This window comes from Pan troglodytes, chromosome 4 (genome assembly GCF_028858775.2).
Source record: "Pan troglodytes isolate AG18354 chromosome 4, NHGRI_mPanTro3-v2.0_pri, whole genome shotgun sequence".
In the NCBI taxonomy this organism is placed as follows: Eukaryota; Metazoa; Chordata; class Mammalia; order Primates; family Hominidae; genus Pan; species Pan troglodytes.
Window position 1 is genome coordinate 7,119,696 of NC_072402.2, and position 72,089 is coordinate 7,191,784.

General features: G+C 47.4%; 1 protein-coding gene across 1 annotated transcript; it reads left to right on the forward strand.

Annotated features, from left to right (window-relative positions):
• Positions 1-3,755: 3,755 nt before the first annotated feature.
• On the forward strand, positions 3,756-48,412 carry UBE2QL1 (ubiquitin conjugating enzyme E2 Q family like 1). Its single transcript, XM_001175391.7, has 2 exons — positions 3,756-5,105; positions 47,038-48,412. Exons 1-2 carry the CDS (start codon positions 4,308-4,310, stop codon positions 47,167-47,169), a joined length of 930 nt encoding a protein of 309 aa, XP_001175391.5. The 5' UTR covers positions 3,756-4,307; the 3' UTR covers positions 47,170-48,412.
• Positions 48,413-72,089: the final 23,677 nt, after the last annotated feature.

Below are 72,089 nucleotides of genomic sequence, written 5' to 3' on the forward strand. Positions count from 1 at the left end.
AGTGGCCCAATCTCAGCTCGATGCAGCCTCCACCTCCTGGGTTCAGAATCCTCCTGGCAGGATTCTCCTGCCTCAGCCTCCCACGTAGCTGGGATTACAGGTGTGTACCACCACACTTGGGTAATTTTTGTATTTCTAGTAGAGATGGGGTTTCACCATGTTGGCCAGGCTGGTCTCAAACTCCTGACCTCAAGTGATCTGCCCACCTTGGCCTCCCGAAGTGCTAGGATTACAGGCGTGAGCCCAGACCCAGCATCGGTATTAATTGTGATCCTTCCACTTACAAAAAAAAAAATCTACAACCAGACAGTAAGGTATTTGATCTCCCTAGCAATAACTCCATTCAGAAACAGAGGCCTTACAGAAAGCTGCCTGCAGTTTCAGCTAAACCATTCCCAAACCACATCTGATGACATGTGTCCTTCAAGTGGGATCAGTTGCTGTCACTGCTATAAAGAGTTTCTGAAGCCTCGGCCCAGGTCAGCGGGTTCTGAAATCCGGACAATCACGCCCAGGAGACGTTTTCTCACCTCCCAGGGCAGGACAGAGACCGCACCTGCGTCTGAGACCCAGCAATGCAGCCGGCGTGGGGCATCAGGTAGAGAGGCACGGAGCTGGCACAGGGGGTCCCCGCTGGGTGTGGACCCCAGCTGGGCCTCCCAGCACGTGGTTGAGCTGGGGAAGCTACTGGGCCTCCCTGAGACTCCATTTCTACACCAGTGAAAGGGGTCAGATGAAATCTGAGAGGGTCTCTGTGGAAGTTAAATCAAACATGTAGAGCCTGCCGACCTGCCCGGTCCCTCATGTTAGGTGAGCTCCCAGGACTTTACAGACAGACACTGTCATCCTTCTCGCCTTATCTTAAAAATACATACATACATACATATAAAAACAAACAACAAAAAATCACAAAAAAACAAACAAAACAGAGCTGGATAGAGCAAGGTCTCAAAACAAAACAAAATCAACCATGAAACCAGGGCAAATAGGCCCTCCCGTCGCAGCTGAGATTCCCACTGCCAGGGCACCCACCTGAGAGTACAGGCCCCCAGCCCTCCGCAGACGCACTCGTCTGCCGGTCGCCTCTCGGGGACCCAGGCGTGCAGGCACCCCTACTCTTTTAGCTCACGCTGTCAACTGGCTCTCCCGCAGACAACCCCAAATCACCCGACCCCAAACCTTTCAGGCCTGAAACTGTTTCCACAGTGGCCAGAAGAGTTATTTTTCAGTGAAAATTTCTAATAACTTAGAAAAGGTAAAAATGGTAAAAGAAGTTAAAAACAAGAAGTCACCATGACGGCACCCAGAGTGAAAGGCTTTCCTGGAGAACTCGGACGCTCCTCAAGTTCAAAGCCAAACCACCAGCAGCAGCGGCAGCAAGGTTTACAATCCTAAACCATGCAGGCTTCCGGCGTAATCTCTCCTGTACTTCGCCACCACTACAGCCTCACCGCTGGACAGCTCGGCCGCACACACACACCACACACACCACACACATCACACACAGACACACCACACACTCACACACACACCACACATCACACACAGACACACCACACACACTCACCACACACCGCACACACACTCACACACACACCACACACCGTACACACACCACACACCGCACACACACTCACACACTCACACACACCACACACCGCACACACCACACACACCACACACAACACACACTCACAGACACACCACACACACCACACACACACTCACACACACCACACACACCACACACATCACACACTCACAGACACACCACACACTCACACACTGCACACACACCACACACACACCACACATCACACACACACCACAAACATCACACACTCATACCACACACATCACACACACCACACACACCGCACACACGCACACACTACACACATTCCTACACACTCATACACCACACACACCACAAACACACCACACACACATCAGTCACACACCACACACACACAAACACCACACACGCACACACTACACACACCACACACTCATACACGCTCACACACCCCCACAGACACACCACACATATCATGCATTCACACACACCACACACAAGCACACACATGCACACACACTACACACACCACACACTCATACACCACACACGACACATACCACACACACGACACATTCACACACTACACACTCATACACTATGCTCACATACACCATGCAAACACCACACACACACCACACTCAGACACCACACATTCACACAAAGCACACACACCACGCTCACACACAACACACCACACACTACACACCACAATTATACACACTACTCACACACACCACACGCACACCACACTCACACACACCACACATCACCCTCACACCACACACACAACACCCTCACACACTCACACATCACTCTCACACACACCATACACACAGTACATACACAGCACACACACACCACACTCACCCTCACACCACATCCCAGTCACACACCACACACTCACACACTAACACCACATACACGCACACACATATCACACTCATACACCACGCTCACACACCCCACACACACACCACACATATCACACATTCACACATCACACACACCACACAAAAGCACACACACCACACACTCATACACCATACTCACACACACCCCACACACACCACACACACATCACACATTCACACACGACACATACACTATGCTCACACACACCATGCAAACACCACACACTACACACACTACACTCACACACACCATACATACATACACACCACACACCACACTCACACACACACATCACATGCACACATACCACGCTCGCGCACACACACCACACAGTGCAGAGCAGGATGCTTCCTGCAAACATGGAAGCTTCGCGGTTCCCAGTCCTTCCAGCTCCTGGGGATCTAAACTTGGTTTTTGCTTGAAATTTCGCCAGATTAAAAAAAGAGGAAGAGAGAGTTTAATGGGTTCAAGGAAGAAAGGGAGGCGCGGATGCGAGCATCCCAGTGGAAGGCAGACCGATCCCGTGCCGGGGGCACTCCGGGGTCCGCAGAGGGGGTGCCCTGTCCCTGAGCCCCGACAGCCCGCGCTGGGCGCGCTTTTCCGCAGCCTTCAGAAAGGAGTCACCAGGCAGCGCTCCGCGGGCCCCTCCTCCCGGGACCCCTCTTGGGAACGCGGAGGCCCTCGGCGCGGCAGGCGCAAGGGGAGCGGGGTCGGCGAGGAGGGGTGAACTGGCGAAACAAAGTCGTGACTCAGGGGGCTTCTCTTCGGGGATCGCGGCGGGCACGCTCCGGGCATCCCACTCCCCGGCCCCGATTCTTGGATCGGTCCTCAAGAAAGCGGCCCCCGCGGGCCCCGAGCTGTGCGGAAACGCCAGGCTCCTTCCGACCCGAAGGCATCTATAGGCTGCCTCCCAACGTTACCCAGATCGCGCTAACGGGGTTAAGTGGGGTCTGAGGCTCGGGCTGGGGGCCGCGGCGACCCGAGATCAGGGCAGGAGGGCCCCGTGCCTGAGACCCCCGGCGAGAGCGCCAGGCTCACCCCCAGCGCCCCGCCCCCGCCCGGCTTCCCCGGCCTGGCCTGCGCCCCCAGCAGCCCCCAGCCCGGCCGGCCCGGCGCGCACCGCGGTCTCCCCCAAGCGGCCGCGCGCGTGTCGCCGCGGGAGCGGGCGGCGGGGGCGGCTCGGCGCAGGCAAGCCGGCGGCTCCGCCCCGCGCCCCCCCTCCCGGCCAGCAGGGCCGCCCCCTACGCGCCTAGCTCGGCTCAGACGGAGCAGCCGCCTCTGCAATGTCAGCAGCCGCAGCGGCGGCGGCGACGCGAGCGGCAGCAGCCCGGGCCCCGCGGTAGCCGCCAGCGCGGCACGGCCAGCAGGAGCGCCAGGCGCGAGCCCGCGGCCACTCGCTGCCTCCGGGGCACTGCGAGAGGCTTTGCGCTCCCCAGCGCGGCGTTCGGACTCGGGGCCAGCGCGGCCACGGCCGCGCACAAAGGACAGCAGACGCCGGGACTCGGGGGCTGTGCCCAGGGACCGGCCCGGGGACCCCCGCCCGCGCCGCGTCCCCTCCACGCCTCCCCTCCCCGGGCGGCCGGAGTGCGAGCCGGAGCGGGCCCCGTCATATGACAGCGGCGACGCCGCAGCCGGCGAGCGCGCGTGCTGCCTGCTCCGCTGCGCCACGGCCGCCGGCGCCTGGGGTGGCCCTTGCCTCGCCCCGCTGAGCGGTCGCCCGTCGCCGCCGCCCCGCGCCCCCCGCGCCCCCCGCGCCCGGGCTTGCGGGCTCCGGGGGAGGAGCCGAGGGGAGCCCCCAGCCGGCGCCGAGCCTAAAATGGCCACGCTGCTGCGGAAGATCGGGCTCATCCGCCTGCATAACCGGGACACCGAGGACCCCAAGCACCACCACAACCACCGCGGCGGCGGCCAGCAGAGCGCGTCTCTGCGCGGCAAGGGCGGTGCCAAGAGCGGCGGCCACAAGCAACAGCAGCAGCTGCAGCAGCAGCAGCAGCACCCCGGGGGCGCGGGCGACGCCAGCCCGGGACCCGGCAAGGGCAAGGGCAAGCGCGCGGCGGAGCTGGCCCCGCGCGACAAGGCGCCAGCGGCTGCGGCGGCTGCGGCGGCGGCGGCGGCGGCGGCGGGGGCCGGGGGCCCCCGCGAGAGGGCAGCGGGCGCCAGGGCGGGGCCGGGCCCGGCGGTGGCGGCGGCGGCGGCGGGCGGCAGCCTGGTCCCCGCGGCGCGCCAGCAGCACTGCACGCAGGTGCGCAGCCGGCGGCTCATGAAGGAGCTGCAGGACATCGCGCGCCTTAGCGACCGCTTCATCTCCGTGGAGCTGGTGGACGAGAGCCTGTTCGACTGGAACGTGAAGCTGCACCAGGTGGACAAGGACTCGGTGCTGTGGCAGGACATGAAGGAGACCAACACCGAGTTCATCCTGCTCAACCTCACCTTCCCCGACAACTTCCCCTTCTCGCCGCCCTTCATGCGGGTGCTCAGCCCGCGCCTGGAGAACGGCTACGTGCTGGACGGCGGCGCCATCTGCATGGAGCTGCTCACGCCGCGCGGCTGGTCCAGCGCCTACACCGTGGAGGCCGTCATGCGCCAGTTCGCAGCCAGCCTGGTCAAGGGCCAGGTAAGGCGAGCGCGCCGGGGCGGCGGGGCTGGGGGCGCGGGGCCGAGATCGGGTCTGCAGCGCCGCCGGGCGCCCGGGCCCCGAGGTGAGGGCCAGCGCCGGCCCCTCCGGCCATCTCGCTCCCAGCTCTGACTACACCAGCGCCCCACGGGGATGCTCCGAGAGCCTCCACCTCTTTTCCCTGAGCGTTTTCTTCCTGCCCCTACTTTCCGTCCCGTCTCTCCCGTCCCCGTCTGGTCTCAGTCTCTGCCTGTCTCTCTGGTCTCGGTCTCTGCCGTCTCTCTGGTCTCTCTAGCTTGCTCATTCTCTCCTCATCCCTTCATAATTCTCTTCCATCCCTCTTCCTTAGCCTCCCTCTCCCATACCCTCCTCTCCCTTTCCTCCTGGACTCTTTCTCCTCTCACCCCTTTCTCTGTCCCCCCATCTATTCCCACCCCCATTCCTTTTTCATTTTTTCCTTCTCCACCCTCCCTGGCTCCCCTACTCTTCTTTCCCCTCCGTCTCACCTTTTCTCGCCCCTCCCTTGTCTGCTCCTCAATCTCCTGTCCCTATAATCTCTATGAAGGTGAGAACTTTTTCTGGACCTCAGGATTTAAGTGTCCAACCCAGCTGATCTCCCACCTCCCCAACCCCCCCCCCCCCCCCACACACACAAGACTCCTCCGCAGGGGACTCGGGTGGGAGGTCTGCAGGTGGGTGCCCTGGGGAGGGACAGCTGCCTGCTTGTAAATCCGCCCCCTGCCTTCTTCTGGGCTGCCTCTCCTGGAAAGGTGGAAATTTTGCTCTTGGGAACTCACTCTAGAGAGGCGGCGGTGTGGTTTGGGCATTCCCTTAAGGGACAAGACCAGACCCCCCCACGGCAATGCCTGTTTTCCCCTCAGAGCACCCCCTTCCTTCCCCGAACCCCTTAGGACCACCACCTCTGGGGCAGACGTTCCAGGTCTTGGTCTCTTTCAGACCTGCTTCTTTTTCCTCATCCCCTCACCTCACTGCCCCAAGCAGTTAAATCCTTTATCAGGGCTAAAGATTTTAACGAAATACGAAACGAAGGGCCAAACAGTTCTCCTGAGCCTTCTCACCTATTGCATCAGATGGCAGCTTTACGCAAAGAAACCCCAAAGTACTTGAGAGCAGGGTGAGTGCGTGATGGTGTTATCTGCTCGAATTATATGCTGTCGACGGCGGTTGAGTTCTCTGGTGTTTTCCTGAATCAATATTAAGCATTACTTAAGAAAATTACATTGCTGTGTGGGCATCTTTTAGATTTATGAAAAAATCATCGTTTTCTTTAAAAGACCCCAAATGACCTCGGCTTGATCTTTCTACAGGCGGCCTATCAGAAGCCATCACTTCTTCCCTGCCTGGCACTTTCACTGCAGGCTCTTTCACACTAATCAAATAATGCTTGTTCTGCCAATTTCACTAAAGCTGGAACCCCTGGGATTCCAAACAAATAGCATCCTAACTCCAGCAGAGAAGGTCAGGTAATTCCTGACCCATCCTGCCAGTGCCTCTTTTCTAAGGTTTAGGTTCCACACATTTCCCGAGTTAGAAATAGCACGGGTGTAACAACTCTAGAAAAACATCTTCAGCTGAGGGAGGCTTAGTGCTTTAATATCAGAGGTTTATTTTCCATCCTGCAGTTACATGTTGAGTCTGGTGAAAGGTTCATGTGATAGAATGCAAGCATGGGGGGTAGGGGATCTCAGTTTTATTTTTCAAACAGGATTTATACAAATGAAGTGGAAGAATTCTTTGCAGAAATGCCTTGGTTGTTTGCTTCTTGAATCATTGCTAATCAGAATTCTTTGGAACAGTCTGTTATTGTTTTTCATTCTTCGCAATGAAGATGACATTGGGGATCAGGGGAAGAGGAATGTGTATTCCCTTCTGGGATCACAGAGTCCTAACATTTTAGACTTGGAAGAGATCTTAGAGATGAACTGGACCACTGCCTATATTTTGAAAGATGCGAGAAAACAAAGGTTTGAAATGAGAAATGGGGATTTTTTTTTTAAGAGAGAGAGGGACCTCAGGAAATTAAACGTTTCCCATTTCTACATTAATGCGGTGTATAATAATAATTCCTTTGGTGCCCATATGCCAAGCGGCAATATAGCAATGGGCAATATATAAAATACACGGGTCCTTGTAAGTATATTTTCTTTTCTCTGTATTTGAAATTGAGATTCTAACGTACAGTTTGCAAGTGAGAGATTTCTTTATTGAAAGTAATTATCAACTTTTTCATTTCTTACTTTGATAAAATCCTAATTGAACCCATTGCCCTCCACCTAGCATGTCGTGTTATGTTTTCTGTTCCACATCTAAATAGAGGCAAAATCTCAGCACTTTTTAAAGTACAAGTTCAATTTCTTTGCATTTTTTCATGCTGCTTCCAACATACAGCTGTCTAAGAGAGGGTAATGTGTGGCATACATAAAATATTCAAAATGCAATGAAAGAAAGGAAGAAATGAATAGTCATTAATGTTTTAGGATTCTGTGCACAAAAGGATTCTGATGGTGTTTCAGGTAACCTGAGGTTGATTGTCTCTTTATGTACTTTTGCAAATTCACTACCTACTGGTTGTTCAGAGCACATATGGTAGTTACCAAATTATTTCCTCAGTTAGAGGTAATATGCTTTGGGAAAGCAATCAAAATACCTGATTAGGTATTCAAGGAGAACTGGGACAGCTACCAAACCGATAATTACTTTAAAAGGGAGAGTCGTTATATGCTAGTTATGTTCTGATACTTCTCGGGATTTCTTTTTTAGGATTCATTTTCATAAGCTGCAGAGTTAGAAAAGGCTGGTTTGCTTCTTTTATAGAGGAAAACATTCACTGCTCAGCTGAACTTTGTGAATTGAGGATACGCTGTTTCTATACTTCTAGAGAAATTGTAAAACAATTTTAAGAGTTTTGTGTGTAACATAAAAATATCTGCTTAACAGTTTTGTGTACAATAAAAAGCTTAGGTTTATCACATCATATGATAAATTCAGTCATTTCGTGAGGCTTTTAAGAGACTCTCTGGCCTGTGTTACCAAAATCTCTTGCATGTTGCTGTATGAATTGTGGTTGTCTTAAATTAAATTAATATATAAATTTCCTCTATGATATATTCTATGTAGAAATAATGATATACATATCTTCCCCCTTTGTCTATTACTAAACCCTCTTTTGACTAGAGGCATTTTTAGGTAACTCTTAGTTTTTTATAATTGGATTTTAAAACTCTGTACTTTTAGAATGAACGGGTGAAAATGTTAAAAGTATACTTTTAGATAATTATTTGCATCCTTTATTAGTTACTGAACCAAAAGAATACAACCCACAGCTCCAGTGTAAGATTTTTGCCTTTCAAAAGCTGGAAGATGTTGGTTTTGAAATGAAAGTAGCCTGTAATCCCAGCACAGGGCTTGCACCTAGTAGGTAGCTTAACCTACAGAAACTGCATTTTCGGACTCTGTAAACCTAGACAAAGTAGCATCAGCATTGGGGAATGCTGGCCATGAAGAGTGCCAGAGTTTACTGGCTTCCACTCCAGGCTTGGAGCGTGGGACGATGGCGTGACTGGCCAGGGACCTTGTTCTGTCAGTTGTGTGTGCAGCAGCAGGGTCCCCAAAAGCTGCTTGATGGTGCACTGACTCAGAGCCCTGTTTTCACTGTGGCTCACCTCCTGAGTGTCCCCTTTTTAGTTAATTAGGCATCGCCAGGGGCAGGGAACCAAATGGCAATTGAGTGACAATTCCTCACTCCTCTCCTGGCCCCTCAGAGCCAACCATACAATTCGGCATGCACACGGTGTTGGTAATAATAACTGCAGCAGCAGCAGCAGCAGGAAGCATTTCCTACTTGCTTGTGCCAAACTCTGGGCCAGCAGAGAACATAGGATGTTTGAGGATGTTTGAACCTCCCTGGTTCTGCTCTTTTGATGGTCGTTGTACAGGTGAGGAAACTGTAGTTTCACAGAGTCAGGTGGAGTTTATACAGCCACATGCTCTCATAACAGCTCATGAGTGGCAAGCCTCTGAAATTTCATCAGCATGAGTAAAAGCTATTGGAAATGGCAGTCAGGCCAGGCGCCATCCAAGCACCTTGCTGTTTCCAGGCAGTTGTTTATTAACTGTGACCATTGTGATAATCCTTTCTGTCCACAGAGAAGAGCTGCTCAGCCAGCCATCCGCAGAAGATTCACAGAACATCAGGACTAAAGCATCCTTGAGTCTTAACTGTTTGAATTTAAAATTGGAAAGCAATTTCAGGACAAGTTCTGTTTGCCTGACGGTTTCTGGATGTTTTTTTAATAAAGGAAACTTGTCTAAGTGTAAGGAAACAGTAAAGGGCTCTGCAGCTCAGCTTTGTGAAATGATATGCAGTGATGTCACTAAAATCCATCTTAGGTCTGAGAGGGGGCTACACCATGGTGTCACTGGGAAGCACAAGTGCACACACATGTGCACACACACACACACAGAGACATACATAAAGCCCATCTTCCAAAATACTAGGCCTAGAAATAGCACTTTACTTATGACTGTAAAACCAGCAGTCTCATCAGAAAGAGTGACAAAGATGAACAGCCTGTTGGGCTCCTAAAATCTGTGGGCTTCTAACCGGCTATAACACAGAGATTTTTTTTGAGACAGGGTCCCCTCTATCACCCAGGCTGGAGTGCAGTGGCATGATCATTGTTCACTGTAATCTTTAATTCCTGGGCTCAAGCAATCCTCCCATCTCAGCCTCCCAAGTAGTTGGGACTACAGGTGCACACCACCTTGCCCAGCTAATTTTATTTTTTGTAGAGATAGGGGTCTCACTATGTTGCCCAGCTGGTCTCAAATTCCTGGGCTCAAGCAGTCCTCCCACCTCGGCCTCCCAGAGTATTGGGATTACAGGTGTGAGCCACCTCACCCAGCCGTACAACACACAAAATGTTTAAAGGCCCTGTATTGGGTTGCCGGGGCTGCCATCACAGAGGACCTGGAAGTCCAAGATCAAGGTGTCAGGAGGACTCATTTCTCCTGAGTCCTGCCTGCTTGGCTTGTAGATGCTGTGTCCTCCCTGTGTCCTCACATGACCTTCCTTCTGTGTGTGTCTGTGTCCTAATCTCCTCTTCGTGTAAGAACACAGTCAGATTGGATTAGGGCCCATCCTCCTGACCTGACTTTAACTTAATTACCTCTTAAAAACCCTGTCTCCAAATAAGGTCACCCTCTGAGGTGCTGTGGGTTAGGGGTTCACCATGTACCTTGGTGAAGGGAGGAGAAACAATTCAGCCCATAACGCAACCAAACAGGAATTTCTTAACCAGTTGCTCATCTTGTTTCTGCAACTGCTGTGCTAGTTCGAAAAGCAGTAGATGAAGCCACACGGAGGGAGGCACTGGATGGAGAATGTTGCCCGCAGCTTTGAGCGGAGAAATGGCTGCACACCCGGAGGGAAGCTAGAACAACCTAGAGCAAAAATAGTGACCGGCAGGGGTGGGTAACGCCATCTGATTCGTCCAGGGAGACGTGGATTTTTGGTAGCGTGCTTATGAGTCACTGTGTTGTGTCCTGCACTGTGTACAGGGGACGGAGATTATTGCCACCACCGATGACTCTGCAGCTTGAGGTATCGATATGCTGGACTGTTCAGAGGAAAAAATAGCTACTTGTTCTTCTATCAAGTAGGGCAGGCAGGAGGACACAGGCAGGACTGCATCCTAAAAATAGCCCCACACCCACTTGGAGAGCTCCAGCAGCTCAGCCCGGGGTGCATGGGGCAGCTCCTGGTAGAAGCTACTTTTACTTCACCATGAGACTTTGAGAATCTGAACTTGCAGGAAGAGGGTTGTAGTGTATTTTTGTATACTTTTCTGATTTCCCTTAAGCGATGGGGGAGATTTGGTTTTCTCTGTAAGGACAGTGTAGGTTCATGGCTGTTTCTTAGTGGAATGTGCCCATGTGGACACTGAGCTGAAGTCTGAATGAAGGCCTGACACCCACAACCTGGTCAGTGTCTCCCTTCTCATCGTCAGGAAGAGACTCGTCCACACCCAGGTTTGGAAGGAAGGCAGCCTCACTAGTACCATGTCAGAGGCAGATAAGACACCAGCAGAAATGGCTTTTATAGTTCAGGAAACAAAACAGGCACTTGTGGCAGGGATTTTGAGCCCCACTTTGGAGCTCCTAGAATCAGAGGTTGTTGCTGCCCTAGATGTGTTGATGTAGTCAGGAGGGGAGAGGACGGCTGGCCACAAGTGTTAGTCCTTTCTTCTCTGCCAGTGGTTCCCAACCCTGGCAGCACATTAGATGCCCTGAGGAGTGTGCAGATTATTTCAGTACCAGGGCTGTCCCCTCAAAGACTCAGACTTTGTGGTCTAGGATCAGGCCCTGACAGAGGCTGGTCCAAAGAGCTCCTCATGATTCTAATGGGCAGCCCGGGTTGGAAAAGCTGCCTGACGCTGGCCATGGTCCACCTCCTCCCTCCCCACCCATCTGGCAGACACAGCCTCACCCACCAGTAACCACAGCCCAGAGCTTCAGAAGTGGCGATAATTAATCCCCCCAACCTCCCCACCCCACCTGGCTCACACTCCCTGTCCTAGGTCAACCCTGACTCAGCGCCTTCAAAGCCCGACTTCTGTAGAGATGCCATCCTAAAGCCAGCCTTCCTCCCTGGACTGCTTGTGTAGACTACGAGGGAGTGTAAACCCTGAAAAAGAAAATGTAGGGATGATTCACTCCACCCTCGATGAGACGCAGCTGCGGACGGTGGTGTGAGCAGTCCTTCCAGAGCCGTGGCCGACAAATTAATACAGCACGGGAATCGAGTGCCTCCCGTCATGCGGGAACTTCCTAGGCGTCATTGGGGGATCAGATACACATCCAGTGCCTGCCACAGGGAACGTACCCTCTAATGGGGAGAAGACAAAACCCTTCACATTTGCTTTTGACGTGCCAAGTGGCTTCACAAGTATCTTTTTGTTAATATTTAGGAAATATCCATGGATCTGACAATAGACAGTGGCCTGGGCATATAGTGGGGACATGGGCACAGTGGGGTCCTGGGGTCAGCAGGGTCTTCAGAAATTCCAAGTGATGTTCTTAGAGAAAACACTCTACTTAAGGGTGATTGAGACTCGACATTAACATGGGGCATTAGTCACTCAGTGTTTTTTGGAATATGCTGATAAATGGAAAGGCCAGGCATGCCCCCACACCGACCAAGAAGTTGTAGTAATGGCAGAAATGTTTCCAGTAATGTCTACACTTTCCTACTCAGTAAGTCGGCAAGCTAAGCTAAGGTTTAATTGTTCAGTTATTTTCTCATTGTTACACACATCATTCATTCATTCACTGAGCACTGTAGTGACGTTGCCCTTGGCATTCCCATGACGACCCTTCCCCATTCTGCATAATGTCTGCGACACTCCCCTGGTCCTCTCCCTGGCCTGCTAATCCCACAAGGCTGGGAGGAAACCAGCTGAGTGGGAGGACCAAGGACACCGGACTGGGAGAGCAGATTTGGGACCGATCAGGTTGCAAAGGATTGCGAGATGAGGGCAGGTGTGTCTGCAGAAGCCAGAAGAAGCTGCCCGACCTTGCCCCTTACCTGGCCAGCAGGGCTGGGCATGGTCAGGGAGCCACACTCACCGAGCCTCTTCTGTTCCTATTCCTCAGTGCTAGGCTCTCCTCTCCCGCTCTCTTCCTCTCCAGCCCTGTGCTCCTGCCTCGTGGGTGCCTGTCCTCTGCTTGGATTCCTGCAGTGCCCCCATCCAGTCTCTCTGTCCCTGTCCATCCTCCCTGATGCCACCTGCATGGCTCCTCTAAAATGCAGACCTAGCTTTATCACATCTGGTTATGAACCTTATGAAATAGAGCTCAAGTTTCCCAGCACTGTACAGCCATGATGGCATTCCTGCATCCGCCACAGCCCCCACTGAGGCTCCTCTTCCACCAGCCCCTTCTTCCTGGAAGCCCCTCTTGCCCATCTTCACCAGGTGAGTCCCTGGCCGTCCTTAAAAACCCTGCCCAGATGCCCCAACTTCTCTGCAAACAGCTCTTCAACCACTCCTTCAATAAAAGCGATGACTTCCTCCTCTGAACTGTGGAGGAGGAAGCTCGGCATTGTTTAGAAAGAGTTCATTTCTGTGCTTATCCTGCCAGTTTACATAATTACAACTGTATTGCCCCTTCTCTTTGCTAAATGTCCAACACTTTGTTTGTGCCAAATAAATGTTTGCCACAAGATCTGTTTCCCTGAGCAGACTCCCCATCCTCTTCATTTTGCCCCTTCTTGCGATGCAACGTAAGTGCTTACTGTGGGTCAGCTGCTGTGCAGAATGCTTAATGTGAATGATTTGATTAAATCCTTGTAGCAGCCTATGAGGTAGGTGCTGTTGTTATTCCCATTTTACAGAGGAAGAAACTGAGGCTTGCAGAGGTTGAATCATACACAGAGCTGAGCTGCCACCAGGCAACCAGTCCAGTGCCAGAGCCACCTGGTCCTGAGGAGGTGTCTAGTTGGCAAGTACCACGTGTAGTATTATTGTTCCTCATGGCACATATGGATGTTAGGAATGCCTCTGCAGTTCCATGGTGCATGGTTTTCCTACAATACTCAGAATCAATCCACGAGAGGACGGATGGTACATCCATCAAGTCTGACACATGGTACGGAATTATCAGCAACGTTGGACAAATATATTGGCCCAGATTCATCATAAGCTCCTTGTATTGATTGAGCAAAATGGATGAATGTGTTAATTGCTTCAAACCGTAGGAGAAAGATAATTATTACAGCTTTATTTATTCTGTGTATGAAAGGGAAAGGCATTTTAGAGATTCTGAAAATAACTCAAGAAAGAAGTGCTTTTTGAACATAATTGTTACATTGGTAAAATCACTCAGATTGAAGGAATGGCTACCTTAAAATAATTTCTCTAAAATAAATACTAATTCTTCATCACAGTATTTGGCAGGCATTCTCGAGGTGTTTGACTGAGTTCTTTGATGAAGGAGCTAAGGAAATACTGTCTGGTAAAGGATCAGTTACACGTAAAGTTGAATTGTCCTCAGCTCACTTGGAAATTGAAGGGAAAATTTCCAGAAAAATATTTGAAGGGTAATTCTCATTTTTTGATCTTGAAGATCAGACATTTGCAAATATCAGAATATGGAGTTACAGAACTTATTACATTTTGGTCCTAATAAAAAGCTGTGATTAATATTTTATGAATTTGGACATTTTGTGCACAAAATTATTAAACCAATTATTTTTGCCTTACGGATCAATATGTATGTATTAGGGTGATTACTTAGTGTCAGATTGGGTGCCCATATTGCTTCCCGTAAGATGTCTGTCAGGAATTGGATATAACTGTACCAAGTAAAGATCAATTGCTGCTAGGATTAATTTGTGCTGGAGTCCTTCATGATTAGTGACATATGCTACTCAACTCTGCTTCTCAGCCAAGGAAAAATAAAAATACTGTAGTGGAAACTTCACCAGAATTGAGTGAGTTACAAGCTTAAATTAACTGTAACTAGTGGAGTATTAGAAGTCTTTAAAATGTAACTTTTTAAGAGTCATCAAAATACTAAATGAATCATAATGTATTTAACCTGGCTTTGTGCAAGGAGGCTGTTCTTTATCAGAGCCCTCTCCTGCAGCGCACACGTGCCTGCGTCTGACAGCGCCTCTCGGGTGGGAGCCTTCCTCCTCCAGGTTGGGTGGGAAAGAAGAGCACAGCAAAGCCAGGGGCCTTGTCCACAGTAGCGGGTTAGGATCCTCCAGGGGAAGTGCCTTCATCCAATGTGAACAATGCCTAAAACTAATGCAGGAGAGCTGCAGAGACTGGTGGCTGTAACCCCACCCCTCCAGAGCCCTGCTGACTTCCTTTGATCTCTTTTATAATGTACACTATGAAACATCATTATCTTAGAGAACTCATACAAGACTGCTACTCTAACTGTAAAGATAAAAATTTCACAACACTTGAAGGACATTACCATAAGTCACAAATAAAACTGATCTAATAAAAAGTGAGTTGGAACTGAATTGAATTAAAGTGCTTATTTTATTAGTAATTTCATTTAAAAGGGTATCCTGGCATCTGCTTTTTCATAAGAGAGATAGAGGGCTCTTGGTTATTCTTGATGATCAGTCAAAGAGAAACAGGAGACCAACCACAGGAGTCCCTTCCTGCTGCCCCAAACCCCTCGAAGCCACCTGGAGGACTGCATGGCCTCGAGGTGTCTGGGGACACCTGCGGACTCCTCCCCAGAATAACGTCTTTCGTTGCACAAAACAAAATGCACAGGATTTCAAAGGAAGCCAATTATACTTAAATACAGTTATCAGAACATGTTTTTAAAACAGGATGAACTAAAATAAATTAAAAAGCACTTTATTAACACATTAAATATTAAGATCTAGAGGCAGGTCTAACACTCTCCTAATCTGACAATAATGAACATCAATGACATTTCAAAATATCTACAACAATATCACAACTGTAATGCGATTTTAAAACATTTGTCTATTGGTGACAAAGCCAAGGCATTGCTAATACTGCTGTGGTTTCTTAACTTTCAATCCTAATTATAGGAAGTGCTGAATTGCAGTTCAAAGTTAGTGAAAATGGAGACATTTTTCCCATCGAAATATACATACCCCGAGGAGTGCATGGGCCCCAGGTTAAGAACTCGAGGTAGTGTGTGGCTCTAGGTGGTGATGGCTGTCTTGGGAAAGATCGTAAACCTTATTCTGCAGCTCAGGGCCAGAGCAACTGGGATCAAGATTTAGGAGCCCAACAGGTGTCTCAGTTCTCCCGTGTTATTGGTGGGTGGGGCTGGGATAAAGCTGGGGATCTGCAGGCAGAGGCAAGGCTCCAGCGCCTTCCCCCTTCTGAGTGTGGCTCACTCCTGGGCAGGCACCCACCTCCCTGAGCATCAGAGGCCTCCCCTAAAGGCAGGGAGCATAAACCCAACTGCTCACATGAATCATGAGGATCAAAGGAAATGATGACGCGTGTTCCTTGCATAGATAAGGTGATCAATAGATGTTCCTGCTTCTAAAGAAGAAGGAGATTTATTGAATGGCCAAGACACAGCAGCCTCCAATGCACACAGATATCTGCTTTCATAACGATGAGTGTTTCATGGCAATATTCACCTCCAGGTGCCTCGGGTGTTTCCGTCCATGACTGTATTGTTACAGAGATTCACAGGAAACTCAGAAGAGCCTCCTTTTTGCCCTCATAAATCTACTGCTGTGGACGCTTGCTGTTGCCTTTGCTGACATGCCATCATCCAATGATTTTGCACCATCAGGGGCTGATTTATGGGATTATGTTATTGTTCCAGCACAGATTGATATCTGGGTTTTTTCACCTCTTTAACTTTGGTATCATAAGAATTCCATTACATTGGTAGCATCTTTAAATTAGCTTGATTTCTTTTGCTGGCGTTCAGTTAGAAAATTACATAGAAGAATATTCTTATTTAAAACATTTACCTCTATGCTCCCTAAATGCACACCAAAAGTCCTTGTTAGCCATTAAATGTTGTTGATATTCATTCTTTGTTACAGAACACAATGCCCACTTGAAAACTTCTTGGCTACCATTTTGTTTCAAGGTGAAAAACCGGTTCATAAATCAAATTTTAAAATTTGTAAAAAGCTGTGGACTCCAGCAATTATCACAAGTCACACAGAATGAACATCAACTGTTTCAGTACAACTGAAAGAGAATTTCCCTGTAGTCAATTACATGGATCCTTTCTAATATTAATACTTTTACGAAAGATCCTTTCTTTAGTAGAATTTAAGAGAAACCTAGCTGAAATATTCCACCTGCAGGACTAGCCGAGTTTCTCAGAAACACCTGTGATATGACATATGGTCTTACTGCAATTGGAGGCTATTCAACAGTGGAATACCAATGCCTGCTTCACATTCTCTTAACTGGTCAGTCAACTGAGGCCTTGAGCATTGGCCCAAAATCTAGGGTGAGGCTTTCTGCATTTGGGAAGAGACTGACTAGCTATCTCTAGGGTTCTCCCCCAATCTGAAGACTTAAGTGGGTAGACTCTGCATTCTCGTGGGACAGAGTGTGGGATACAGTTAATTGATCCTCCAGGATTTCTACGCTGTTTTTATTGTATTCCCAGTGATTTTCCCATAGTTTAGAAATATTGAAATGTCCTCGTCTGAGATCATTATAGGCAGAAAGCATCCTCCTATCCCCAGTGTTTTTCAGCACCCCCCCCACCCCCGGCATATCATTCTAGGAAGGAATATTATCCTTTATGTGGAAATGGAGCCTGCAATGATATCTAAATGAGTTCCTGGGCCTGGGTGGTGTTGCCATAACTACTGATCTAGGTTTGTAATATCAGCAAATAGAAACAGACCTGCCCTACAGTGCTCAGACCATTTGTTCATATTTATTTATGTCTCCTTTTTGCTCCTGTTAAACACATTATTTAGCTGTCACGTAATCTTTTAGTGAGATGATTCCGATCACCCTATCCTGAGAAAAATCTTAAAGGCCCTCCATCCCCACCTTGGCTCCAGTCACACACAGTTTAGAGGTCTCAGGTTCCCACTGGTTTCCCAGCTCCACCGAATGTCCCGTTTGGATAAGCCGCAGGCTCTCAGCCCTCGGCGTCCCCAGCTTTGTTGGAAAGGTGAACACAGCAGGCTTTGCAGCAGCTGTTGGTCAGCACTTGACCTTATTGGCCATGATGAAGGCCAGTAGGCTGGACAAGCCCAAGCGAGGGTGATGGTCATTTAACCTCTACAGGCCTTTCAGACCACCCCATGCTGTCTCTGTGGCCAGAAGATGCTCCAAGACTTCAGAACTGGGTCTTGGTCAGGACTCGACCAGGAAAGACAATCTCAACCTAGGACTCAAGACCCAGATGTGGGAGGAGGCGTATGAAGAAAGCAGCCAATGGGCTACCCTGAGAGTCAGGGACCTGGTATCAAGAAAGGAGGGGGATCTGCCGGCAGCTGCAGGGCCACCATTGAGGGTAAGGGCAAGAGCAAGGCAAGGCCCCCACCCCAGATTTGCATTCAGCTTTCCAGTGGACGGGGCATGCAAGCTTTCCCAGAAGCCCAGGCAACAGAGGGATCCTGGACTGAGGAGTGAGGCCAGTTCCTGTGTTCTCATGCTCCCGAGGGTGGCATGGCTGAAGCAGACCAGTGCTCCTCAAGGAGCTGCCAGGGCCCAGCTCCTCCTGCTCCTGCTTAGTGAGAATTGCCCGGGGGCATCTTCCCTGTGCTGCCTCATGTGGAAGCATCATCAAGGAGGAGTTGTCAAGTGCCAGGTATGAGAGGCCACTAACTGCAGGGCTTGACAGAACGACCTATTGAAGGGCTCAAGGAAGAAAAAGGCCACCCTCACTCAGCGTGCACTTAGGGCAGAATAAGCCTCACCCAAAATCCCTGTGGGACTTTCCCCATAGAATTCTATGGAAACTTCCATACATCACCATTAGATTAAGTTGCCCAGGGAGATTGAGGGAAATATAAGATTTCTGCTGCAGGAAAAGGAATCTGACATTTCCGGCTTCTGAACCAAGCGTGAAAGGCTGATTTGTAATTTGTTTGGTCTTAACAAAAATAATAGTGTGCAATTAACTAGTCTTAGGCGTCAAGCACAGTTGGAGTGAATGATAAACGGAAGGCAGCATTTTCCATAAGTAAAAGCTTTCAGAGTGTGCATCTCTAAATCATCCATTTCTTTGCTACTGACTCTTTTCCTTTCTTTTGATGTTGTTATTTTCTTGACATAATTACAGCAAAGATTGGTACATTGCACCCAATCTTAATTGTATCTCCCTTCAGTCTCATTTATTTCATTGTTGCCTGCTATTCCTTTAAATTAGTAAGTCATGATGTTTACAGATTGGTAGTATTCTTAAAAATATTTCAAATTGTGCTAGAAGGTTTCACCCTGAAATGGGGTGAGTACATTCTTTTATTTATTCTAGAGCTTGCAAACATATTTTAAGTGTATAATACAGTGATCCTAAAGAAAGGCTGGGGAAAGAATTTGAGTTTGGAGGATAGCAGTGAAAAGAGGGCCACATGAACAGATGAAGAGGAGGCTGGCATGTCCTTGGTGCAGGGCCTTGGGTAAGGAAAGTGCCAAGTAAGGAACAGGGTGGTGGCCTCACTTTTCTGCGTGGTGCAAACTGCAAACGCCCTTGATTTTTTGATCACCACCCCCTCCCCACATTCTGTGAGCAGCGGGACCGGGAGCGAGACCATGGTCCGAAGTTCTCCCGAAACCCAGGTAGGCTTAGTATTTGTGCTGTTATTATTATTATTTTTCTTTTTTTTTTTTTGATGCGGAGTCTTGCTCTGTCGCCCAGGCTGGAGTGCTGTGGCGCGATCCCGGCTCACTGCAAGCTCCGCCTCCCGGGTTCACGCCATTCTCCTGCCTCAGCCTCCCGAGTAGCTGGGACTACAGGCGCCTGCCATCATGCCTGGCCAATTTTTTGTATTTTTAGTAGAGACGGGGTTTCACCATGTTAGCCAGGATGGTCTCGATCTCCTGACCTCATGATCCACCCGCCTCGGCCTCCCAGAGTGCTGGGATTACAGGCATGAGCCACCGCGCCCAGCCTGTGCTGTTATTTTGCACCAAATTTTTGTTTCAGATTATTCTAAGGGCTTTTTTTTTAAATTTGAGACAGAGTTTCACTCTTTTTGCCCAGGCTGGAGTGCAATGGCGTGATCTCAGCTCACTGCATCCTCTGCCTCCCGCGTTCAAGTGATTCTCCTGTCTTCTAAGGGCTTTTTTAAAAACACAAACACAAATATTGAGAATTACGTAATTAAGTAGAATTGGGAAACAGGCCTAGCAAACAAGGTCAGTTGTAAACCAAGACCTCAGTGATGCTTTTGAGCTGTTGAGTGATGTTTTGAGCTACATTTGGCACCTGCTAACCACTCAGAGAAAATTATCTTCCCAATACATGAGTGTTTTAGGTCCTGCAGTAGGAACAATGAAACTACAAAAGATTTACAATCCCATATCAAAAAACAATTCCAAATTCAAGATGACAAGATGTCTCACAAGTCGAAAAGGAACAGGAAATAGCTCCCAGTGCATTCCCATAGAATCATAGCACATACCTTGTGGTTTTGTTTGTTCCTGTGTCTGATTAGGTTCTGAAGGTCTTTATCAGAAGTAGCTGATTTCCCTGCCTTGTAGTTGAGGGTTCTTGGCCACTGCTGGCTGCACTTCTTAATTAGAGGAACTTGAACAGTTTCTGGAGGTTGGAAAGAAAAAACAAGGAGATGACTTACGGCGCTCAGAGCCAGTAACATGCTGGCAGCCAGCAGGCCTGAAAGGGGCAGCAGGGAGGGCCGTGTCTGCCTTCTCTGGGCTTCAATGGTGGGTGACACCGGGTGCCTCAGGTCACCCTCAGTAGAATTTTAAATGCCTTAATGATGTTTCAAAAATAGAGATTCATTTGGACTTAGAGTGCAGCTAATTTCTGCTCTGGGTATTTTAACCTCTGGCAGTCAACAGCATTCATAGTTCTGCAGGGCCATCTGTGCTGGTCCGTTGATAAGAAGCTACAATTCAATGGATTACCAATAGCACCCTCATGTATGACTACAGAGGCACTGTCGCCAGGCTCAGGCACTTTTTAACTATAACTAGCATTTTAGTTTTTATTCTTTTTTTTTTTTTTTGAGACTGAGTCTCACTCTGCCAACCAGACTGGAGTGCAGTGGCACAATCTCGGCTCATTGCAACCTCCGCCTCCTGGCTTTAAGCAATTTTCAAGCCTCAGCCTCCCGAGTATCTGGGACCACAGGTGTGCGCCACCATGCATGGCTAATTTTTGTATTTTTAGTAGAGATGGGGTTTCACCACATTGGCCAGGCTGGTCTCAAACTTTTGACCTCAGGTGATCTACCATCCTTAGCCTCCCAAAGTGCTGGGATAACAAGCGTGAGCCACCACGCACAGTCAGCATTTTAGTTTTCTTAGACCTTTAAAAGAAACAACAAATATTTAGAATTACATAATTAAGCAGAGTTAGGAAACAGAGCTGGAAAACATTTAGTTTTCTTAAACTTTTTCTTAATGGATTGCAGAGCCAAGTGAAGTGGCAGACAGTAATGAGGCTGAGTCTAAACAGAAGTGAATATTTTAATTTCGTAACAGAAAACTGGGAGACGAGCAAAAAGTAATTTTCTCCAAGACCCAATCTCAGGATCCAGTGGTTCTCAACCTCGGTTTCCACTCCCCAGTGCCTGGGGGTGGAGGGCACTTTGCACCTCGTTTCAACAGGGACTCTGGGGGGGGGCTCTGGGATGCTTCGGGTGCCCCTCTCCGCCCCCAGCAATTCAGACACAGCTGCTCTGTGTCCTGGAAAGGAAAGAGCCCCCCGGGATGACCCCTCGCTCACTTCCTGCGTGGGAATCGCTGCTGGAAATGGACCCTGATGGTCTAGGCTTCCGGAGGCCAGCTCCAGGGCGCAGCAGAAGAGCTGCTGCCTCACCTTAAACCTGCCTCCCTGAGGACGGAACCTGGACTCCTCGCCATTTCTGCATTTCCACGTTTGCTTTTTACCCCGCGCAAAGCGTTTCCACTTTCTCCTCTCAGAGTATTTGCTCCCTTCCCTCCCCCGACACCAGCCTGTCTCCCTCTGCTGCCCAGGGGCCCCAGGCGACCTCCCTCCCCTCACACTCCCCTTGCACCCTCTATCCTCCCTTCCTGCCCCTCCCTCTTCCTTCCCTCTGCCCCTGCCACCCTCCCAGGGCCCTGAGCAGTGCGGGGAGGCATGGAGGGGCTGAGGCCTCCCCACTGACTGGGCAGCCACGGCGATGCAGCGCCCAGCGTCTTCACGGTGGAACTAGCCACTTCTTCCCCTCCCTGTTTCCTCTTCCAAAAACTGGAACCAGGGTCACCTCCAGTCCTTGTCAGCACCAGGCAGCCATCATGGGGAGCGAACTGCTCAGCACTCAGGAAGTGTGAGCTGCTCACGAGCCCCTCACACCCCAAGGCCAGGTGTCCTGTTGGAGTCCCCCCAACCCATCTGCCTGCTCCCACAGCCTCTCCCCTTCCCCACCTGAGAGCAGGCCACCTGCAGCTGGCTGTGGCCCGTGGGCCTCCTGGGGGGCTGTGTCCTGTCTCCCAATCTGGGGCTGGACGCTCCCCCAGGTGGGGCTGGGCAGTGTGGCCCCTGGCGGGCAGCAACATGGGGCCTGCCGGACCAGCCCAGCCCTGCGCCTAGTAAGCGCTCAGCACCTATCGGAGAATGAGGTTGAGTTGATGTCCTTCAGGCACTGCTAGATCATGAACCATCAGAGAAAGACGAAGGGTGTGGAGTGCACCTTAACTGCAGTGTTAGGAAAGTGGACATTTTTAGCCACAAAGCCAGGGCCGTCAAAGGGCTTTCTGGTGATGCTGACTGCCAAAGGCATGTCACTCCGGCCCTACATCATGTGAATTATCTTTCTCTAAACACTGAATTTATTGGTCAGAGTGTTTTAGTACGTGAGAATAAGCTTTATGGGGTTTTGTTTGTAATCGCGTGCCCTTGAAATGTCATCATACCATTCGCCAGAAAACACACCAGCAGGACGTTTGAGAGAGGTTTGTATTTTGAGTCAAGAGGCACTAAATGGAGGAGGCTGCTCACTGTTCTGGGCCTGGGACTGTCACCCGGCACATGAGGCTTTGCTGTTTATTTTGTTAAGTAACTTAATGTTAAGGGTGTCATTTAAATAACTTCTCTGTAAACATCTTTTCTTTTATTTCATTGTAGTCCTTCCCTGATTGAAGATTTCTATGCTACTGTGTAAATTCATTCTCTTCCCACAATCTCTCTGTCTCTCTCTGCCTCCCTCCCTCCCTGCTCTCTCTCCCTCCCTCTCCTCCCCTTTCCTCCTTCCATTCAGCTGTGACTTATTCTTGGAGCCTGCATTATCCTACATTATTTGAGAGCTGCTAAAACAAAGTCCCCACAGGCTGGGGGCTTCAACGACAGAAATGCATTCTCTCGCAGACTTCTTGGAGAGGGGAAGTCTGAGATCCAGGTGTGGGCAGGGCTGGATCCCGAGGCTGCTGCTTGGCTTGTAGACATCATCTTCTCCCTGTGTCCTCACAGGATCTGTCTCCTCTACGTGTGTCTGAATTTCCTCTTCCTAGAGGGACACCAGTCCTATTGGATTAGGCCCCAACCTGATTACCTCATTTTAAGGTAATTATCTCTATAAAGATTTCTATTTCCAAATACAGTCTCGTTCTGAGGTGCTGAGGGCTGGGACTTCAGCATAGGAATTTGAGAGGACACAGCTCAGCCCACAGGAGAGCCTTGCTTTCCAAGCACGTATGAGTTTGCGTCATTTGCCTTGTTTCCTGCAGCTTTTGCCTCTCAGATGTCCTCCTGTTTGTCTTTGCCAGGGGTCTCTGCCCTGCGGGCCCCACCGCCCCAGCCTCTCCACCCGCGCCCCCCAGACTGTGTTCCTTCCCATCCCCCTTTGTTCCTGCAGCGTCGACACATCCCTCCTCACAAGCTTTAGGTTTCGCAGGTTTCTCTGTTTTTCTTAGCTGTCCCGGAATTTTTTCTTTCTTCCTTTTTCAGATCACTGTGTCGCCTTTATCTCTTACGCCTGACTTTTCCCTCCGCCTTCAGGATTCTTCCTGCCTTGTCTGCTGGGCCTCTCTCCTTGCTCTCATCCAGATCAATGAACAGGGACTCGATCCATCTTCTTTGGCACTTTTCCCATTTCCCTGTGATCCCTGGATGACACTATTTTTTTGTCTCACTTGACCTTGTCACCGTCTCTATAAACCTCCCCCGTCCCTGTTCTCATGCTGCTCCTCTGCACGTGTCCAAGGTTAACAGTGTTCCTTTCTCTCCTTCCTTTCCAGCCACTGCTGTCTTGAAAATGCCTTGTCCTGGCTGAGCGAGCCCCCTGCCCTGTTCCCTCGCTCTGGTTTGGAGCATCGCCTCACCACTGCTAGCTGCTCAGGGAAGCCGGTCATCCTCCCTGAAGCTGGAGCAGGGGCGCGGGGTGGGTGAAGGGATGCTCCTGCTGTGCGCACTGGCCTGAGGACAGAGAAAGAGGGCAACCGGCAAAGTGAGAGTGTGGAGGGGTGGAGTCAGGCAGGCAGTGTAGACACTCAGGCGGGACAACAGACACGGGCTGACTGGTGGATCCTTATTTCAAACAGCCGCCTGGAGCACCAGTGAGACTTGAAGGTGGCTCTCCAGTGAGGAGCTGAGGCTGAAGTGATCATGGGGAATCTTTTCATTCCATTGGACTTGACGCTGATGTACCAAGTTGATGCTTTTTCTTAATCACCATTTTCATCATTTTAAATGTTTTACCAAATTTAGATGGAAGATGCTTTCTGAAAGCCTTCAATTCTACTTCTTAGGAGAATTTTACTCAGTTAACTTATAGTTACCTCCGGAAATGATTATTAGTTGTTAATTTTATTGATCAAATTGTTTGAAACAAGCACCTACCAGAGTGCTTGTTTGGGGGATACACCAGACCAGTCACAAGGCGCATCAGAGAACAGTTATGTTCCATCATGTGCACTTTACGTGCATTCTTGTTTTACTCAGAAGTAGACAAATTCATTAAAATATCCTCAATTATCACCACCAGTCTGCCACAAGACTTGAGAAGAGGGTAGAATGGCCTTCTTCATGATTCCTGCAGAGGCTGACAGACTTGTGCGTGCAACCAGCCCGCCGCCTCTGCATCTCTTCACATTCTTCTTGTTTGCCCAGCCTCCTGTCTCTTGCCTCCTTGGAATCTTGAACTCTGCAAGAGCAGGGCCGACTTGGTTTCCTCCACCAGCATTGATAGAGGGCAGCGAATCTGCCTGAACTTTGGCTGCGTCTTCTCCACATCAATTGTTATCTTCATGTGTCCAGATGCACAGCTGGGCAGGTAACACGAAGCATCATTTCCATGCTCAAGCACCCAGGCCAATCCATTCCAGATGCTTCATGAGTTGAGGGATTTTCCATAAACTTCAGAGATGTCAGAGTCCACCAAAATATTATAAGGCTGGGTTCTTTATATATATGTATATGAACATAATCTATATTTTATATATTTATATCTAAATATTCTAATCTATACATATTTATATAATCTAAGGCTTATATATATAAGCTATGGTGTTGAGCTACAGTGTTCATATTATATATATATATTTCATATATATGTAATTATGTATATCTATATCCTTAGATTATACATATATATAATCTAAGTGTGTGTGTATATATATATACACACACACACACTAAGGCTCTTTGTAAAATGAAAATGTATGTTTAAAGTAGTTATATAAATTTTTTTATTCAAACAGTATACACTTATATGTTTACATTTCAATTTCAGGATGACACCCCTGACTTTCACAATGTCATAATTTAAATGATCTGTAGGGACTTTTTTCTTCCTCTAAGTGCTCTTAACCCAAAAAAGCCAATTAAGTGGAGAACAGTATAAATAGATTTTCTCTGTTGCTGCCAACTTTGATCTGCCCTCATGACGATAACAATTTATTAGAGAAGGAGATGGCTCTAATTTGGTTCAGTTTAACAAATGTTACTCCGTTGGAATCAGACGCCCCTCCGTGATGAGAGTGAACACAGAGGACATTCGGTGATGGTGCCGGGCGGGACCCTGCAATGGTCTGCGGCGATTATAAGACAACAGCGATGCCGGGGTCGCAGTGTTCAGAGCCCAGCGGCGGCTCTGTTGTGTGGACCAGCACTGAACGCAGGGCTCTTCTAAAGGCTCATGGTTATTTAGAGAGCAGAACATGGTGTGATGACTTTGACCTCTAAATGAAGGATGGACCCCTGGAAGCCTGGTGCTCCCCAGAGGGCTTGTGCCTTTGTGCACCTCCAGGTGATCCATGTGTGTCCAGGCCTGCAACTAGCCAATTATATAATGCTATGATTGCTCTTACTATTACTATTGTCATTTTACAGTGCTTTGGTATTTCATGAAGAGGCCAGGAAAAGCGTGGATTACGTGACTGTGTGCAGAATTATAATGGTATATGTTATGTTGTCTAACCTGTAAAACTCTTAAGAATTTTTTTCTGATTATAGAAAATAGTACATGCTAAGGTAGAGAATGAAAAGTTTCATGATTCCACCTGTTAGAGATACTGGCTGTTTTTCTGCACCCGTGAACACACACACATGCACACACACGTGTGCACACACTTCCACAGGCATACATGATTTTTTCAGCAGTGGGCCCATGCTCTTCAGGATAGTCTGAGGTGTGCACATCTTTTCTCATAAGGTCCCTGGACATATTCCTGGTCAACTAAGTCTTCAAAAGGCTGCCGAGCCCCCAAGGGTGCAGGGTGATGTGGACGTCTGAGCCAGCCCTGTCGGGTGACAGTTAGGAGGCCTCCAGTTCTTCCTTCCCTAAACAACCCACGGGGACCGTCCTGTATATCATGTTTGCTCCTTGTACCCTAATTACCATAGGGAAACTCCCAGAAGTGGGGTACTGGATCAAAGGGCGGGAACACCCTCCATATTGATTGGATACAGTGCTGCCAAATTGCCCTTCAGAAAGGTTACCCCAGGTTACAGTCCCGTCAGCAGCAGGAGGCTGGAAACCTCCCAGGCCTCTCCAACCCTGATGATTTCACTACTTCCTAATCTCACTGGCAAAGCATCTCTCATCTTTTTTGGCTTACATATTTTCTATTTTATTCAGGTGTAGCATCTTTCATACAGTTGGGTTTTTGTATTTTGGTGGGGACGGATTTAGGGAATGGGTTTTGGCCACTTGACTTTCTCATTTTGCCCTTGGTCCATTTTTCATTTGATTGTTATTTATCTTATTATCTTTAGGAATTTTTTGTCAAGTGGATTCCCAGCCCTCAGCTTTGGTTATCTCTTGCAGCATAGCCCATTATCCTAAAACTCAGTGTCTTGAAGACACCAACATGTCTTCTCTCCTAGTTTCTGTGGTTGAGGAATCTGAGTGCTGCATGCCTGGGTGCCTCTGGCTCTGGGTCTGTCATAGAGCTGCAGGGGAACTGCAGGCCAGGGCTGCTGTCTCATCTGGAGGTCTGACTGGGGAGGATTGGTTCCCATGAGCACTCATGTGCTGGCAGCAGGATGCAGTCCCTGGGTGGTGTTGGCTGAAGGCCTCAGTTCCTTGCCTGTGGGCCTCTCCATGGGGCAGCTCACAGCATGGCAGCTGGCCTCCCTCATAGGGAGCTAGGGAGAGAGAGAGAGGGCACCCAGGACCAAAGCTGCAGTCTTTTGTGGCTTACTCTCAGAAGTGACTTTCCATCACTCCACCATCCTCTATGCAATAGAAGCAAGCTCAGGTCCCTCACACTCAGGGGTAAGAGGTCAAACGGAGTGAACGCCAGGAATTGGAAATCCTTTTGGGACAGCTTAGGGGCTGCCTGATACAGGAGCATAATATTAGCTGATTCCATAGGTAAGATCTTGTTTTCATTGTATGTTCAAATCAGTTATGGATGTATATATAAACTATCACATTTTTACACATGCATAATAAATTCTGGCATACACGTTCATGTAAACCACATTTGTATTGTGACTTTCAATTTTTGTCTCAGGTGTAGGGAGGGGTTAATGATATCCCACCAGTCCATCCATGCAAGGCCCATGGGAGCCCATTCTGTTTCTAGCAGATATTATTAGATACACTTCATCCTGTCAGGTGTGTCATGTCATTCCATGCATATGTGTGTTTCATCAGCCCAACCAGTGCTGTCCTCTGTGCCTTGCTCTGAATCTTAGTTATTTCACCCAGAACTTGGGCTGATGGGCCGGCTGTGTCACTGTTTGTGTGTCTGGCCCATTGCTTTTCACACCTGCATATTTTTCCAAGATGTGAATTGATCACATTTTGCTCATCCACTCCCCTGGGGATGCCAGCAATCTCCCACCTCCCTGTGGTTACAGGAATATGGCTACTGACCTGCAAGTGGATCTTCTGGGCTTGATGCCCAGCTGTGAGCTCACAAGAGCACGAGCCTCGGTATGTGGATTGTCTCGAGGTGTTGCCAGAAACTTCCAGAATGCCTTTGACATTCCGGAAGTGGCCGATCGACACACTTCCCTGCAAACACCTGGCATCGTCCTCCCCTGTTTTGCCCCTTGACAGGACCCTAGAGGCATCTAACTGCTGCTTTCCTTGTGCTTTCCTGATGACTGGGATCCGGACATCGCACTGCATACTTGTCAGCCATTCAGGTCTCTTCTTTAGACATCTGCTGATCTTCTTTCCCTTCCCTACATTGTGTCCAGGTTGTCTAGCTTTTTCTTCGCAATTTTCAGAAAATTTTTCTTTTTCCAGGTATTAATTTTTTGTGCAAGTGTTAGACATCACAAATATTTTCTCCCCAAATTTTCTTTGTCTTCTCTTTCTCATCTTTTATTGAGGAAAAAAAAAGCCCTCCATAATTTTGAACAAGTTACATTATGATCGAGGCTGTTTGGGAAGACCATTTCCTCACTGTCCCATCACGAGGCATCCTCCTGAGCCTCCTCCCACTGGCTTTAGAACTTTTCCTTTCACATTTTGGATTTCATCCATCTCGAGCCCTTCTCCATGCGAGCTGCCAGGTAGACTCCCAGCTTCCTTTCTCTGCAGTAAACACTTTCCTTGGCCCAATTGTCTGAACCACCTGGTCTTTTCCCACGGCTTTCTGCTGCCATTGTTATCCCATGACAGTCCCATGTAAATACAATTCTCTCTTCTGCTCAGTTCCCCAATTTTCCTGCTCCTGTACAAATATTACACTACCTTTAGCAATGCGGCCTCCTAGTCCAACAGCCAACAGACTACAACCCCCTCTGCTCTTCCTTTTCAAAATCATCTTAGCTTTTTGTGGACCTTGTAATTTTCCAATTATTTGTCAAGAAATTTACTCTGATCAGTGAACTCTCATTTCCACACAAGAGCGTACCCTGAAATCTCAGCAGTTTAATACAGGAAACATATATTCTGGCACAGAGTCTAATACAGGCCAGTGTCTGCTCTCTATCTGGAGCACACAGCCTCCAAATTCACAGCAGCAGTGGGTGACAGCAGGGTGAGGGGAGCATGTCAGCATCAGCGCCCGACTGTCTCCACCCGGAACACACACGCCTCCTTCTGCTCACCACCCACTGGCCAGAACTGGCCACATGGCCCCCATCTGACTGCAAGGGAGGCAGAAATGTAAGGACCCACATGGCTATTTGTGGAGCATTAACGCTCTCTAACAAATCCAGTTCCTCAAAAATAGCTGAGCCTTTAGGATTTTCTATGTAGGCAATTCTAGCATCTACAAATAATGAGGTCAACAGAAAGTCACATCCCAGTGACGCAGAAAAACTCAGTACCATGAGAGCCAGGCAAACAAAGCCAGCACAAAACTTATTTTTGCTGCTTCAAATATGGAGATTGGAGAAGCTTGATTTTTTGTTACCTTTGAATCTTACCACAAGCCAATGTAAATATCACAATAACAAAGCCAGGAAAATTAATCTGTAAAATTGTTCTTATGCCATTTAAAATATCACAAAATATACCTGGGATTAACTTTTCCATTACTAGGAAAAGGGCAGTTTTGATGACTTACTTCTTAGCTCCCTTTGACATCTGATTTAGTGCCTTCCACAATAGGCCCTCAAAAAATTATTGGCTGCAAACATAACATATTGCATACGGTCTTTTCAGTAAAATTGAAAGATTTTACTTTGAAAGTCCAGTTTCCTGAAAACATTTACCTTCTAAAAGATACTTATTGGGAAGCTGAGATCAGAATTTGAGTGCTGGCAGAAGCTTTAAGCCTGTAGGGCTAAAATGATGTTGCCTGTGCACGTGGCATGTAGTGTACAGCCTGAGGGCTGGCACACCACGGTCTATGCCTGCATGTGGATCTTCCAGCATGGAGCACCCGTGCTTAGGAGGTTAACAACCAGGAGTACGTGCATGGCATTGGAGGGGGGCATGCTATAGCCGGAGAAGGTTGGGAAGTCCTGGCTTAGGAGGCGTTATTGAAAAATTCCCAGAGCCAGCAGGGTGCTGATATATCTTTCCAATGCTCAGACATCACAGGGCTCCAACTCCAGTTCCGGGATGAGGCTTGGGTTGGTGAGGCACTGCCTCTTCCTGCCTCTACTTCCACAGAGAAGTTACTTGCTCCTTCATTCTTCATCAATCATTTGAAAAATCCCAAGTGCATCTCCCTCCTGGGTGAGAATTAGATGACATAATGTGTAAAATACTGCGTGGGACACATTTTGGAAAATGGTAACATGCGTACCATCCTTTCTTTGGAATTCTAACTGTGGCATGCGGGGGCCTTCAGACTCATAGTGATAACCCCACAGGCTTCGTCGTTCATTCCTCAGTAAATAAGCTTGAGCACCTGAGAGGGGCAATGAGCACTTTAGTACTGGAATAATGCGTGGTGGGGCATCACCTGGAGGTTCCATCCTCACACGTGGTGAGAAGGGGCTTTGAGCACGGTCTCCAGAACCCAACTGGAGTCCCACCAGGTCACATCCCACCTCCAGCGCCTACCAGCTGCATGGCATTGTGCAATTTACATCTGTGCTTCCGTTTCTCCATCTTGAGGAGAGGCTGGAGCAGTCTTTCCCCAATGACGATTGAGCATGCGTGTGCATGTGAAGTCCTTGTGGCAGTGACTGGCGCAGCTTTCCCTATATTCTATCATAAAATAAACAGTGTTTGAAGATTTCAAGTGACGCTTGTAAAAATCACCGATTGAATTATTTTCTTTAGCTATTATGATTCTTAATCAAAAAGCCGAGATTGTATTGCAATGCCATTATACAAATAAAAGAATTAAAATCAGAACATCTCCCAAAGTAATGACCTAAAAGTAATAATAGCCATCCTAGTTGCTTATAGAAAATCTCTTGTTAATTTTATTAGGTCAATCAAAAGCAGTCCTTTAGTTTTCTAAGCTTTTCAACCAGAGACTAGGAATTTGAACTTAGAATCAACTTCCTCTCTTGATTACATTCTTAAGACTCTTTTACGATAATAGAACACGGCATTTTCCACGGAGATCCCGAATTTGCTTTGTCTACACTGACTAAGCTATCTTATGCCGTATCTTTGTCCCCTATTTCCTTGCAAACATAAAGTGTGTGCTGGGTTTCATTTACATCACCTGTATAACACCAGCCCGTCTGGAAAGGTGGAATGATACTGTATGGCCCTGAAATGGCTTCGGTCCATTCCTTTTATCCAGTATTTGTAGCACACTGCTGGGTGGAGTCTCACTGAGAGCTCTTAATTTAACAAGAAACCAGTGTGAGCCAAGGGAAGGGGTAGGAAGGCAGGGCCCGGGGGAAGTGTGAGCATGGGGGGTTGGGTGGGTGGTGCTGGAGGAGGCAGGGTCATTGTAAAGGGAGCATTAGACTTCAGCCTTGAAGCCAAAGCTCTGCCAGGTGCTGGAAGGGAACTGGCCCTCCAGCCTGCAGCTGGAGAGGACCCCGCCCACAAGAGACAAGCCCCGCCCCTGTGGAGCAAGCTGGAGAACCAGCTAGAGCAATGATGTGCTGGGCAGAAACGCACAGGCTCTCCAGGGCCTGGCCCCTGCTGATAGGTGCTGGATTTAACCCCAAGACCTGTCGGAAAGAATGCTTTATGAAATACACTTATTTTTTAAAGTATATTAGGCTAACTTGTGATAAGTTCATCACACCCACTGAAATGGCTCAGAACACTTTCAGGACTTCAAAATCAGGGTGGGGTATGCCTGCTTAGTCATGGATGAGTATCTGGAAAGCTCAGGGAGCCAGTGGCACTGGGGCTCCCTTATTCCTAGGAGGCGGGGCCTGAGCAGGGAGGGGGTGGGGTCCCGATGTTTGTGCAGAGGAGACACCTCTGCTGCCTCTGCAGAGCCTGCACCTCAGCAGCACCTCAGGAGCAGCCAAGGCACAAAGCAGTCAACGCGGTGCCCTCAGGGCAAATGCACCAAGCATGGTTCCAGCTTATTTTGAGGTGTTTGGTTGTTAAAAGTTTTTCAGCACTTAAAGGTCTAATTTTCCCACGGGTGAAAACATCCCATTTTAAGAATGTGTTTGGAGTTTGCCCTCTGGGTCACGGGGCTGCTGGGTCAGGGTTGCTGCAGGAAGAAGCTTTGCCAGGGCTGTGCTGTCCTGACTCAATGAGACAATGACCTCAAAACGGAAACATCTGGGGAGCTCGGTTAAAGAGCCACATGCGGCACCCCTCAGGTGTACACTATTTTACCTGCTCCTAAGCTTACTATATAATATTTGTGAACTGCTGCAGATAGCAAAGCACACTCTGCAAATGCATGGCAGGTTTGGGGCAGTACCTTTTGGTTCCTTTCATTGCTTGGAGTGACCTTTGGTCATATCACATGAGAGATGCCCACTCGCTAATTAATGGGTTTCTTCACAGGAAAATGTAGTTGAGATTTGTAAAAACAAACGGCGTTGTCTTCACTGGACACTAGCTGCCACCAATAATGATTTGCCATTCACAAGGACAGGAGTGGCCCCCTCTCCGCATAGAGAGAGTGGAAACATCCCCTTCCCCTTGGAAACCAGACCCAAACTCCAGGGACCCCGAAATTCCCACCTTCACCCCATCCTCCCCAGGATGGCCCACATGGAAGCCCACAGACCACCAGCCCACACCAGTGCTGGAGGTCCACAGTCACATGAGGGTGCCCTGGGGAGGGACAGGGGCAGGAAGTAGGACCCTCTACACACCCCCATGCCTACACCAGCGCCCACACTCTCAGGGCCAGTGATCACCATGACACTGTCTCAAACAGCCCACCTTGTGTGCTGCTCCATCCTGACCTCCACGTGCCCCCCAGGCCTCACTGGGCCTCACAAACTGACCTTTGGCCTGGCCGTGACCTCCTCCCAGTCACCCTGCCACCATTGCAGACCAAGTCGCCATTTTAGTCATGCCAAAGATTCTTGGTGAATTGCACACGGAGCACAACTCCTTGCACTGAAGGTCAGCCTGCTGAGGACAGGTGTGCATGGAGGTCAGTCTGCTGAGGACAGGTGTGCCCAGAGGTCAGCCTGCTGACAGGTGCGCCCGGAGATCAGCCTGCTGAGGATAGGTGTGCCCGGAGGCCCTACAACCACCACCCCCACCACCAAAACCCGAGGCTGGACCTGGTGACATTCCAGACTTTAAGGAAATGGTTGACTAGAAGTCAGTGGGGCTTTGTTCAAAATAAAGAGGTTAAAAGAGAGACCATTTAGGCAGAAAGTTGTTGAGCTGGATCTTACAACGTCCACATGGAGACAGCAGCTGCTGGCCTGGTGGAAGTGTCCAGCAGGACGCGGGTGTGTGGAACTGGCATTTGGGTGGCAGGGAGAGGCTGCAGGCGGGAATTTCAAGAGTTCCCCCATGTGGCACGTGTAAGCCAAAGACCAAGTGGGCTGTTGACCAAATCTGGGTGGTTCTTTGGAAACAAATTGCATATGCAAGGCTGTTCCAGGAGGTTTCATCCATATCCCATATCGCACAAGTTGCAGCTTCACTCAGTGCTTCAAGAAAGCAAGCCAGACAAAAGACAGACCTGGTGTCTCCCCAGAAACCACCCTCCTAGAATAAAGTCAAATACCTGTTTGGCAGGTATTGGGGATCTCTAGGGGCATAAATTAAATCTCACATCTTTATGAGCACAATTCCTTCTTTTAAAAATTAGAAAAGTAACATAGTAGGTGAAGTAAATAATCCATGTAGAGTCTTATTATTGCTGTGCTTTATTGCAAAAACAGACTATTTGAGAAAGTAACCTATCTTTTATAGAGTTTGTGCCCAGATCATATTTTCACACTGAAATTTTACCTGAAAATGTATCTGAAGACTTCCAGTGGTTCCAAAATCTCATTTACTTTATTTTTTTGACATTGCTGAATTTCCTTCTGCATTGTGAAACTCTAGTGCTGAGCATGCTGTGTGACATGAGCTTTCTCTGTCATTGTAAGTAACATGGCTTGGAAAGAGATCGCAGCCGTGAACTGCCACCATCAAGCGCAAAGCCTCCCTGAAGCCACCTCAGCAGTGAAAGCACCAGGTGCCGTTTACCTGGGTTGCCTGTGAAAATCACACGTTCCTTCTTGATGCAATATTTCTAGAACAACTAAGTTTGGGCTTTTCGGTCAAAGTCGTGAAGCTCCTGCTAGCAGGGCAGACAGCGAATGGTGGCTGCCTCTGTTTTGACAAATTCATTCCCAGGCTCTGATTCCTGTCACATTTCCTAGTGACATTCTTGGTCTCTTTCGGTTTTTTTTTTTTTTTTTTTTGGACTTTTCCCTTTAACAGCATCGCCGTACCTACTATCTGTGCTGAGAGAACTGTTCCGCAGCAAGGCTGGGCCATAGCAGTTGTGAAATGAAGTGTCCTGATCACCCAATGGCACGGGTGATCAAAGCCACAGCAGACCACAGGCAAGGGCTTAGGGCTGCAGGTGAATGATCTCCTGCGCACATGGGAAAGTGATCCTAGGATGTGCAGATGCATTCTGTCAGGTAACAGGCAAAAGGCAGGAGACATGGCGAGTGGGTGCCCATCGGTGCATCTGATCTCCCTGGCACCCCTCCACTCCCCTCTGCTTCCTTCCTGCTCAGGGGCTTCATCCTTCCTAGGAGTGAGGAAGGCCAGGCCTCATGACAGAGCTGCCTGCCCTGGGGGCGTCCCTTCTATCGTGTGCAGCATCAGGAGTGTGTTGGATCCCCAGTGCCTCATCCTGAAATCAGGGAGGCGTGGCAGGGTGGAGGCAGCCGTGGGCATCTAGGGACACACAGCACGGGAGGCCACAGAGCTGAGTGAGCAGAGTCCCATCCGCCGGAACAAGAGGGCGAAAGTGAGAATTAAGCCACCGAGAATGGGTGGGCTGAGACAGCGATGGGGCCCTGGATTCTCTTCCTGTTCAGTTTGTGTTCCAAGAAGAAGGAAAAACATGGAACGCTGAGGAAGACCAGCTGTGCAGGGAAAAGAGCTGGCCGGATTGTGATCTAAGAGGTCAAGTTGGGTAGGAGAACACCATTGTTTCTTGCAGGTCACTCACTGAGCGTAGGAGCAGACAGAGCTGACTTCAACTTAGGGGCGACTTCAGTAAGAAAGTGGGGGGTCTCTGGGGCTAGTCAGGGAAATGTGTGCCTTAATGGAGCCAAGTCCAAGGAGTAAAATGTTGAAGCAAATGAAGAGGTGCTGATGTCTGTATCCTCCGGTGAGTCTGTCCATCATAACAAGGGCAGAGGCTGTGCTCATTAAGACTTTTCCAGAATCCTCTGTGAAGACAGCTGGAATGATCTCACAAGGAGAAAACACAGACCGGGGGTCTGCTTTGTGCTGAGTAAGTGTTTCGGCCTTGAGAGTGGAGTGCAGCATCCTGGGTGCGGCCCAAGAAAAGCAGCTTCCTTTTGCATTCTGGTCCTGGCCAAAATGACAAACACAGACTGCCCCCATCATCTCGGGACAGAGACTCACCAGGGAGGTCACCCACCCTGTTCACCGCGTCAGGCAGGTAGCGTGTGCCAAGGCCCTCACATGTGCTGCAAAGACCAGAATCTATGTAGTAAAGGTAGACTCAGGGCCCTGATCATCTCGGGGCTTACATAAACCGTGTGGCAAATGACAGGATGGCTGGCCAGGAGCTCCCTGTTGAGATGACGTTGAGAGAGACACAGGTAAGTGGTGGCCAAGGAGCATCCAGTGCCAGGGGGCACAGCCAGGCGGGTCACTTTTTTCGTTTGTTTGTTTGAGTGAATGGTCAGTATCTTGTTTGCCTTCTCTTAAATCTGTGACCCTTCCGCACGTTTTTGAGAGCTGGCCTGGCCTTGGGGTTCAGAGTGTGGCCTCCAAAGCCAGGAATTCCTGCACTGGGATCCTGGCCCTTGGCCGCTTCCTAGCTGAGTGACTCCAAGCACCTTATTGATCTGTGTGTCTCCATTTTCTCGTCTGTAAAACAGACCTGATGACAGCAGACCCCACCTGTTGGAGTGTCTCGGTATGGTTTAGTGAGAGTGTTTGCCCCATCCATCTTGAGAACAGGGCCTGGCTCAGACAGCCCTCGACACAGTCGACACAGCCACCACGATGTCACTAATGAGCGTATCTGTCACTTACCTGTCTTAAAGTGCACATTAATGAAACCCACTGGGATCCGGCTGCCTATGCAAAAGTATAAGTATTAGTGGGATCTCCAAAAAATAACCTTGAGAGGATTATCTCATATCATTACATTTTTAGCAAAAAGTTCCTTTTTCTGCGCTTGCTTCCTCCAAGAAAGTACCATCTGTTTCAAAACAGTTCAGTAATTGCTAGAACTTTCTTTAAAATGTAGAGGCAAGTGCTGCTTCTGTTTTGTAAGCGCCCATGAACTGTGCCTTTGGTGCTGCCAGAGCTGGAGGATTTTGTATAGTATTAAGTAGAGTGGCTTCGCTTTAATTCCTTACGAGTATCACCAAAGTATACACGAAACCGATGCTGGCTTTGTCATCCTGAGAGGTTTCACAGTTTTAAGAAAGAGTTTCTGAGTGCCGGCATTACCTAATACCCCTCTTGACGTCTGTGGGGTGGCAAGCATTTCATAAACCTCTGGGGGTTACAGGTTGCTCTCTTTGGACTTGTTCATGGCTAAGCTACGCTTTTTTAAAGAACCAGATTTTTCTTAATGTGCAAAGAGTGCTAAAAAATAAGGTCAAAAGGAGTTTTTAAGGTTTTGATATTATTATAAACCAAGTAACCATCACACATCTCAGATGACTGTTTTCCAAGAGTTGGCCCGGAGCGTGCTTCTCGGGCCATTTCACCTGTGCACGCTTCGTTGTGGCTGCACCTGCCCTAATTCCCCTTTTCTAGATTTCCTGCTTCTCCTCTTGACTGTCCCCAGCCAAACACACCCATCCTCCCAGGACCCCACAGCCTGCTCCTAAGACAGCGTCTCTCTCTGCAGGCCTGGCCCCGGGTCACTTGGCATGGTGGCCCACCACCTCCATCCCATCTCGCCTTGCACGCCAGGTGCTCATTATCCCCATGCAGGAGGTGAGGGCGGGTAGTGACATGGGTGCAGCGGCTAGGTGCAGGGAGGGTGACCTGCTCACGGGCCTATGGCTAGAGAGCAGAGAGGGGGCACGCTCCCCTCCCCGCACACCTCTCCCTGCAGAACCACATCATTTAGGTTCCCTGGTGTGAGCTCCCACCACTATACCCAGCAGCCTCCTGCCTGGATTTCTGTGCACACCTCAAAGCCAGCCAACCCAAACAGAACTCAGTATCTTATCCTAGAAACCTGTTCCTCCTGGGTCAGAAGCCTGGAGTGGCTCGGGCCTCCCACTGATCCTTCCCCCAGCCTTGCCCACGTGACCTTAGTTGGACTCACTGAGTGGCCTCTGCCAGGCCCTCGCCATCTTCTCTGGACCATGACAATAACCTAACTGGACAACACCCCAAAACTGACCGCCACACCACCTCCCAAATGACCCATCCACAAGGAAAACATGGCCCAATGTGCGCCCACCTGCAGAATGGGTGCAAGTGCTGAGGCACAGGTGAAAGGCCTCTCTGTCAGCTTTATGCCTGCCGTGGGCAGAGTTATGTCCTCCCCAAAATAGTTGAAGTCCTACCCCCTGTGGCTGTGAATGTGACCTTATTTGAAAATAGGGCCTTTGCAGAAGTCATTGAGTTGAGACGAGGTTTTGCTGGGTTAGGGTGGTCCCTAATCCAATGACGGGTGTCATTGTAAGCAGAGGGAGATTTGGATACAGAGACAGATTCACAGAGAACACCGTACGGCAACGGAGGCAGAGATTAGAGCGCTGTGCCCACAGGCTGAGGCACACAAGGGTGCTGGCAGCCCCTGAGCGCTGGAACAGAGTCCTGGAGCAGACCCTCCCCTGGGCCCTCATCTCCATGTCAGACTTCTGGCCACCTGAACTGTGAGAGAGCATATTTCTGTTGTTTCAAGCCTCCAGTCGGAGTGCTGTGTTCCAGCAGGCCCAAGAAACTAAGGCATCTCCCATCCCTGCCTCGCCCACCTCCACCCCCCAGCAAGCTCCGACTCCCGGAAGCCTCAGGATGCTCACTGCCCACCCTCACGTGGCGTCTGCTCCTGCTGCCCCCTCTCCTGCTTTCTGGTTGGATCATTGCCACTTGTCTTTTGTGTTCAGCTCCTGAACCACCTTCCCCTGGAAGTCTCCTCCACTCGTCTGGGCCCCCAGCCCCTTTAGGTCCCCCCTCCTGCACTCCCACAGTCCACTCTAGAGCACGGCTTCTCCACAGGGCTGTTCAGCCCCCTAGGGAGTGCTTGGCAATAGGCAGAGACAGTTTTGGTTGCCACCACTCGGGAGAGGGGTACTAATGGCATTCAGAGAATGGAGGCCAGGAGGCTGCTGAACAGCCTCAGTGCACATGGCTGGGAACGACCCAGGGAGGCTGCTCAACACTCTGCGGTGCACATGGTCGGGAATGACCCAGGGAAGCTGCTGAACACCCTTAGTGCACAGGAGCGCCCAAGCTGGGGATGATCCAGCTCCAGCGTCAGCAGGGCCCAAGCAGAGGCACTCTCATCTAGAGGACACCTGCTCCTGCAGAGATGCCAGATGTTTTCATCTTGTCTCCCAGCTCCAAGTGGGAAAACTGCACATCCGTGGTTGCGCACCACCCACCATGCCAGCAAGGCCTCCCTGCTGCGAATCCAACACACTCTGATCAGACCAATGCTCTTGTCAGCACCCAAAGAAGAAAAGACATGCTTACTGTGTTCTGTACACTCTCTTCCACGTCTTGATAGGCTCAAACACGCCTTTAAAAATGAGAGCCCTGGCCAGGCGCGGTGGCTCATGCCTGTAATCCCAGCACTTTGGGAGGCCGAGGCGGGTGGATCACTCAAGGTCAGGAGTTCAAGACTCACCTGGCCAACATGGTGAAACCCCGTCTCTACTGAAAATACAAAAAAAAATTAACAGGGCGTGGTGGTGCAGGCCTGTAATCCCAGCTACTTGGGAGGCTGAAGCAGGAGAATCACTTGGACCTGGGAGGCGGAGGTTGCAGTGAGCCGAGATCGTGCCACTGCACTCCAGCCTGGGTGACAGAGTGAGACTCTGTCTAAAATAAGAAAAAAAAAAAAAATGAGGAGCCCACAGATGTGATGCACGGCAGGTGCATTTGGAGTGAAGGATCGTGTTCCCTGCATGTCAGCAGGGCGCAGCCAGCCTTCTTCCTGAGGACACCGCATCACCTGCTGGGACTCTGCTCGCCTCTCCTGGACACGCACAGCCCTTCCGTCCCAGTTCCAGGCCTGGAAACATTCTCGCTAGAGAGAGAAATTTTACTGTAATAAGAATGGGTTTCCCAGTGCATTTTTTCTGCAGAAACTACATATCTCTATCAAAGTGGGAGCAGGGCCATGGAGGAGAGTCGTCATTTCCACCTAAAGCCACGCCAAGGGCTGGTTCCCTTGTGGCTGATCCCTGTGTGGCTGGTCCATGTAGCCATGTGGCCCCTCGTGCCCCACCACCCAAGGCACTGTCCTCTATGCCCTCAGATCTGGTGGGATGTTCTAGTCATCTACTTTGTGAAGCCACTTCTCTGGTCGCCTGTATGTGTTTGGCTTGGACGTGAGTCAACAGGTCGCTGGGGCAAACAGTGCATTCTGAAAGTGTAACCGAAAGATCAGGTTTATGGCTTCTGAGGTGACTATTTTGAGTTGGTACTTTCCAGAAACCATTCAACACATTTTTTAGCTACCAGATCTGGGAACTAAATCACAGCTAGTCATGGGGGATGCATATGAATGAGTCTGCTGTTGGTGTCTGAACGATGAAAGGAACCCCAAGCCATATTGGGCACAAACTTTGAGTGAAACCCAACAGGGAGCGCAGAAGCCTGAGTGGCCCATGTTGGCGTCGGAGGGGCGGCGAGCAGGGAGGGCTGGTCTGCATACTCCAAGTCCTGGTTTCCTGGAGGAAGTCGCCCAGCCTGTGTGGCTGCCTCCAGCCCTTTCCCTGACGATTCTGGGCCCCTCCGCAGGCCCTGGCCCTGAGGCTGCCTGTCTTTGGTCTTGCCCCTCATGGCACCCTCAGGCCACACGCATGCTCTTCTGTGGTGCCTCTGCCTTCAGTCTCGGGAGTCCTTGATTCGAACCCAGCTCTTCTGTAGCCCTTGGCAAGTCAGTTAATGGAAGCCCAGTTTCCTACTCGTTGCAAAGGTTGCCCAGGTCAACATTTAATGAGATGAGATGTGAAAACAGCCAGGCAGCAGCCGCACATCAGAGTCGAGCTGAGCACGGAGTAGTCACCGTGGCACTTGCGGGCGGTGTGGGGACTCAGCAGTCTCCGGGGTTGCACTTCAGACAAAACCTCAACATGACCTCACTGGCGGCTCATCAGCTCCAACAGCATGTTCCCACCCTGTCTTTTTCCCCCTCCCCTGTTTCTGCTCTCCCAGCCCTCTCTGCTTGTTCCCTCCCTGCACTGGTTAGTGCTGGGTCAGGTTCTGACAGATTCGGAACCCACCAGGCCGAAGCTCTCCCTGTGCAAAGGGACCACCCATTAAACTGGCTCATGTGGCCTGGGGCTCCCTCCACTCAGCCAAGAGCCTTCCCTCAGGTTACTGTGGGCTCTAGTCAGCAGCCATTCCACAGCAGGGAGGCTCACATCGGTCCCTGCAGTTTGAATGTAACCACCATAGCCACCTGCATGTGCACACATGGACACACATGCTCACATGTGACACGATACATGTGTATAAGTACCCACAAACACACAAATGAGCACACGTGCACACATACACAAATGCACATGTATGTACATGCACTACTCGTGCACATGCTCACATATGCACACATATGCATACATGCACACACACACACCCAGACTCACAATAAGGGCTATATGCACCTTCTCTGGATCCTTCTGTTTCCTGTCTCATCCGACTAGATCCAGCTGAAGTCCCCTGCTTGTCAGGGGCTTCAGTGTCATTGATCTGATTTGGGAATGTGTTTCTTAGAACAGTCTGATCTGTTGTAGAGTCTTCATTTGTCCTTTAGAAACTTACAAGTTGATTTTTTTCTAGGATTTGCTTTGAACATTAAACCTTAAGAGAAAGGTGAAATCCCCAATGTCTGTCCAAAGCGGACCTCCTTTGAAAGATGCTTGTAAGCATTGGTTTTCCTCAAGCCAAGAGACTAGTGAGCTTCAATTTTTGCCCCCAGATAGAAGTTTTAGGGGAAACCTAAAATGAGTCTTGCACATGTTTACAACCCATGTCAGGGAGCTTAAGGTTACGAGTGCTTTTAGACTGACAATTACTCCTTCAAAGACTTGAAAAACAAGTAGCAGCTCTGTAATTTTGGCTCAGGAAATGAGTGCAGGAAACTCAAAACTTTACGTAAGCAGTCTGAAAATTTTAACTATTTTTAGAGGGCAAAAGTCTGTAATTCATAGGCAAATGAAACACAAAAATACCCAGAAAGTATGTTTGCAAAGAAAAGGAATGAGAGAAAAAGCTAATCAAGTAAGTATAGAATTAATGTATTAATGTCAACCTGTTAAGACAGACATAATTCAAAAGGCTAAGAAATTAGCTATGTAAATGCAATATACTGAATTTGCCTGTGGACATTTTTGTGACTGAATAAGTCATAAAATCTACATGAAAAGATAGAAATGTTGTGTGTTCTTTCAAGAGAACAGAATGAAACTCTCTTTACCAAAGGAGAAGATCTTCCGTGATAGCTGAAAAAAGAAGAAGCCCCATTTATTGTGTTCACCCTGTGCCTGGCATTGGGCAAAGCATCTTTTATGTTTTAACATATTAAATTCTTATAGAATCCAATGCCACATAATACTATTATAATGCTTATTTTACATATGAGAAAATCGACATTCAGAGAGGTTAAGTGATTCACCCAAGGTCACACAGCCAGGAAGTATTGGAGCTGGGATTTGAAGCCAGGTCTAGTGAATTATACAACTCTTTCCCCACCAAATACACACACAAGCACACACACACACACAAACACACACACACACTGAAATTCCATGCCCAAGCCTCCCCCTCCCCCAAGCATAGTGAGCCATTTCACACCTTCAATTTGGGACCCCTTGTCCTCTCCCACCACAGCCTGGTAAACACCTGCCCACCTATGTCTCAAGGCTTAGCTTACGTTATTGTCAACAGAAATCTTTCTGAACACACAAATCACTGCCACCACCCCTCTTCTCTCTCCTTTCTTTCTCTCTTCCCCAGTGTAGAATCCGTCATACCATCTGGGTTATAAGTTCCATAAGGACCAGAATTATTATTCTTAGAAAGCTCTGAAGTCCCGGTCACCAGCACAGTTCCTGACACAGGGAAGACCTGCAGCAATCGTCTGCTGAATGAATAAAGAATGAATTGACTCTTCCTGCCTCTGGTTCTTTTAGTTCTACACACCAGTGGTTCTCAATCAGGAGTGGTTTTGCTCCTGTGGGGACGTTTAACAATGTCTGGAAACAATTTCTGTCATTACTCACGGGGTGCTACTAGCATCTAGTGGGTAAAGGTCAGGGATGCTGCTCACTTCCTTCCATGCAGGTATAACCCCTACAGCAAAGAATTACCTGGCCCAAGATGCCAACAATACCAAGAGTGAGAGACCCTGCCTGCTCCACACCCTCTGTCCCAACAGCTGCAACATGCCTGGTTATCCGCCCACAGTGGACTCTAAGCCCTAAAGGCAGAGACCTGGCATCACTTTGTCTTGTTAGACCCAGCACCTAACACACTGAATGAATGCATAAATGAATGAATGAGAAGCATTAGACAATTGAGGGAGATGCAGACGTGCCAGGCTGAAATTCAATTAAATGGGGGCCGAACTGGGGAGTTAAGTTTGGGGCCACTTGTCATCTTATTAGCTGTGTTGAAATGTTTTCATGCTGCATCATTGCTATTGGCCCTCAAAAGGCCATAAGGGAAAAAAAGAATCAAATCAAAATACCACCTACTGGTTTTGTTTGACAGATGCAGCCCTGGAGAATTGTATTCTCATTAACACTGTTCGACTTCTATATTACAATGAGACTTTTAAGGTGGTGATGGCAAAATCCTGTAGTTGTTCATAAATATACACTTAACCATGTGTGGCTCAGGAAAGACAGGAAGTGTTGCTGTAAACTCTGAGTGATAACACAAAGCTGTTGTAGTGGATGAGTGAAGAGTCACATCCTTGCCTTTTAACATTAAGTACAAGTAGAGATATTTTAGAAGAAATGAGAGTTATTCAAAGGAAATATCTCAGACTAGATTCTTTGATTATTAGTTAAATAGAAACAGACAAGGGAGAAAGGTAAATGTTATGAGAATAAGAAAAACGCTATTAATTGTATGAAGTTCAAAGTCCTCAGTATTTTCAAATGCATTATCTTACTGGATGTTCGTCATGATGTGTGACATGGGTATCGTCTGCACTTGATTCCCAGAAGTTCACATTTCAAGAGACTGTATCCTGGAAGGATGAATGGCAATTCCCAAAGACCTGCAGCAAGCAGGGAACACGGGATGGAGGGGTCCCCCCTCTTCTTGGTGCAGTGGGCACAGCAAGGGCATGTCAGAAAAACGGCTCTGTGACCCTGGCAGAGCCAGGAAATAAAGGGGGAATGCAGGGAGTGGCTTCCAAGTCCAGCATTTCACTGTGTCGTATTTAAACAGCCAATCAGAAGATGAACCTATGAAAAAAAAACCTGTTAATTGTAAACGTGGGTGTAAGAGACAGGAGATGGGATGAGAGCTCCTTATCAACAGTGTAGTGCAATAAATGCGCTGAGCCTCTGACTGGCTCATAACGGGCTCTGTCTCCCAGCTGTGGAATTGACTAAGCACTAGGGCTCTCTGTTCATAATTCTTCCAGGGAAGAAAAGGCAACAAAGAGTGGTCTGTTCCTCCGGGGTTTTGTTTGTTGTTTCTTGTAACAATTGAGACTTTCACAAAGAATAGGCAAAGTGTGGGTTCATGCCAAAAACCACAGAATAGTCCAGGATGACTGTGAGCCTCTATTGGTCTAGCTACCTTTAGTTCAGGATTTTCAAATAATACCATAGATTTTCAGTATTGTGGAGAAAAAGGATAGAGATGGTTAAAATATGCATTTTCGCCAAAAAAAAAAAAAATCAACCCTTGATATTTGCTGTCACTTGATGTAGAAATTGATGCTGGCCGGGCACACTGGCTAACGCCTATAATCCTAACACTTTGAGAAATCAAGGTAGGAGGATTGCTTGAGCCCAGGAGTTCGAGACCAGCCTGGGCAACAAAACGATACCCTGTCTCTATAAAAAAAATTTTTTTAACTGGCTGTATGTGGTGGTGCATGCCTGTAGCACCAACTACCTGGGAGGCTGAGGCAGGAGGATCTCTTGAGCCCAGGAGATCAAGGTTGCACTGAGCTATAATTGTACCACTGCACTCCAGTCTGGATGGATGACAGAGTGAGACTCTGTCTCAAGAAAAAAAAAAGAAGAAGAAATTGATGCTAACATCCTCGCAAAGATGTGAAAGATGTGTTTTCATATGTTTAATAAGATAACTTTGGACTTTGATCTCAGCCCACAATTATGATGATTATGAATATATTAGCTCTGAGTGGTCTCTTTTTATCAAACATAATTACATCGCATAAGCAAATATGCTTGAAGTTATAAAACTCAAAATATGAGTCAATCCTAGTGAGGCATGGGGATGTTGCTAGCAGTCAATAAATGGCCATTTCCTGTCATCTTTTCCTCTGATCTTCCTTCATCCTTTTAGCAACTCTTCCTATGTGAGTTATACAGCGTTTTCAAAAAGGTGTGCATCGTGGCACATGCCTGTAATCCCAGCACTTTGGGAGGCTGAGGTGGAAGGATCACTTGAGGCCAGGAGTCCAAGACCAGCCTGGGCAATATAGTGAGACCCCATCTCTATAAAAAATAAAAAATTAGATAAGTGTGGTGGCTCACACCTGTAGTCCTAGGTACTCAGAAGGCTGAGGCAGGAGGATTGTTTGAGCCCAGGAGTTTGAGGTTGCTGTGAGCTACGATCGCGCCACTGCACTCCAGCCTGGATGACAGAGCAAGATCCTGTCTGTAAAAAAAAAAAAGAAAAAGAAAAATTTTTTAAAAAAGGAAAAGGTTCTGCTGCCCCCAGTGACAGATGCACAAGTGAAACCAGAGGGATATCCAGAGCAGGCAGAGTTTGGTAACCCTGGACTCCTGACTCCTCAACTACGGATTGGCCTGTGTGTCCACTGTTGAAAAGACAATTATTGAAAAGGAAGCCTAGGTAGGCTCCGAATACAAGCATGTGAAATGGCCTCTTCCACTCCACGTTTCAGGTGGTTGGGCACCGTCTGCCCAGTAGATTTAGAGGCCATTGCAGCTGCCTTCCCACTGGAGTTGTGGGTTATCAGAGAGCCAGGATCAGGTGGATCCTGCTTGCTGGTGGCCACACAGACCCATATGGCTTCTGCCCTCTATGGCTGTCCAAGGCACCTGGCTGCTGTGTGTTGTAGGAGCTGCTGGTGGGGAGGCCTGGTCCCCATTCACATCCCAGTATGTGCCCACAGTTGTGCTGTAGCACCAGTGCCCGGAATTGGAAGTGCAGAGGGTCTGTTCAGAGAGAAATTCTGTTCGCGAAGGTTCCTGAACAGCAGGCGATGGTTGGTAATTGTGCGCCTGCCAGTACATGAAGCTCAGCCAGTTCTTTCCAGGCATTTCTGCCCCATCTGCAAAACATGTACATGGGATGCCCAAGGAGAGGAGCAGATCTTCCAGGAGAGCCTGGGGGAGGTTAAGTGGAAGGAAATGTGCCTCAGAGGCTAAGGGAACGTTTCAGTTGATCCACCATTAAGAGGCTTAATGAAGAGTAATTGAGGCTGGAAGAGTGAGAGCTGCCACAGGTCCAACTGAGGCCAGCATCACCCCGACTCCTGGTTGTCTTCCATCTGCTCCTCCCCTCTGATGCCAGATATTCCACATTTGCCAGGGCTTCCCAAGATACTGTCACATGGGCAGTGTTGCCTGGTTTCTTCTTCCGCATAGTCCAGAGCCGTCTTGTGCCGTCATAAGATGGGTCAGTCCCTTTTGACCACTGCAGAGACAAGTGCTCTGTCCTTGGGAGCAGAACACGCCTGGTCACTGTGAGGGAGCGTGGCCCTCTTCACTGGCCCCACCCCCTCCCGGGATCGTGTGATAAAGCACCTGCCCTGACCTCTACCCTCTCTTGGACCTCGAGGATGGGTCTCTTCTTCCATGAAAATGTCCACCGTCACCTCACAAAATGGTGCTGAAGTGACATGAATTCCAATAAATTCACTAATGGCTCTGGAACTTGAATTTTAAAAAATAGAGTTTTTAAATATTAGTAGAAATATACAAATATACACATCTCTCTATAAATATATTTATCTTCCCTGTTATCACAGAGGAATTTGAAGTGATAATTAAAGGCATTCTTTTGAGGGAGGGAAAGGAAGTTCGAACAGTATATTGCCTCAGGGAGAGAATGCTTGGCTGTGAATTGATGCCCTTTTGGTAAGGCCGGCCCCTCCTGCGTGTCTCAGGAACTGGGGCAGAGATTTCTCTGCAGCACTGTGGAATGAGCAAGTTCAGATTCAGCCAGTGCTGTGTGGGGGTTTGTAAAGACAGCACCCCCCTCCCCTAAAAGGCTGCCAGCCCCAGGCTGCCCTATCTGTTTGGTGCCAGAGCTGAATTGTTCTGCATCTGGGCAGTGAGGCTGCCCCCACCCTGCTGGTGGCCAGTGCATTGCATTGATTCAAACATCAGAAATCCCCACGACTCTGTGTGTTTTTAATAAAGATGGGAGGAAACAGAATTCCCAGTGACGTTCTAACCTGGTTTTTCTTCTCATCTCACGCAGGGACGGATCTGTAGAAAAGCTGGCAAATCAAAAAAGTCCTTCAGTCGCAAGGAAGCTGAAGCTACCTTTAAGAGTTTGGTGAAGACGCATGAAAAATATGGTTGGGTCACCCCGCCCGTGTCCGACGGCTGATGTCTGCCACGTGCAGTAGACGCTCGAGCGCCTGTCCACACACACACCAGTACCCTGACATCTCCTCAACGCTGTGCATCCTCCACCCTTTTTTACTCCAGCCAGAACTGCATCCTGAATGCCAAGGAGACGTTTAAGTTATTTATGAAAAGATGTGTTTACAGAGAGGAAGAGGGAGCAAATGCCGTTCGGATTATGTTTCGATTATAAATGAATGATCACCTCGAAGTCACTTTAGAACACATGTTGAGATGGTGACATTTCCCAGCCTGCCTGCCCCTCTGCCCACCCCGGTCACATTGCCCTGAGCTTCTTTCCATGACAGCAGCTCCGACGAGCCGGCAGGAAACTCAATGCCCCTGCTGGCTCCATTTCCATGTAAATGGCGCCGTTCATATTTCATAGGGACGCCGTGCATCTCCGCCGTGCGTCCCCGGCACGTGTTTGCTGTGCTCTGTATCTCTGTTTTTCTTCCTGGAAGGTCAACATAACTTGAAAATGTGTCTTTCTGTGGCCCATGGTCCGCTGTGATGACATTTAGACCTCATTTGTGCTATGACCTTTGGCTCATGAAAACACAAATTTAACATTGCCAGGTTCCAGTGATTTAAAACCACAACTGCCCACTTGGTGAAAATGTGCTCTCGATGCTGATTTGTGGTGTGCTGCTGTCCACAGATAAACCAGTGCCATTAGATGGAAGGCAGAGGATACTGCGACCACCCCCGGCAGACGGTGGCGTGGACACCAGGTGCGCCCTCTGGGGCTCAGAGCAACGGATGGTCAGCTGCGAACAGTCTCGTCCGATGTTAGGAAATGGTCCTACGGCCGCGCCTTTGTGTTCCTGTCTTCTCTCCACCACCAAAAGCAAAAGATGATTTCCCATTCACTGCAGTCATCTGACTCATTTTAATATCTGTGCTAGTGACAATGAATGTCAGAACTGCCAAAGGATACCAAGTGATCATACGATGATTTGCATGATCGGGTCTATTTCACCCAATAGTCACTTGTGTGTCCCCCGAAATTGGGATGGGTGAGCACCCTTGCTGTGGTGTAAACTTCCTGTTATTTAATCTCCCCGCGGTTTCATTTTTCTCTTCTGTTAATACTTAGAACTTTCTAAGAAACTCCATGAAATGAGGAAATACTGTTTCTAATAATATGAGGAAAGAGGTAAAAATGTTCATTCCAAGTGGAAAGTCTTATTGGACACATTTTAAATAAAATCATGCATACCTGATACACTGCCTCAAGGATCCAGTCATTGTGGGCTATCCTTCCATTTAAAATATTTCAGATATTCTTAAATTTTTTAAATATTGCAAATACTACAACATGTAATTCCAGAGCAGCGTTCTAAGTCAGGTACCAGAAATGAGTCTTAGGAACCCATAATCTTTGCAAAAATTCAGTAGATTGAAATAGTCCCCAGAAGCAGCCAAGGAGCTGAAGGGATGATTGGATCAAGTTCAGATGTTGCCAATTGTATCTTACCACTGTGAAGGAGGAAAAGTCTTCCGGGATAATATATTCAATTCTTCAGGCAGTTTTGTCTACTTGGGGACCTGCCCATTGGTTCAAGGTTTTCAGAGATCCAAGAGGCCTTGCCTCAAAGAACAAGGATTGGCGCCTTTCAGCAGGGCTGGCCATTCACCAAACTTATTGTTACTTTTGTTTTTCTTTACCACTTTCTTATTTGCCCCCAAGTGCACACAGGCAGCTCTGCCAGACCAAAATGACAGAGTATTAAGAATGCAGGGCCTGCTCAGGTTCCCTGTGAGTCATAATAGTCGTGAAACTTGATGACAGTGAACTTACGATGTTCATTCATCCAACCCTCTATGGTGGCATTCTCCATCCTGGAAACCTGACATTTGGCTGACGGTCTTTGGACCCTGGAGCTAGTGGTCATCATGGAATTACACTGTGGAGATGAAAGACCTAGGACAGAAACATCTTGCTAGGGAAAGCACCTGAGTTTATTCCTTTCTAAATATTTTCCTCTTCTAATGAAAACTAAAAGCAGCTTTACTTTAGGGGGAAAAATATATCCAAAGGCAGGTCATTTCAGTAGTGTTTATTAGCTGATTGAAAAACAGGTTCACGGTGGTCTCTGAGAACTGCACCAAGGGGTGCAGCCAGGAGACTGGTCTGACCCCGGGTTGGGCTGGGTGACAGCCGGCGACAGAGCAGAGAGACACTCAGCTCAGTATCGCTCCTTCCATACACTCAGAGTTTGATTTTCCTTGCATGGCATTTCCATTAGGTTTGTTAGAAACTTATAGAAGAAATCAATTCTTTAGTGAACGAAATACCATTTTTCACTTCAATTGGTAAGAATTTCTCATTTTAAAAGCAGTAGGAAGTAATGTAAAACTCTACCATTGCTTGGACTGTTAGGAGTGCGGACTCCCTTTCTGGTGGACTCCCTTCGTAGGCAAGCACGGTGGTGCCCAGCCATGGAGGCACCCTTAGGACACTGAGCACAGGCCTGGATGCCTGTGCCTTGGCCACAGCCTCCTTCCACCCCACTGAAGTGGACACCTGCCTCTGGAGCCCAGGGTGAGAAGGAGAGGCCTGAAGCCTGGGGCCACGTTCCCACACAAGCCAAGGAACCTATTCCTCTTTGGACAGACAGCGAGGGAATAATCAGACGGTGGGTGCAAATGTTCATGTCCCGATAGCTCCACACACCCATGTATCTGTGGGAACTCAAACCAAGCCAGAGCCCACAGAGCCAAACAGAAAATCACAAACCCATCTGTCCTCTTCTCAATGCAAAACTCCTTCCTGTCCAATAATTTTCCTGAACCAATCACCCTTGTTATTGGGTATCTTCTCCACTGCTGGGTAAGGCCTGCACATGGTCTGTCTGTAACTTTCTAGAAGACTGAGAACTGCTTATGCCTTAGGGAGTTCTATGTGAGCAGCAAGGTTATTCCCCCAGTTACACACACACGCACATGCGCCAATACTCCTGCAAAGACTTCTGTTTCTAAAATCCACTACTCAGAAAAACCAGGGTGTTGGCTTAAAGTTTTCAGCTCCATCTATCAAAATTTGACCTTTTTTTAAGAGAAAAATATGTAGATGAGTGAAAAAGACCTGGGATTGAAAGACAAAAAGCCATGTGTCCATGTAACCCTGGCCAGTCACTCCACCTGCCTGAGCCTTGGTTTCCTCAGCTGTGTGCTCCTACCAGGTCAGTGTGGGAATTGGCCAAAATGACGCAGCAGAAGTGCTTTGGAGACTAAAGATTGTCAACGAAATGTAAGTGTCATTTTCGTAGTATTAGGACGTTTACATTACAGCAGGCTTTAATTAGAACCCACTTAGATATTGACTCAGAATGATCAATTACAGTGGTTAAAATACACGTACCTGGTAATCATATACTTGCTTTCTGTCCCCAGTTCTTACATTAAGTCAACCAACTGACCCAAAAATCAACCAATAACTAACTGGCCATCTCTCCACTCACTCAGCATTCTCCTCTTAAATGCAGGGCATGCAGAAGATTAAGGTACAGCCCCTTCCCTGGATAGGAACTCAAAAGATAGGAATAGCGCACAGGCACCAGCACCAAGCAAGGCAAGTGCCAAATTGCACTGCAGAAATTAAAGACATGTGCAAGTCCAGAGATTTTCTGACTGAAAACCAGAAAGATTTCATGGAGTAAATCAGGTTTGAGCCATGGCTGGGCAAAGGGAAGGAGAAGGGCAGGTGTAGAAATGGGAGGGGCTGAGGGCACCTTGAAAGGGAGCGTGGACTCTGTCCTCACTGGCCCTGAACGCGAGAACTGGAGTCCCCTTGCCACCTCTCACCTGCAGAGACCCTATTCATGGAGCTGATTTCAGGAAGCAGGACACGGTCCCACCTGACAGCCTAGCCTGGCATGTGGAGCTTGCCCTGTGTGTAGCAATTATGTTTCAGTGTACCCATCCAATAGCATGCGAAATTTTAATGGAATTTGCTTTCTAAAGGGGCAGAGCTTACTTCCTGACTGTAGTGAGGGTAGAGCCACTGAATCTGGAAGACCACTTAGCCTAATTTTACACCCTCTGCAGTGAAGGAGGCGAGCCCAGAGACTTTGAGGGGCTTGTCCACAGTAGGACAGGAGCCACAAGGCCACTGCCTTACTGTGGCTTTCTGATCCTTTATGTTGCTTCATAAGACTATTAGGCAATTCATGTGGCCCTCAGCAAACACACACTCTTCACCCCATCATTGAATCAGTACAGTTGCAAGTCTTCCAAGCCAGCTGAGAAACACCCACAGGATCCATTCTGTGCCCAAAGCAAATTGGAGCAAAGGGCAGAAATTCCCTCCACCTGTTTTGGGAAGCTTCTGTAAGGGGCTTGGAGCTCAGCCTATGGGACTGTAGTCAGAACTTTGTAATTTTTTTCTCCAAAGACAGTGAAATTATGTACAGCTCTGTTCTTAGTTTTCTCCTAGGTTCTACTTATCCTTCTAATTTTTGCAGCCTCTAGTTCCCATAGTATTAAATATCATTTTTAAGCCCAGGGCCTGTCTGATCCACAGAATGTGGTCAATAATCTGGAAAGGCAAACAAACTCTGTTGACATTCGGGAAAGCAATAAGTGATGTTAGTTTGGTTCCAGAAGAAACACAGGAGCAAAGTGTGCTGGCCAAACAGCAACAATCAAAGCAGAGGGGAGCAAGATTTTCTTTCAAGGTCATGATAAGGCTAGACAAATAGAGTGCAATGAGGGGGTCAGGTGCGAGGCTGTCCTCCCAGGTCAGTAAGGCCGCATGGAGGGATAAAGAGATCCCTGCACTGCCCCCAACCGCCAATTCACCCTGTGTCTCTCGCAGAATTAAAGCCAGGAGGTGGCTTTCTCTTTCCTTCTACTGGTGGTAAATTAAGTGACTGTCCTACTTTGTAGACATGCAATCGTTTTGTACCTCTAGACCTTGGGCAGTCACTGGTGATGACACTAATTGAACTAACACAGAAACTGCTGTCACCTGATGTGCTTGGTTTCATTCCTGCCTGCCTTCTCTACAATGTGACTTCATTTCATGAATGTGGTTGCCATTATGACAGTGCTAGGATGCTGATCTGTACACCGTGAGTGACTGCGAACTTTCAGACTCTCACTGCAATTCATGGGGAGACTTTGGTGTATCCTGTTTCCAGAGTTGTCCTCTTCTGTGATCCTCAAAAGAAGAGAAAAAAACGCATGTGGCATAAATCAATAGGAAAGAAATGTTTACCACTGGAAGATGGTGAGTGCATGAGTCAAATAATCTAGAGGCACTGCCCTAATGAGAAAAAAAAACAGTGATTCTAGAAAATAAAACTTTAAAACCAATAAACGTCTTTACACGGAATGCTTGCTGTGTCCTCGCATGGTCTGTGTTCAGTAATTCTCAGGATTTATCTGGGTCTCCACATGTGTTCTCCCCACGGGCCATGGTGAGTGACTTTCTGTCACTTGGCACCCTCTGATCTTGTGTCCCTTGACTCATTCGTGGTTTGCCAAATGAAAACCTTGAAGTATATCATGCGTATTCTCCACAAAAATCAATGAAATGTAACTGAACCAAATCTAATTAATCTAATCAGTGTGATTTAGATTTCTCCTTCAGCTGCCATTTGCATTATAAAGATGCTTAAACATTATTGACAAAGATTTCCATTAAAGTTTCTCAATATAAGTGAAATAGTGTGCTTAGCACAAAACTGTAGCCTAAACTACTACTGAACTATAGAGATATTTCTTTGGAGAACTTACAGAGTAACAATTCTGGAAAATGACAATTTTCAAGTGCCCTAAGCACAATTTATCTAAGAGGTACTTCAGCTCACTTTTCATACTAACATGTATGTTGGTATTCAGTTTTTGTTTTAAGCTGTTTACCCGAGGAATTTCTCAGCCCTAGTCAATATTCAAGATCATTTTCTAATCAAGAGAGTATTTTTTAAAATCTCAAAATGTGGCTATTTTAGTACTGAACAGGCCTGGGCTGTTGATCAGATCAGAAAACCATGCCTTTTATCACATGTAGATAAGGCACTCAGCCTTACACCCAGACACTTGGCTTCCACTTTCCAAACTGAAATTCTGAAGTGCATGTCTACTGCTGAGGGCTGTGGTGACAAGACAGGAAATGTGTGGGAAGCAAGAGCCCAGGGCCTGATGTGTAACTAGAACTCAGTACATTATTGTACAAATAACAGTGAGATTGATTTGACACAGTCAAGTTGACCACTTGAGTTGGCTGTTAGGATCCACTTTCAGGCTGTTCATTTCATCCAGGTGAATTTGCATCCTTTCTTTTGGGTGAAAGCATGAAAGATACACCGTCAATAGGGCATTGACTCTGAACTTGTGGGGTGATGGAGATGGAAGTGTGCCAAATCACAAACTCTCCCCAGAGTGCATCCAGCCTCAGCTGTGTCAGAGAGTTATAGGCAGTGGTCTGGGTGATCTGTGTCCAGGGACGTATTTTTCTTAAGGCCAAAGTAAAAGGCCCAGCAGGATTGAACAGAGCCCTGGCCTTTCACGTTGACAATTCAAGGTGTGTTCTGTGTCAGTAGGATAGGTGCAGGGCAGAGCTATATAAAATTCATGCTCTCCAGCTCTTCTTTGCCACTTAGGTGTTTGTCTTAAGAGAGGTCTTGATATGGTTTGGCTCTGTGTCCCCACCTAAATCTCTCTTGAATTATAATAATCCCGACATGTCAAGGGCAGGACCTGGTGGAGATAATGGAATCATGGAGGCAGTTTCCCCCATGCTGTTCTCATGATAATGAGTGAGTTCTTATGAGATCTGATGGTTTTAAAAGGGGCTTCTCCCTTCATTTGGCACTCATTCTCTCTCTTGCCACCCTATGAAGAGATGCCTTCCACCATGATTGTAAGTTTCCTGAGGCCTCCCCAGACATGTGGAACTGTGAGTCAATTAATCCTCTTTTCTTTATAAATTACCCAATCTTGGGTATTTCCTCATAGCAGCATGAGAATGGACTATTGCAGGTCTATTTCCATGCCAGAATAAATGTTATTGGAAACAAGTTATTTTTATTTAAACAAGGGGAAATGATAGAGATATTAAAGTAGACATACATACAAACCGCTTGACAAAATGAAGTTGAAATAGTTCATGTTTCATTTGTTCAACCTTCGAGTGTTGGGATTATGTATAACTGTACAGCAGTGAGCCAGGATACCAGCAACAAGGTCAGGATACGGTGAGTTTTGAAAGTACAATTTTTTTAAAACCCATTACAGAGTATTTTTTGAGTCATTAAAGGTTTTCATATAATAATTTTGAAGGTAAAATCCAATGGAATAATTATAAGCAGCATGAATAAACTTTCCCATAGGAAAACATCCTTTTTTTCTTTTCCTACATTTGCAAAGTTTTTAATTTCTCAAAGACCTTTTAGAACTATCTTCTCATTTCATCTCTAGGCAACACTGAGAAGCAGATTTAGTAGGCAATAGTGTGCAGCTTATAGATCAGAGGCAGGCATTAAGTATAATTGATTTTTCTAATCTGATTTTACTTAAACATGGTCAATTACTTTCCTGTGTCACTACGACATTACATTAAGTCAATACTAAAACAACTTTTAAGTCTCTAACTCCAAGGATGTTTCTAGCTACAACTTTGCAGTTGTATCATTTAAACCTCTTTTAAATGCTTCCCATAATTTTGCATTAGATCGTGTTCCTCGCCTTTACCAAATGCTGTGTATATTCCCACACATGTGCTTGGTTTCATTCCTGCCTGCCTTCTCTACAATGTGACTTCATTTCATGAATGTGGTTGCCATTACGACAATGCTAGGATGCTGATCTGTATACCGTGAGTCACTGCGAACTTTCAGACTCTCACTGCAATTCATGGGGAGTTTTAAACCCCCATTAATTACATAAACTTGATTTATGTAATCTTATTCTCATTATTTCAAGGGTTTTCTTCTCACTTTACTCTAGTTTCTACATGTTATGGTGTTGCTTTTCCATAAAACATGCCAATTTCCAAAACAGCATACAGTTCCTTATAACACTGCCTCCTTTGTTCTCCTCCTTTTCTGTGCTCCTGATTCTCCTGGGGGGGCCTCCTTTCTTGCCTGCCGGGGATCTTGTGTCCCTGTCTGATGTCCTCAGAGCCCTGGACCTCATGGCATCCAAGGTTCAGACCTTCTCATATTCAAATGGGAATAGAAGCTGCTTTTGGTAAGTGATATTTTGGAGCTTGTTAAAATTTACTCTAGAAAGCATCAAAAATTAAAGCAAAGCATATGACTTCTAATTTTCGTGCCAATTATTTACTTAATAAATGAATGGAAAGGGCCTCAGGGATTCTTAGGATCAACTCCGTGATTTAATTTGGTTCTGTCTGCCCTAGGCTCAGTCCTCAGCTCAGAGCCTGTTCAAACACACTTCCATGCCTTCACGTAGAGGGGTTTAAAACTAGCCTAGTCCAATGACTTCTTAGAGTGAAAGGATTCTTTATGACAAGGGAAGTATAACCCAGAGACCCCATTTTCTGAAAGATTGTTTTAAGGCACAGGAAGTTAAATTCAGAGTCTGGGGGCTTCATCGTAGTGTATTACGATGCTGGGACCAGACACGGGGGCCTTGTGACTTCAGTCATGCTGCCTGAGAAATATAAAGTGTATCTGCCCACACATGCATAGGATGAATCCAGGAGTGCGGCACTGCCTTGGAACATGGAGAAAGAAAATAGAAGAAACCAACCCTGGCAGTGTCTTGATTAGGACTTCTGACCTCAAGAACCATGAGAATAAATTTCTGGGTTTGTTTTTTTGTTTGTTTGTTTTTTGTTTTTTAATTTGAGATGGAGTCTCGCTCTGTTGCCTGGCTGGAGTGCAGTGGCGTGATCTCAGCTCACTGCAGGCTCCGCCTCCCAGGTTCAAGTGATTCTTCTGCCTCAGCCTCCCAAGCAGCTGGGACTACAGGCACATGCCACCACACCCCGCTAATTTTTTTGTATTTTTAGGAAAGATGGGGTTTCACCATGTTGGCCAGGATGGTGACTCAGCCTCCCAAAGTGCTGGGATTACAGGCATGAGCCACTGTGCCTGGCCAAATTTCTGATGTTTTAAGCCACCAGATTTGTGTTAATTTGTTAATGCAGCCCTAGGAAAAGAATATAGGTAGAGATAGATGGATATAGATGTAGATATAGAAATAGATACATACATACCTCCCAAGTTTATACTCTTATGAATGATCCCCCCAAAAGAGAAAAGAATTTCTTCAATTGGGTAAGATTTACTCACTTCAGGCTATATTAGGGCACATAATTTTGTAATCTAACAATGGAGGACACATATTTGTTTAAAATCTGATTTTGTTAATCAGCCACCCAAATTAGAACCACTAGCAACTATATACGGGTCACAGCAATAGTGTAGGTCATTGTCAGTGGGCCAGAGGATTCCTTACAAAATACAACACACCATTTCAAAAACACCACTGAAACCCACATCTTTTCAAATAATGTCAATTCCCACATAAGTTCTAAGCACTAACCTCCAGGGGTGCCAACGTCCCACCCCTCATAGTGAAGGAATACCAATAATGGTCAAGAGAAAAAGTGGATTATTTTGGGGCCAGGTTGCTATAGTGTGAAGCTTTGCAGGTAGGGGACAAATAGGTTAAAAGCATGGGCTTCTGAATGAGAGTTTTCTGTTGACTCACTTTTCTGGAAGTTTCCAGCTCATTTGGTTGTCACTTTGGATTTCTCCCTCTTTTTGAACTTACTTTAATTTAGTCTTCTCCCATAGGGCTGGTGAAGTGCAAAGGACTTGGGTGGAAAATGTCAGACAGAAACCAAGTGGGATGCAGAGGATGGACGGATGCGTGATTGGGTGGATGGGTTGGATGAACTGATGAATGAATGGATAGATGGATGGATGGACTGGGTGACTGGATGGATGGATGGATGGATGGATGGATGGATGGATGGATGGATGGATGGATATACAGATGATCAGATAAATGGATGGATAGATAAATGGATGGATGGATGGATGGATGGATGGATGGATGGATGGATGGATGGATGGATGGAAAAATGGTTGGATGTAATGAATGGATAGATGTTGGATGGATGGATAGATAAATGAATAAATAGATTAGATAGTGGATGGTGAATGATTCAGGCCTGCCCTATGGCCCTTACATGGAAATATTTTCTCCCTTGACATTTTTTCTAGGCAAGGTTGTTTCTCCCATAGGGGCTTAGGTTAGACTATGGGGACCCAGGAAAGGAGCCTAAAGAAGCAGTTCATTCTGCTTCTTAGCACCAAAGGCCAGAGGCACACAAAGAGTTCTCCTCCTTTACAGAAGACACAGCTCCCCCCCATCCACCACCAGTGCTCAGGGTTCCTCTGAGCCCAGTGGGGCAAAGCTCAGGCCAGGAACACAGCTTTTACCTGCCAGAGTGTCCACCAGGCAGATATCGCCCTCAGGTGTCCAGGTGGTCTAGATCAGAATTTAGGCTCGAGTCCCATCCACCACATGTTAATCACGCAGGACCTCACAGATAAGAGTGTAAGTAAGAAATCCTCAGGCATATGGAAAGTTTGCTCCTCGTTTCCTGCCATGTCAAAATAACAAATGCAAAGCAGAAATTGCTAGATAATATACTTCTATGCCCATTAATTCACTATGTTTTATTTATATTTATTCTTGTTCTTTTGGTAAGACCTTCAATGCATCCTTAGTGTCTATTATAACAGAGTTTGGAATTTTTATTTTTTATGCTGCTTCTACTGCCTTTCAGACATAATTCACGAGCACAGAGAATAATATCCTGTACTATGTCCCAGGGAATTGCTCCCTAAGTCCCTAAGATCCTGGACAGAAGGCAGCAAGTTAAAACTCGATGTTTTTCCTGGCTTCTTCCAAACTATCCGCCTTCAGAGAAGCCTTTCAGAGGCCTTTGGCACTTGGCAGTCTGAAGTGATCCTGTCCCTGTAGGATGCTCTGGACTGTATGTGCAAGTGTCTGGGAGGTTGTGGGCTGGATTCATTACCTTTATTCCCAAACCTCATCAGGCCAGGGCTAAATGAAACACAGAGTCATGCATGTTTCATGGGAAATGGGTGGCGTCTGGCCTCTGTTGCCCTCTGTATCAAAGCATCCTGCAGGGAAAGGACCACTTCAGACAGGGCTGCAGGTCATGGAGCGGCCGGGCATTGGGATTGGGAGCCCCTGCCAGACACTAGACTCAGAGCTGGACACCCATGGTCCCATTTACATTCATCTGATGTCATGTTAGTGTCAGCATTTGAGGGAATGTTAGTGTTCACAGTTCAGGGAAAAGAGACACCAAAGAGCTGAAGCGACCCCCCCACAGCCACACTCTGATGAGCAGAATCGAGTATAGAATAAATTCCGCAGGATTCCTCCTTCGTGGGTGGCAGATTATTGGATTCACTGAAAGCCATCCCTTTGAGTTTCTATCTTTCTGAAAATTCAAGTGCCAAGGCCTTAGTGCCGTCAATACTTTGTCCCACTGGGAGGAAAGAGCAAAGATCCCAGCAGTGCATGGGTGCTGGGCTTCAGGTGAGGAAGGAAAGGAGCTAGGAAGAAATCAGAAGCTTGCAAAGAAGAGCAAGGAAAAAAGTCCCTGCAGGTAAGCCAGTCACACTTGGAGGTGACCTCCCCAATGAGTCACATCCACATCATCCCCTGCCCTGAAGTGGGGAAACCAATAGAATACGGCAAAGGGAATGGGATATCACCCCATGATTATGTTACATTATATGGCAAAGATGAAGAGGTTTTTGAAGATGTAATTAAGGGCCCTAATCAGTTGAGTTCCAGTTATTGAAAGGGAGATTAACTTGGGTGGATCTGACCTAATCAGCTGAGCCCTTAAATGCGAGCCTAGGCTATCTCTGAAAAGAAAGATCCTCCTGAAGGCCTTGAAATAAGATGCCAAATTGTGAGGGGGCTACAGGGGAGGGCACTGTACGTGCCTCTTGGAGCTAAAAGTGGCCCCTGCTGACAGCCCACAGTAGACAGGGACCTCGGTCCTTCAGCTGCAAGGGTCTAAATTCTGCTAACAACCTCCTAAGCCTGGAAGACCCCCAACACCCAGAAAGAGACATAGCCCAGCCAACTCCTCGATTGCAAATTTGTGAGGCCTTGCATAAGGGACCAAGCTAGGCCATGTGCCTGGACTCTCAACCTATGCAAATTGGGAGATAATAAATAGATGGGTTTTTTAAAACAATTGGGTGGTTTTTTGTTTGAATATTATTATTATTTCAATGGTTTTTGGGGAGCAGGTGGTGCTTGGTTACAAGGATAAATTCTTTAGTGGTGATTTCTGAGATTTTGGTGCACCCATCACCCGAGCAGTGTACACTGTACCCAATATGTAGTCTTTTATCCCTCACCCCCTCCCCCACACTTTCCCCCAAGTCCCCAGAGTCCATTATGTCATTCTTATGCCTTTAGGTCCTTACAGCTTAGCTTCCACTTAAAAGTGAGAACATAGAATATTTGGCTTTCCATTCCTGAGTTACTTCACTCAGAATAATGGTCTCCAACTCCACCCAGGTTGATAATGAATAGACGTTTTTTTCAATTGCTAAATTCATAGTAATTTATTATGCAGCCACTAATGTACCTGGCAAAGCTCACATTTTTGCCCTGGTCTGCCCCTACCCTGAGACATTAAGCTCAGCAATGAAAAGGTGGCTCTGGTAGAGTTCAGAGGGCTTGTCTTTGTCCAGCTATTTAGACGTGGTTACCAGGGTGCCCTTGGGCATTTTATTTATGTCCTGGGCTATCATAACAGATGGCCACAAACTGGGTCAATGAAAACAACAGAAATTTATTCTTTCTCAGTTCCAGAGGCCAGAAGTCCAAGATCACAGTGTTGGCTGGGCCATGCTCCCTCCAAAAGCTCTAGGTGAAGACCCTCCCTTGCCTCCTCCAGTGTCTGGTGGCCCCGGGTGCTCCCTGGCTTGTGGCTGCCTCACTCTAGTCTCTACCTCCATCTTCACGTGGCCTTCTCCTCTCCTAGCCTCTTCTGTCTGTGTCAAATCTCCCTCTGCCTTCCTCTTATAAGGGCACTTGTCATGGGATTCAATGGCAGCTGAATTGAATTCAGGGCCCACCCAGATAGACCAGGATGGTCTCATCTCAAGATCTTTTATTAAATTACACCTACAAAAACCCATTTCCCAAATAGGAGAAAAGGTTTCAGGGTTTAGGACGTGGACATATCTTTTTGAGGGCAACTTCTCAACCCACTCCAGCATCATTGTCAACATGGAAATCGGCACGAACACCTGCATCCCTGGTCCACCTGCAGCTGGCTTCAGAGGAAGCCCCTCCCTCCTCTGTAAGCTGCAGACCCCCACCGCTCACACTGCTCCACGATCATGGCACTGCCACACCAGCGCCCACTCAGCTCCATCTTTCCTGTGCTGGGTGGGGGCAGGGCCTGGCCCCATTGAGCAGGTCAGTGCACCCGAGGCCAAGGCCAGTGACAGGAGGGGACACATGGTCTTGGTCCTTCTGCTTCTCCAGTGGAGACGTTGTCTAGGGAGAAAAGAGGAGGCAAGGAACTTGTGGTTCTCTTTGGTCTTAGGGTCCACAAAGGACATCATCAGAACAGCTCATTTCATTAGGAAACCCCAAGCTGGCTCCTTCAGGAGAGTGAATCACCAGCTGCCAAAGTGTACCTTTTTGCTTTAATTGGATTTTCCTCTATTGACTCTGCTTTAAGTAATGAAAACCTGCAGTTAAATGTTTGCTGAGTCACCAGCTGACCACCCCAGTCCTGCCATTTGGTTCTACAGATGTTCCCTGCAGTCCTGACTCATCAGCCCTCGTTGCCTGTGCCCCTCCTGGCTGGGAACAGACGTCTTCAGGGGCAATTCAAGCATGAGGAGAAAGAACAGAAAAAAAGATCAATCTTTCTAGGAAAGGAAGGGGCCAGTCATTATAATTTCATCACCAATAACCACGAGAAAACATTGCTGCTTTCTGAAAAACAAACTTCCCTCATTGCCCCCTTCAACACACATATGGGGCCTGCATCAATGCTAAATAGCACCTGCTTGTTCCCAGCTGCCTGCCAGAGTTCAGCCCAGTGCATAGCCCTGGTAGAGCTGTCTTGTGCAGAATGGATTCTGTAAGACTTGGTGCAGGGTTAAACAGAAACAGGGAACATTTTAACAAGAAAGAAATTAGAAATAGGGACCAAGAGGGCAACAGAGGCCAGACACTGCCCCTTTCCCATGGCCAGCAGCCTCTGGACCACATGTGCAACTGCATGGGAGGTTCTGGGCCAGGTTCATTACCTTTCTCTCCAAAGCTCATCAGGCCAGGACTAAATGAAACACAGAGTCATGTGTGAAATAATCAGACTGCTGCGTTGGATCAGATTGTCTCTCCGGGATAGCCGGGGCCAGCAATTTCTGTTGGAATGGATGGTCCTAGAGACAGCCCTTCGCAGGAATCCAGGGCAGGGGTGAAAGCTTCTGGTGCTGCCCTTGGGTGCAGAGGGTTCATGCCCAGGCAGACCTGCTGGCAAGACCTGCCTGCGGGAAGACATGTGCCTTCCCATCCCAAGCCACCAACAGAAGACTGTCATTTCCCAACCACAAACAGAACACAAGCCTGCCACATGAGCAAGACCTGAGCAAAAATATCAGTCCAGAGTGTGCCCTATAATTTACTTTCCCTCTCATTTTCTTCTTTCTTTCTAAAGCTCCCTTTTGCTTCCCCCATCATTCTGAACATGGGGTGGAAGTGCGGGACACATCCATAAAAGGTTCCTCCCGTCCTGCTTGGGGTCACCTGGTCTGAGGCTGCACTGATTCCACTGAGGCCTGCCAGGGAGGGGCCCTTGGAACAAAGATTCCTTGGGAGGAAGCAGGGCTGCGTGGGCCGGCAAGTGACAGAATTCACACAGAATGGCCCAAATTGCCCACTTGAGCTTCCTCGAATTCTATTTCTGTGGATTCTTTTTTTTTCCCCATTTTAGTAGGGAAAAACACTTTATATTTCCTGTACATTTTTACTTAAAAGGAATCAAAGGTAAAGGGAGCAGTGAGAAAGCAGAAATGAAAAGGAAATCTGTGGTCAGGAGGCTCCAAGAGACTGTGTGAGTTGAAGGGGGCCATCTAGGATATTTAAGGGGCTGCCGCAATGTCAGGCGGACCATAGAGCGGGAGGGATGGGGGATCACCTGACTCTACCCCGGGGCTGGCATGGGTGAGAGGAGGGGGTAAGAGAAGGAAGGAGGCGGGTTGTTCTGAGCTCATCAGCAGCCTCTGCGGCGGCCCCGTGTGTGCACCCTGCAGCACGTGGGCCTCGAAGGACGTGCAAGTTAACCCAGTTAGGTCTCCTGAAAGTCCCTTAGCACTGACTCGGGGCCAGCCTGGGGACCACAGGTCACGCACCCCTTTCATCAGACAGGAGTTTTCAGGCCAGGTGCCCTTCTCCGGTGACCAAAGAGCAGAATTCTCAGTGGTGAGGACGCATCTGCACAGCCCAGCCCAGCCCAGGCCAGCAGACCATAAAAGGCCCAAGACCTGCCACAGGTGAGACCAGCAGGGGTGAGAAAAACATAGGCCTGGCCCGGTGCGACTGGCAGACTCATGGCCTCTGAGGGCATCCTAACAGACGTCTTCCCCAGGACCTGTGCCTATGTCACCTCCAGTGGCAAAGCGGACTTTGCAGGGGTGATGAAGTGAAGGCTTTGCAGGGGTTGCCCTGCATTGTCCAGGTGGGCCCAGTGTCAGCCCAAGGGTCCTATCAGAGCAGAGAAAGAGGGTCAGAGTCAGAGGAGACGTCACGACAGAAGGCAGGAGTGGGAGTGATGTGAGGAAGAAGCCAGGAGTCATGGTACACAGTAGCCTTTAGAAGAACCAGATTCTCCCCTGGAGCCCCCACACGGAGCCGGCCCTGCTGACAGCTTGACTTTGGGATTTCTGACTTCCTACATGGTAAGACAACAAGTGTGTGTGCTTTCAGCCACTATGTTTGTGGTGTTTTGTGACGGTAGTGACAGGAAACCAACACACCTGAGCCTCGAGGTGAGCTACCTGAGCTGCAGGTCTGATGTAGTTTGGATGCCCCCTCCAACTCTCATATTGAATTGTAACCTCCAGTGTTGAAGGAGGGGCCTGGTGGGAGGGGTTTGGGTCATGGCGGGCAGATCCCTCGTGGCTTGGTGCCATCCTGATGACAGTGAGTGAGTTCTCAAGAGAGCCAGCTGTTGGGAAGGGTGGCACCAACTCTCCCTTGCTCCCACTCTGTCATGTGACATGCAAGCTTCCCCTTCTGCCATGATCGGAAGCTTCCTGAGGCCTCCCCAGAGGCAGATGCCAGCACTATGCTTCCTGTACAGCCTGCAGAATCGTGAGCCAATTAAACCTCTTTTCTTATAAATTATCCAGTCTCCAGTATTTCTTATAGCAATGCGAGAGCGGCCTGACCCAAGGTCCCTGCAGGTGACCTTGGGGCCTCGACACTCACAGGACATTGAAAATCCCAGGGCCGGGCTGTTCCCATGCTTATCACATCTGACTGTCATCCAGCCAGGGCCACAGGGAGTGGGGCTCTGAAGGTGAGAATGATTCCGGGGGTTTAACAAAGAAACTTTGACAAGGGTGGCTGGGGGCGTAGGGTCCCCAGGGGACAGTACGGTCACCTGGGTCTAGAAGCACCTGACCTGTGAGCACCCCAGGCCTAAAGAATAAGGGGAGAGCATGCCCCCCAACCCTGGAAGGGTAGAGAGAGCTACCTTGGGGGTCAGTGACCTCTGTTCGAGGTGCCCCAGCACCTGATGAACTCTGGGGACAAAATAAACGAAGCCACCATGTTCCCTGGTAGAAGTTGCAGCTCCTGGTAGAGAGAAGTCCCAGTGAAGGAAAGAGACGCACAGACAAGGGCAGATTCGCATGAGCTCTGTGAGCTGGGGAGCAGCTCGGGGGCCTCGGCTCCTGTAGAAGCAAGTGCGGTTGGGGAGCAGCTTCTGACCTTTGGGTTGCCATGGCCAGGTCAGGGAGTATCCCGGGCAGCAGAGCAGCTTCAGCAAAGGTGACAGAGGCAAGAAATGGCAGGAATGGTTGGAGGAACAGAGGGGTGCACAGCCAGCGATGGGCACGTTAAGCCAGACAAGCACAGGGAAGGCTGAGCTGCATTTCTAGAGCAACGAGAGGCCATAGCACAGGAATGGCCATCTTTGATTGTCCCCAGTACCCAAAGCAGAAAGGCCCAGGACAGGGAGGCCATTCATTACAGACATCCAGTAGAGAGAGACCAGCCATACATCTTCATTACAGACGTCCAGCAGAGAGAGGCCAGCCATACATCTGGGCAGCAATGGCCATGGGTGTGGGGGAGGGGAGATACTGAGACTTGTGGCAGCACCTGGTGACAGCGTGCTCCTCGGGGGTGGTGAGCGGCATGAGGAGTCCAGGCTGATTGCTGGGGCTTCACTCTGAGACATGTACATGGCAACACTCCCAAATCATGTTCAGCCACGTCTCCCATCACAGCATCTGGTCCTTGTGTCCGCCCCCAGCACCTCAGGCTCAACAGTCCCCAAGGGACTCGCCATCCACCTGAACATGCGTGCGCTCATTTTGCCTTCCTCTGTGAAGGTCACCACAACCCACTCTCCACCCATGCTGGAGTCCTCGTCGCTCCCATACACACAGCCAACACCCACTCAGTCTCGGCCTTTGATCCTGGACCGGGACCCAAGGCTGGGCACCGCCTTCTCCGTCACCTCCCTGGTTGGATTGCTGCCTGGACCTGGCTGGCCTTCGTGGCCCTGCTCTGCCCTGGAATGCCTGTTCTCCCTGTGAGAACCAGAAAGGCCTGTGAAGAGCCACTTTGGTCTGGTCTAGAAATCACTGACCATCCCTAACACCCACAGAATACTCTCAGCTCTGGAGACAAAGTGGCCCGTTCCAACCCAGGGCGGTCATGCCAGGCCTCTCTAGAACACCCTTGAGTGTCCCCCTTCACTAACTGCAAAGCCACAGCCTCCGGGTGACCCCCAAGTACAGGCTTCCCGTTCTCCGTTTCTACTGGGACCCCTCTCCTGCTCCTCCCCTGGTCCTTGGAGTGTACCAGCCATTGCTCTCTGCCTCGGGGATTTTGCCTTCTCCTGCCTGAGGTGCTCCTTCCTCAATACTTGCTAGCTGGCCTTTGCCTGAAAGCCTTGGATTGACACTTGCCTTCACGGTGGGGCCCATTCCCCGCTACTCTGTCTGTGGTGGTGACCTCCTCCACCCCATCCCAGCTCCCGGACCCCCTTGCCCTGCCCTGAATTTTGCTGGGCCTTACCTGCCATGTTTCAACATTTAAAAAAAAATAGAGAAAGAGATGAATCTCTGGAATAAAGGTTTTATTTGGAATAATATGCAAGAAGTAGGATTGCACTCTGGGGCATACATGCAGAGCAGAATGGCCTCCAGCATGTTCAAAGAATACAGGGAAAGGTTAGGGTGTCCTGGAGAAACAGGAGGTTATGCAAGTTTTTTTGTTTTTTTGTTTTTTTTTTGAGACGGAGTCTGGCTCTGTCGCCCAGGCTGGAGTGCAGTGGCGCGATCGCAGCTCACTGAAAGCTCCACCTCCCGGGTTCACGCCATTCTCCTGCCTCAGCCTCTGGAGTAGCTGGGACTACAGGAGCCCGCCACTACGCCCGGCTAATTTTTTGTTTAGTAGAGATGGGGTTTCACCGTGTTAGCCAGGATAGTCTCGATCTCCTGACCTTATGCAAGTTATTTTAAAAGAAAGTTCAATGGCACTGGCAGCATTTTGCAACAGCTGGTGAGTGTTCACTGGTAAATGTCAGTAGCTGCTAGATACAACTTCTAATCTTGGAATTAGAGTTAGGCACCTGTAGTTTTGCATTGGGTTTGTGAGACAGTGTATTGGGCAACTGTTTATGAATAAGCAGCTAGCTGTGCTGTGTGACTTATCTAGTAAGCTGTGGTTTGGAAAAAGTTCTTGTGCTAGTTCCTATTATCAGGCAAATAGTGCATGAGAGCCCCTCCTGTATTAGGCTGTCCTCACACTGCTATAAAGGAATACCTGAGACTGGGTGACTTACAAAGAAAAGAGGTTTAATTAAACCTCTTTGGCTCACATTGCTGCAGGCTGTACAGGAAGCATAGTGGCTTCTGTTTCTGGGGAGGCCTCAGGAAGCTTACAATCGTGGTGGAAGGGACAGAGGAAGCAGGAACATCTTACACGGCTGGAGCAGGATCAAGAGAGAGTTGGGGGAGGTGCTACACACCTTTAAACAACCAGATCTCACAAGAACTCACTAGCTCAATGACAACATCTCAAGAAGGATGGTGTTAAACCATGAGAAACTGCCCCCCATGATCCAATCACCTCCCATCAGGCCCCACCTCCGAAACCAGGGATTACAATTCAACATGAGATTTAGTGGGGACACAAATCCAAACCATATCATCCCCGTTCTTACCCTCCCCAGCTCTGTTTGCCAGGGTTTGACACAAGTGATTCCATTTTGAGTCTTACAACTTTTACATTTCCCCGTTTTGATGAAGATCTTTCTCTGAAAGTATTGCAGATCAGCTATTCTGTGGTTAGGTTTTGATTGTCCTGCTGTGCCAGGACAGACCTGTCCTTGGTTGCTGGTCTGGTCCTATGTCAGGGGAAGTGATTGGCAAACAGGAGTTAGTGTCAAAATCCTCTTAGCCACATTTGAGCAACCAAGGAGGTCTGGAGAATGCGGCTGTCAGGCTAAGTCTACCTGGAGTCCACTGTTAAGTTTCATGTTGTCAGTTCCGTAAGTGTTAGTTATCATTTGAAGTGCTGGGCCAGCATTACTATTTTTGGAGTGTCATTCCTGCAGAGATTGGACAGACAACAGGTACAATGTTTAAAGGAAATAATTCAGAGTAAATTGAATTATGCGTAACTCAATTATGTTCCAGCATAATTATTATTTATTATGCAGGAGCATAAAAAATTGAGTTTATGGCCAGGTGCAGTGGCTCACACCTATAATCCCAGCACTTTGGGAGGCCAAGGCAGGCGGATCACCTGAGATCAGGAGTTCGAGACCAGCCTGGCCAATGTGGTGAAACCCCATCTCTACTAAAAATACAAAAATTAGCTGGGTGTGGTGGTGGGTGCCCATAATCCCAGCCTCTAGGCAGACTGAGGCCAGAGAATCGCTTGAACCCGAAAGGCAGAGGTTGCAGTGAACTGAAATCGCGCCACTGCACTCCAGCCTGGGTGACAAGAGTGGAAATCTGGCTGGGCGCGGTGGCTCACACCTGTAATGCCAGCACTTTGGGAGGCCGAGGCGGGCGGATCACGAGGTCAGGAGATCGAGACCATCCTGGCTAACACAGTGAAACCCCATCTCTGCTAAAAATACAAAAAAAATTAGCGGGCGTGGTGGGTGCCTGTAGTCCCAGCTACTTGGGAGGCTGAGGCAGGAGAATGGTGTGAACCTGGGAGGCAGAGCTTGCAGTGAGCTGAGATCGCGCCACTGCACTCCTGGCTGGGCAACAGAGTGAGACTCCATCTCAAAAAAAAAAAAAAAAAGAGTGGAAATCTGTCTCAAAAAAAATTTAAAAATCCAGTATATTCAATGGCTTTGGACCAAGAGCCCAAGCTCAAGCCTATGGGCAACAACTAAACTAATCAAAAGGCCAGGGGGGAACTGGGCAAGGCCTGTTGTAGCCTTTGAGTAGCATTCCATGACTTGGCTGAATTAAAGCAGAGTGCCAACTCTACAAAAGGGACCACTAGCACAATTTGAACAAAGAGCTGTGTTAAGGATGTTGTTAAAGTTACCCACTAGGTGGACTAAATTTTTAGGTCAAGTTCTGTCAAGTTACCCATAGCAGTTACTAACTGTGAAATTTTACCTTCGGCATAATCCTGACAAGCAACAAAGGTAAGAGTGTAGGAGTCTCATTATAATATGGAGGCTTCCTCTGATGTCTTGGGAAAAGCTGTCTACAGCGTGAAGTTGGCAAATTGTTGTGCAAATGTCTCTGATTATGGCACTGGGCAGTTTGGTGAACTCTCTGTACGGTCCAAACATCAGGCACAAGATTTGTCCCTTGAAATGCATTCAGTTTCAGCCTATAGGGCCTCAGGAAGACAACAGTTCTTGTTCTTTTTCTTAGTGGGAGGGTTGTAACCAGATATTGAGGAGAACTCGAATTCAGGATCTAGTACAGCCTACAGGTAGATAACAAGAACTCAAAAACAATTCACAGAGCTGCAGTCCAATGGCAGGTGATATTATAGTCATTCTGATATATTTGCCAAAGATAATTGGAGTAAGAATAATTTGCTTGTAAAATAAATTTAGTTTCATCAGATTTGGCCTGATTATTTACAAAAGTGTAGCAAGAATAGTGATTTAATCTTAGCTTGAACTTTTTTTCTTTTTTGAGGCTAGAGAGCCTCAAGGCAAACTTTGGATTTTATCTATAATGCCTATATGCAATTTTAAACATGACATGTTACTAAAATCTTGGTAATACAATTGACATTTCTAGATGCATCTTGTTATAAAGAAAACAGATTTGTATGAACTTATGCAAATAGCTATATCATCATAAATTAAAAATTCACAAATAGTTTTTGAATTTTGAAGGATCAAGTTGGAAGAAAAAAAAAAATGTTTTCACCTTCATTTATAATGCTAGACTTCACCAAATTGCTGTGAACTATGGGTAACTTAAAACAGAAAGTTGTATTTAGTCTGGAAAGCAAAACATTTAAGAATCAACAATGTTTCCAATAAAGAACCAACAACATTTCAAACAAATATCAAAAAAATCATAATTTTTATCAGTTATTCAATCTCACATAATTTTGTTCTGCTTAATCTTGATTAGAAGTTTCATGAATCCATCAGTTTTTGAGTTTTAAAAAGTTTTATAGTCCACTGATCTTAAAAGTTATTAGAAGCCTGCATTTAAGAGCACTCAGTAGAGTCTTTTTTTATTAACCTGATTGCAGATGCCTTCAGAGAAAAATCTACCTGTAGATGACAATAACTTACAATGATAATAATTAAAATTGGAGAAAGTTCAGCAATCGACAAGGAAATTCAGTTATTTCTATTGCATTTTAAGATAACAACCAGAATCATAATTGACAGCATCACATCAGAACTATTAGACTTTTATAAATGTCATATAATGTTTAAATATTCACATCAATAACATATCCACTTAAATATGTTTTAAAAGATCTAGTATCACTTTATTATTTGGCAGTGCTTTTTACATAATCTAAAATATCAAATAAGCCTAACAAGAAATACATCCTTTGAGGCTTTTAAGGAAACCAACTGAAAAATCCCAAAGTCAATTTTAGGTTAAAAAGACTTTAATTATAATCTGATTTTGAGAAATTTGTCAAAGATGTTAAAAGGCTTAAAATATTTAATTAAAATAGAATCACTTGTCATTGAGAAATAATAGTCACTTATTTACCCAGAATGATATTTAAAAGATGTCAAAAGCAAACACAAAAAGTTACATAGTTGAGAGGAAAAAAATCTTAGACCTGAATTAGAGATGACTTCATTTTCCCAAGTAATCAAAAACCTAATAAAGATGGCACAGAGCACACGAAACTGCCTTACAACACACTATCTCTGTTTCTTAGGCTGTTTATCTAAAAGGTAGAAACAAAACAAAACCCATCTCCTACAATATGACTGCTTCTTTTTATTGGAAGCCTGTTTGGATAACCTGGAAGTCAAACCTGATGAAAAAGTACTTGAATTCAATCAGGTAATGGAATAGTAGGCATCTAAGGTTGTTCGTGTACACCAATATTATAGAAGAATCATATAATCAAGAGAACCAATACCTGAGCAGGGGAATGCATGGCTTCTAGAAAAACTAAAAGAATGTGAGACTGCCTGGTTACACACAGCAATTTAGGCACCACGAGAAAATCTAAGAGTACAGAATCAAGTTCTATAAAAGAAAACATTGTTCTCTTAGGCCTTAGAGAAGCACTCTCAGCATCAAACCGCAACAGCAGTCAGATCTGGAGTGGTAAAAGCTATAGCAAAAGACGAAAAATTTGAGGGAGAAAGTCACCGCTTTAGTTAAGCAAAAAGATGTGCCTTTTTAAGGAGAGAAGGAAGAGGAGTGGAAGGCAATGATGCATGACCCACAGATTGCATGTAGTGACATGGGTAAGAAGCCAGACCCTTGAGATCCTGAATCAGAAACACTTTAAGAGGAAGACTCTACACTGAGAAATAAAATCATCATTTTAAATGAAGAAGACAGCACTTCCAACTTGAAATTAGATAGAAACTGTAAAACAGGAAAAAGCTGTAGTTCAGAAGATGGCTGGAAATTTAAAGAAACCAATTTCAAAATTGAAATCAAAACCCTTTACGATGCTTTGTTTTGTTTTTTCATAAGAGCAAATCAACATCTTAAGAAAACCCTGCTCCAAACATACAGGACAGACTCCAGGCCTTTATCAGTGTGCCCTGACATCGTGCTCAATTCTCAGAAAACCTTGTAAACGATTCCCTTCTGATCCCAGCCAGCCTGGTCACACATGAAACTCCAGCTCCCTGTGCCAGGCCCATTCTTCACAAACTCTGCGTGAGCTGCTCAACCCTTTCAGCGTTCTCCTAAGCCCCCAGTCTTGGTCCTATGTTTCCCCCTTTTTATATATTGAAACATTCAGTTATTTTACCTTAGGACAAAAATTATCTTTATTCCCTTTGTCGCTGAGACCACACAACATTCTTTCCCATACAAAAATTATTTTGTGTATATTTTGCATACAGAATATACATCTATTACATATATTAATTTGAAGTTTTAATGTTTAGTAACCTTAAGTTTTAGTAAAAACCCAGAAAGTAACTTTGAACTATTATATCCTGTGTATATATTAACAGCTCATGACTATATGTTTTATAATCTCGGCTGGGCGCGGTGGCTCACACCTATAATCCCAGCACTTTGGGAGGCCAAGGCAGGCGGATCACCTGAGATCAGGAGTTCGAGACCAGCCTGGCCAATGTGGTGAAACCCCATCTCTACTAAAAATACAAAAATTAGCTGGGTGTGGTGGTGGGTGCCCATAATCCCAGCCTCTAGGCAGACTGAGGCCAGAGAATCGCTTGAACCCGAAAGGCAGAGGTTGCAGTGAACTGAGGTTGCGCCACTGCACTCCAGCCTGGGTGACAAGAGCGAGACTCTGTCTAAAAATATATATATATTTTTTTATATATAAAATCTATAAATCTATATAATATATAGATTTATATATATCTATATAAATATATCTATATATCTATATAAATATATCTATATATCTATATATAGATATATATATCTATAAAAATCTATAAAATCTATAAAAACATTTTTATAGAACAACTTCTCAATGTGGAGGAAGACACATTTATTTACTAATAGACCCAAATGTCTTTTGTCTTTTGATACAGTTTAGGAAACCAAAAGTAAGTAAACTTGAATCTGTGTTTAACAATTCATGTTTCAGTATTTTATTTAGAAATGACCCAGCTATAGAACACATGGACACAGGGAGGGGAACAACACACACACTGGGGCCTGAAGGGTGGAGGAGGCATGGAGGGAGGGAGAGCATCAGGATAAATAGCTAATGCATGCTGGGCTTAACACCTAGGTGACAGGTTGATAGATGCAGCAAACCACCATGGCACATGTTTACCTATGTAACAAATCTGCACAGCCTGCACACGTATCCAGGAACTTAAAAAAAAAAGAAAAACAGAAACGACTCAGTTGTTTTATGAGTCTCTATTATTTAATTCAATGTAACATATCTAAGATGTCAAATTCCATGAAAAGTTTAACTATAAACATTTATTCCATTTATATTCACTTTTTTTAA

What these genes read in the sequence shown, in the direction of transcription:
- UBE2QL1 (XM_001175391.7), top strand. Translation starts at nt 4,308, where the DNA reads ATGGCCACGCTGCTGCGGAAGATCGGGCTCATCCGCCTGCATAACCGG. An exon ending in CCAGCCTGGTCAAGGGCCAG is followed by an intron (nt 5,106 to 47,037) that starts GTAAGGCGAGCG and finishes CATCTCACGCAG; the next exon opens with GGACGGATCTGTAGAAAAGC.